Source organism: Myxocyprinus asiaticus, chromosome 21, assembly GCF_019703515.2.
Source record: "Myxocyprinus asiaticus isolate MX2 ecotype Aquarium Trade chromosome 21, UBuf_Myxa_2, whole genome shotgun sequence".
NCBI lineage: Eukaryota > Metazoa > Chordata > Actinopteri > Cypriniformes > Catostomidae > Myxocyprinus > Myxocyprinus asiaticus.
In genome coordinates, this window is record NC_059364.1 from 18650285 (window position 1) to 18701738 (window position 51454).

General features: G+C 40.1%; 1 protein-coding gene and 1 pseudogene across 2 annotated transcripts; both read right to left on the reverse strand.

Moving 5' to 3' along the window:
• Positions 1-2391: 2391 nt before the first annotated feature.
• Positions 2392-7581, reverse strand: LOC127412253 (40S ribosomal protein S24). Of its 2 annotated transcripts, XM_051648477.1 has the most exons (6): positions 7485-7581; positions 6657-6722; positions 6356-6565; positions 4937-5050; positions 4316-4335; positions 2392-2472 (listed from the first exon to the last, which is right to left on the reverse strand). In XM_051648477.1, the coding sequence occupies exons 1-5, from the start codon at positions 7485-7487 to the stop codon at positions 4330-4332; spliced, it is 399 nt and encodes a 132-aa protein (XP_051504437.1). In that variant the 5' UTR covers positions 7488-7581; the 3' UTR covers positions 2392-2472; positions 4316-4329. The 2 variants fall into 2 exon arrangements, with proteins under 2 accessions (XP_051504437.1, XP_051504438.1); XM_051648478.1 differs by lacking the exon at positions 4316-4335.
• A 14971-nt stretch (positions 7582-22552) lies between these two features.
• Positions 22553-49720, reverse strand: LOC127411702 (paladin-like; annotated as a pseudogene).
• Positions 49721-51454: the final 1734 nt, after the last annotated feature.

Below are 51454 nucleotides of genomic sequence, written 5' to 3' on the forward strand. Positions count from 1 at the left end.
CTGGCATGCAAATGAAATATTCTTCAGAGAATGTCGAACAGGTCTTGCACACACATTGCATAATAAACAAAGTTGAATAAATGCCCTGCACTGCAGCCTCTGATCAACAGTTTCATTTAGGGGTGAAATCTATTTAGTCTAAATGCCAATGAAGTCTTTAAAGCAACAGCGGTATTTCAAGCAGATCTTTTTTTTTTTTTTTTTTAATCATGCACATTGTTTATACTTTATATTAGAGCTCCATTTAAAAATTTTATTAGACTAATAAATGGAAAGAGATGTTACATAATTCAAAATTATATTCCCAAGTATGTTTCTGAGTACTGTGTGTGCTTACTGCTTGCTTTGCAGTGCACCTGTGTGTGTTGTCAATAAAATATTCCTCTGAGAAATGCAATGCCCTGAGGAAGGAACACAAAAAAGCATAAAATCCTCAGATTTCCCCTCCTGTACGCAGTGTTTTTATGAATCACAAATCACCAGGCAAACACACAGCTCTCTGTACATTATATGCACAAAAGTGAGAGAACAAATTTATTTTTTCCTCCATCAGGAATAAGACCTTGAACAGGTCAGTGGCATCAATACTACTAATTAATTTCATGAGCACAATAAATGAGCTGTTTATGCATACTAGAACTGCACATCTACACTGATTTAACTTAAAATTACATACATCAAATAAATGCAAGAACTATAAAGAACTGCATAGTAAATAACAGAACATAAGTGTCTCATTAATGATTTAGCATGAAATGACTACTGTGCCTTAAAGTACATTCACCACCTTTGATAGGACTATGTCACTGTAATTATACAGTGTGGCAATTAAAGCCTTATGCAAATGTCAATTTTTTTTTTCCAGAGGTCCCCCAACCCAGAGCATACAGCCATAACTATGTAAAAATTGCTAAAGGAAAATAAGGTTTATTTCATGACCCAATAACAGCCTAGAGAGCAACAGAAAATCTGTAGTTTGACCTGACAATTGCGGTCCACTGAAATCTTTAGTAGTTTCGGTTGAATTTTGATGAATCTAGTTTTCATGTATATAGTACTGACAAATCAACCTTTTTAATTATGCAATGGCACAATCATACTTGAGCAATATATGCTTGATATCTAAAACAGATAATTTGGAAATACTTCATCACCACAAACAATAGCCAATTGAAGCCACTTAGTTTAAATTACTTTGCGTGCAGCTGCAAGTATACAAACTAAAACGAAGCTATAGTATACTTGCTAAAAACATCAATATTTATGGAGAGGCCATTATTGATAAACATGCAAGGATGACAAAACCAGTAGGAGAATGTGCGGTACAGTTAAGGTAGGATAAAGAATGGTTCGACCAATATGGACTTGTCCAAAAGCCAATACACACAATATAAAATGAAACAGGTCAAAACTCAAATTTTGCAAAAATAAATATATTTTATAAATTTGTCTATCACTACTAGAATGACACAAAACTGAACGCTACAAGGACCATCATTTGCGATTTTAGTCTCTTCACTCATCATGCAAAGAACAATGACAACAATCATGAGAAATTGGGGTAAAAGAGCATATGGGGTGATAAATTCACAGATCACAAAACCTGGCCCTCTCCAAGATCTATAAGCAATACATTTAGAACTCAGATGTCCTGCTAATCTTTAGAAAGTTCAATTTGGCTGCTGCATGTATAATAATAATTCCTTACATTTATATAGCACTTTTCTAGGCACTCAAAGCGGTTTACATAGTAGCGGGGGACTCTCCTCAACCACCACCAGTGTGCAGCATCCACCTGGATGACGCAACGGCAGCCATATGCCAGAACGGCCAGCACACATCAGCTATTGGTGGAGAGTACAGTGATATAGCCACTTCATATATAAAGGGGGATTATTTGGAAGCCATGATGGACAGAGGCCTAAGGCCAAATTTGGCCAGGACATTGGGGTTACACCCCTACTCTTTTCAATAAATGTTCTAGAATTTTTAGTGACCAACGAGTCAGGACCTCAGTTTAACATCTAATCAGAAAGACGGTGCCTTTTTACATTATAGCACCCCCAAATACTGGGGCATTAGGACCCAAACAGACCGCAGGGTAAGCAGCCCCTGCTGGCCTCAATAATACCTCTTCCAGCAGCAACCCTAGTTTTCCCCTGGAGGTCCCCCATTCAAATACTAGCTAGGCTCAACACTGCTTAGCTTCAGTGGGTAACCTGGCAAGAGCTGCAAGGCGATATGCTGCTTTAAAGAGTAATGAAATCCTTTCAGAATTAGATATTATATTTACCATCTGCAAAAGTCATTGAAGTCCTATGCTATTGAACACTGAAGCACAACCATGGAAAAGATCTTTCATTTTCAACTGAAAACTCAGAGACCTCAATATCCTTTTTTTTTTTAAGCAAATTTATTTGATGACAATGTACAAGAACATTTTCAGGATGATGGTCTTCCATGTAGGTTTTACTGTAAGAGGAAAAAAAAAAGAAATTACAGTGAGAATTATACTTATATATATATATATATATATATATATATATATATTTATACACCGATCAGCCACAACATTAAAACCACCTGCCTAATATTGCATAGGCCACCCTTGTTCCGCCAAAAGAGCGCCAACCCGCATCTCAGAATAGAATTCTGAGATGCTATTCTTCTCACCACAATTGTACAGAGCAGTTATCTGAGTTACCATAGACTTTGTCAGTTCGAACCATTCTGGCCATTCTCTGTTGACCTTTCTCATCAACAAGGCAATTCCATCCACAGGACTGCCGCTCACTGGATGTTTTTGGCACCATTCAGAGTAAATTCTAGAGACTTTTGTGTGTGAAAATCCCAGGAGATCAACAGTTACAGAAATACTCAAACCAGCCCATCTGGCACCAACATTCATTCATGCAATTATCTAATCAGCCAATCGTGTGGCAGCAGTGCATAAAATCATGCAGATACAGCTTAGGAGCTTTAGTTAATGTTCACATCAACCATCAGAATGGGGAAAAAATTTGATCTCAGTGATTTGGAACGTGGCATGATTGGTGGTGCCAGGTGGGCTGGCTTGAGTATTTCTGTAACTGCTGATCTCCTGGGATTTTCAGGCACAACAGTCTCTAGAATGGTGCCAAAAACAAAAACCATCAAGTGAGCGGCCTTGTTGATGAAAGGTCATCAGAGAATGGCCAGACTGGTTAAAACTGACAAAGTCTACTGTACAATTGTGGTGAGAATAGCACCTCAGAATGCTATTCTGAGATGCGGGTTGGCACTGTTTTGGCAGCACAAAGGGGACCTACACAATATTAGGAAGGTGGTTTTAATGTTGTGGCTGATCAGTGTGTGTATACACACACACACACAAAGTTTTGAAACACATTGTTTTTCTCACATTTTCAAATAATAATAAAGTCATCAAAACTATGGAATAACATAAATGGAACTATGGGAATTATGTTGCGACTAAACAAAATCCAAAATAAATCAAAACTGTGTTATATTTTAGCATCTTCAAAGTAGTCACCCTTTGCCTAGAATTTGCAGACAAGTACTCTTCACATTTTCTCAACCAACTTCTTGAGGTATCACCCTGGGATGCTTTTTAAACAGTATTGAAGGAGTTCCCATCTATGTTGGGCACTTATTGGCTGCTTTTCTTTATTATTTGGTCCAAATCATCAATTTCAAAAAACATTTTTTTTATTTATTTTTTTATTACATTTTAGTTTTATAATGAAATAAATTAATATGGTGGCACAATTATATTTTTGTCTACAAAACTAATTTCAAACATTTAAGCATACACCTTCAGATCAAAAGATTTTTAAGATCATGAGAAACATTTCAGTCAAGTGTTTCAAAAGTTTTGACCGGTAGTGTGTGTGTGTGCGCATATATATATATATATATATAAATAAATAAAACTATTATATGCAAAACCACATTCCATAAAAACTAAATATCCTGTTTAACTAAGACAAATGTTTACATTTATCATTCAACAGGGTAGGGTATATAAACTAAAGAACAGGTTGTTTCTGAATATTCCAGTGGGCAATGTCACACTTGCAGACATGCAGTTAGTGGTTTGTAGTGGTTTTTAATGGTCAAGTAAATTGTAGTCTAGATAGTGTATACGAGAACAACCCAGTTGTACAAAAAAAGCTGATCTTTTATCGGAGTTAGAAAGACATGTCACTTTAAACATCTGCAAGTGTGGTGAGGCATTGGTATTTAACATGCAAAGCACTTCAAGTAACTGGTAAAAGTGGATCACATCAGCACACCATGCCGATTTCCACTCTACCTTCTCTTGAAACCTCATTTCTGTAAAGATCCGAGGGAGGCAAAAAGGGGGTAAAAAATGTGAAATAAAAATAAGACTTCTGAACTAATACCATCAATCTCTAGAATTGCTTTCTGAAATACAGCAATTTCATGCTGGAAATGTGAAGTGTGTCCCATAAACACAGCCTATGTGACAATTAAATGGATATTTTAATATATTTTCAGACAGCAATGTAGCTTGTTCTACTGATTACTATGTAGTCCACCACTTCACTATTAGTGCACAATTCAAGCACACTACTTTTGCTACAAATGTGGGATTAAACAGAGGTACCTATAAAAATTACTTCCAACCAAGTCATTTATGTATTTTACAACCACAAAATGCTCAGTTGCATTAGCCATCAACATAGCAGCTAAATGTTTGGAGTTAACATTACAGATCACTCCTGACTCCTTCCACAGCAGCTAGTCTACTTGTGAAAGCATTTACCTTCTACAATCCAGATGTACATTTGATAAGAGGAAAGATGGCAAATTACATATTAAAACAAAAATGGTGTCAACAATGTGCAACAAAAAAACATGGGCAGCTCCAAACCATAAGATAAGACAGAAGTTGAGTATTAATAAACATTACCTTTTTGCCAGCAGCACCAACACTGGCTTTCTTGATTCCTCTAACTTTCTTCATTCTATTCTTGCGTTCCTTGCGCTGTTTTCTGGATGTCTTTTTCTTCTCATACAGACCATGCTGAGGAGGACAGATGAAACAACTATATTAAACATGCCATAAATAGCCATTACACACATCAACATTCACTTCAGTCTGCAAGAGCTACTACAGTTAGGGTTGAACGAATTGGACAAAATCTAATTGCAATTATTTAAAAAAAATATATATTGCACTAGTGATTTGAACTGCGATATGATTATTAACATAAAAAAAGGTGTTTCCTATTGACCATAATTAAGTCATGTGTGAACATGCCCTACTGCCAACTGAAATACTTCTCTAGAAAGGGTGTTCACACTTGAGTCCTCTGAAGACAAAAAATAAAAGAAAAAAACAGATTCACATCTCCTTTACATTGTATCTGTTCACTGTGTACCTGTTTGTCGACTTTGTAATAGGGTCTAAGCCCACTTTTCTAAATTTTTGGTACCCAATAATATGCTATTAAGTTAAGAAATTATGGATTTTTTTAAAATATTAGCAACAACAACTATTATTATTATTATAAACAGTACCATATTTATGTAATCTTTTCTTAAGCTGCATGTAGCATAGCGATGCAGGCCTTTAATTTAGCGATACAGTGAAGGTAGTAGAGTTGACATTGGCCTTTTAATGCAGAGAAATGCCTCATCCACTCTTCTGTCACAAAAACCTAGTGTTATGAGGTTACTTCAGATTTGGATAGTAACTTTTAGCAGCCAAGCATATTTGGAATTTCTCAAATGTGCAATTAGTGAATCTAGAGTGCTGAAAAAAACAAAAAAATGCTCAGCTCATTAGCCTCACACATGCTTTGAGTGTGTAATGCTACTGATCAGAGCTGCACATAAGCGCAGCGAGCAGTGTGCAGACTATTTATTTAATTAAATCACAGCCTATGTGGTTTGATCAATTAATTGCACTACATCATATCGCAATTTAAACTTTATTTAAATTAATCGTACAGCCCTAACTACACCACTAATACAGGGATTCACTCCAAAAATTTAAATTCTGTCATTAACTCATGTTATTCATGTATGACTTTCATCCATGGAACAAAAACAGGAGATATTAGCCAGAATGATAACCTCAGTCACCATTCACTTTCATTGCATTTTATCCATACAATGAATGTAAACGGTTACTTAGGCTGTCAGTCCCGAACATCTACTCCTGTATTCCACAGAAGCAAAAAATAAAGGTTTGGTACAACATGAGGGTCAAGTAAATGATGACAGAACTTTTCTTATTGGATGAATTATCCTTACTGCGTTAATGTGCTGAAAATGATCAACTTATGTTTCATTCCTTTCAGCAAAGAAAGCATCAGTGGCCTACCCTTTGCAGCCTATATTTGGGCTCATTCTTCTTAGCATAGTCCAAAGAATCGTAGACCATGGCAAAACCTGTTGTCTTGCCACCACCAAACTGAGTTTTAAAGCCGAAGACGAACACAACATCTGGGGTGGTTTTGTACATTTTGGCAAGCTTTTCCCTGATCTCTGTCTTTGGGACAGTTGCTTTGCCTGGATGCAGGACATCGACAACCTGAAACAAAAAAAAACATGACTGAGCAAATGCATACAAAACTTGATTATCAAACTATTCAGCCAGCATTTTACGTTTGCCTCCCACTTACCATTTGCTTTCTCTGAAGCAGTCGGTTTGTCATAAATTTTCGGGTCCTGACCGTGACGGAGTCGTTCTGCAAAAGAGGGATATTTGTTAGAAATCTGCCCAAAATTCTCAAGAGCTGGGATGATCAGTCCTGCTCCACAAAATTAACCTTCCAGCAGAGTTTAGCTCCAACTCAAATCAAACAAACCTTGAACCAGGTAATCAAAATCATTGGGTTTGTTTAAAAATTAATGATATGCCTGTTCTGGGTTGGAACTGAACTTTGCAGAAAAGTATATTAAAGGTAACAGGATTTAGCACCCCAAGCCAAGAGTCTCACATTGCTTTCCCTCAACAAACGCATGACAGCTAATAGCAATTTTCTAGAATAAAAAAAAAGCCAATTGTATTCCAAGTGTGCATCCTGTACATCTTCATGTGCATGAACATGACCACAAGACACAAAATTACGCTTGGTGTGCATGAAACCAGTTAGTAGTTTAGCTGCATTAGCTCCAGGAACTCAAAACCAAACACTGGAGCCACTAAAACCAACGTCCAGTTTAATATCGCCTCTATATCTGGTATACGGATACATATGTAGACTACACTGTTAAATTTGAACTTTTTGACCACTGAGTAACAACAGCACGATGTTTTGAAAGGAGACAACTTCGTCTTATGGACTACGTAACATATACATCAATATATGCTTATGTCTTCTCAATGACACTATATATTGATTATAATATGATCACAGTGTGCTTTAATGTGACAATGATGATTTAACATCGTTAGATGGTGAAGATTAAGTCAGATTTTCGTTATCATTTGTCTACACTCGACTCACCATATTGGCGTTGGCTCGCTCAGGGACGAGGAAAAGGAAGAAGGACCTGTAGGTGCCCGAGAATGTGCCTGAGCCGTGTTATAGTACACTGAGGTACTGCCTGGCTGAAAAGCGAAAAATATTGGTCTCTATAGCCCAGGGATCTTAACTTTAAAGTGTTAAAAACATTAAATAGTTTGTAGATTTAATATCTACCACCAAATGTAACTGTTATACAAAACATAATAATCTATAGCACTGTTTTTCAAAATCTTTTGTCTTATGTACTACCAGATTCTCATCTAAAGGAACTAAATAAATAAATAAATAAATAAAACGAGATTTGTTTTCAATTAATTAATTAATTACTATTTTTATGAATTGATGATATAGTTTCCTGAATTAATTATTTTTAATATTTAAGTAATTTTATAACTAACTTTAAATCAACGGACAGCCCTAAATTCACAGTTTGTAAGACACAACGCCTTTGAAAATGTTCAATTTATGTTAACATACATTGATGTCAAATAAATAAAACGTGAACAATTCTAAATGTACCATCTCCTCCAGTCTTTGGTCCTTACCTCGATCAGAAACATTAGTTTTTATGCAGATTAAAGCAGAGACCTATTCTTTTTAAAGTGAATCCTTTTAAGAGAAAATATTAATTTATTCAACCTTAAGCTGAAACTGATTGTCTTATTATTATTATTATTTTTTGCAGGATTACAAGGTGGGGCCATTTCACCACATGGGCACAAAAACAGCATAAATGCAATGTATTTGATTGTAAAATTTATTTTAAAATGATACACAAAATATTGAGTCCTTATCAGATGCAGTAATCTGAAGAGTGGATTTGCAGTCACCACATTTTATTACACATCAAAGACATAAAACGTTTTCTTTTATTTATGTAATGGTTTGTTAAGGCCTTGGTGGCTTTTGGAACAAGTTTTATGTTATATTATGAGATCATTCTTTAATCCATCTTGCATGCATCTTACTGTTCTCAACAGAAATTTTCTCCTCCAGAAAGGATAGAGATGTCCGCATGTTTGACCTTGCAAATTGCACCTGATCAACAATATGTATTCTGGGCATGTCAGAGATGTCTTCTTCCTGTCTGGCAGACTTTGAGAAATGTACTTTCGATTCATCTTTCACATCCACACGGTGTTTGGGCCTCCTAATGCAGAGGGAAAGGGTGGACATGCAGTTCTTCTGGAAGTTCTCATTTATGAAAGCATAGATAAAAGGATTGTTGAAAGAATTAGAAAAACCTATGGCCTGTGCAACGGCTATAATCATATTGACTGTGATGTCATCATACTTCTTGTCCAGGTAACCTGGAAACAAGAAAATTTCAGTTGATAGGATTCACACTTGAGAGTGTAACATGCATGGATATATAACTGAAGACTTCAGTTTTCTTACTGTACTCAAACAGCATGTGAACTGTGTGGAACGTTGCCCAGCACACAGTAAACAGCACAACAGTGGTGACCATTATTTTTATGGCCCGTCACTTCTTTCTGTTCCATAAAGAGGCAAAATTGGCAGCATTTAAATATTCAGACATCCAATTAATGTCTTAAAGAAATTGTTCACTCAAAAATGAAAATTCGATCATTATTTACTCACCTTGATGTCGTTCCATACCTGTATGCTGTCATTACTTCATTGACTACAGGCTCTCAAGATCCAAAAAGGACAAAAAAGCACTATAAAAAAGCACAATTAAAGTAGTCTATACGACTCATGTACTATATTCCAAGTCTTTTGAAGTCAATAGTTTTGTGTAAGCAATGTAAAGCAACATGGCTTCAGAAGACTTGGAATATAGAACTAGACGAAAGTATGGAAAATATCTATGTGAAGATTCTTCAAAATTCTGAGGTTCGGAACTATATGAGGGTATGTAAATAAAGACAGAATTTAATGTTTTATGTGAACTATTCTTTTAAATTGTCTGTTATAAGACAAAAAAGTATTTGCATTAAAGTCATCCATATACAGTATGTCTTTTAGAAATGTAATTATTAAAATTACCAACTGATTAATGAAAAGTTACCTGAATATTTTGCTGACCTCGCTGTGGTTCATGGCATTAAGCACTGAGGACAGGGAATACAGACATTGGACTACGTAGATGCCTGTAGTCTAGTGTTGCAACCATATAGCCAGTCTAGCAACACCAACAAAGTTCTGTGTAGTTTGATTCCTATTATGACCCAAAACTGTCAATGAAATCTGTATGTTTATCAACTGTATTATGATATAATTAGCCAAAATCACACTATATCTCCTAAGTCATTGAAGGTACCTGTTGTTTTGGGACAGTGTTGACCTTATTTTACCACTTAAATAGTATATTTATAGGAATTAATTTCACATCAGCTTTTACTGGCTGACAACCAAAATGCATGACATTGGATTTAAGAGCTGACACTGCAGGAAAGTGTTTGTGTCCTCTGTTTTATGGAATATCAGCAAAAAAAGTAATGTGACTTGAAAAGTTGAATATAACTTTTTGTATGAGGAGGTCACATGATGCCATGCGAGGAGCAGACGTGTGAGCAACAAGCTCTGCGCACTTTGCTAGTTTTTTAATTATTTTCATGTTATAATGCGGTGAGATTCGATACACCTAGTTTCATATTTGTTCTTTGAGGTAAACATGGCAAAGAATTCAAAATCCTCGGGCTCTGGAGACATTAAAAGACACTTATGTGCTCAAGATGAAACCTCAGATAGGCCTGCAGACCGGGGATGGTGCGGCAGGAAAGATTCAACGGCAACTGTCCAACATGTATGTGATGCTGACGAAGGTTGTTGCTGACTTGGAGGATCTCGCTGTAATACGTCGATCGATTATGGCGATGGAAACAAAATTCTCTGAGTTGGTTACAAGAGTGGCAGATGTTGAGAAATGGATCAATTATCTGGAGTCATCGGAAGGGGAATTATCCGTTAATCTGCTCGCGACCAAAATAGACGTGGAAAACATTTTGGAAAAACTGGAAGATCTCGAAAATAGGAGCCGAAGAAATAACGTATGGATTGTTGGAGTTCCTGAGCATGAAGAAGGCAGAAATATGGTAACATTTCTAGACGAGCTCCTCCCGAGACTGCTCGACATAACAGGCCATAAGCTGGAAATCTAGCGAACTCACAGAGTCCCAGCTCATAGATCTGCTGAGGGGGACAGGCCCCGATCAATTCTGGCCAAATTTTTGAGATCATCCGATAAAGATCTCGTGTTGCGCGAGACGAGGAGCAAAAGGAAAGATTTCTTGGAAGAATCGCAGTATATTCTTGTACCCAAATTTTGCAAATTCGACAAGAGAGAAACGCGATCGGTTCAAGGAGTGTAAGAAACTCTTGCATCAACGGAAGATCGCTTTTGCACTGATGTTTCCGGCAAAACTGAGAATAGATACGAAGGATGGCCACAAAGTATTTACATGTCCCAAACAAGCACTATCCTTCATAAATACATTGGAGTGAGTAAGCCATTTGGTGTTTCTCATGTGAGTGGATTAACTCACTGAACATACACTCGACTGTCTGAGGAAGCTGGGTGCCATTTTTGTTTCTGTTTGTGTTGGTTCCACCTAGCGGCTGGAGTTTGTTTTGTGGAATAACACTTCTCCTTCAAGAAACTTTTGCATTGGCAGAGGATCGTTTTTGCACTGGGGTTCCCGGCCAGATTGAGAGTGGATCCTGGGGATGGTCGCAAACTTTCTACCTGCCCACACAAAGGATGTCTTTTTTTTTCTCACTTTTTCTCCCAATTTGGAATGCCCAATTCCCAATGTGCTTTTTAAGACCTCGTGGTCACGTAGTGATTCGCCTCAGTCCGGGTGGCGGAGGACGAATCCAAGTTGCCTCCGCGTCTGAGACCATCAACCTGCGCATCTTATCACGTGGCTTGTTGAGCGCGTTGACACGGAGACATAGCGCGTGTGGAGGCTTCACGCCATACACCGCGGCACCACGCTCAACTCACCATACGCCCCACCAAGAACGAACCACATTATAGCGACCACGAGCAGGTTACCCATGTGACTCTACCCTCCCTAGCAACCAGGCCAATTTGGTTGCTTAGGAGACCTGGCTGGAGTCAAACTCCAGGGGTGATATCCAGCAAAGGATGTTTTTTATAAAGTTGACAGACTGAGTAAGTCATGGTGTATTTGTTTTTTTTGTTTTTTTGCGGCCTCCGAGTGAATTTGACTCTTGACCCTCCGAGGAACCGGGATGCCTTTTTTGTTTCTTTTTGTGTTGGTTCGCCTAGCAGCTGGAGTTTGTTTTGTGGTATAACACTGCTTCGGGACAGTTGTGGATGAATCTGCTCATTCCTTGTGCTTATGCCTCCTGTTGGCTAGAGTTTGTTTTGTGGAGTATTTTTGCAGGACATTGGAATGATTACGTCATCTGCTGCACTCATAAACAGCTGGCTCACTGAACATTTGTTTGTATGTCCGAGGAAACTGAACAGCTTTATATCGGTTGGAATTTGTTTTGTGGAGGAACACACCTTCGAGACAGTTCTGTGAATTAATCTACACGTTCTTTGTGTTTATTCTGCCTATTGGCTGGGGTTTGTTTTACAAAGTATTTTCTGTTATGTAATTTTGCCTTAAAAAAGTTGTGCAGAAGCACCGGACTTGAGCAATCCAATGGCAAAGTTGTCACGGGGGCTCTCATAGGCGTACATGGACCTTTTGAGTTTAGAGGGATTGACGCAGGTTGGTGCTGTCGTGCGCAGGGTTAATGTGCACGTTTTTCTTTTTTCTGTTTTTTTTGCTGGGGGATATTCGGGGTTTCATTGTTGCACTAATGTTGGAATGTGGTCTGTATAATCTTGTTTTTGACACACAATATATTTTTTTCTATTATATCAAAATGTGGGTTATCTTTCTCCACATGGAATGTGAATGGGTTGGGGCACCCCATAAAAAGAAGGAAGGTTATTTATTTTCTTAAGCGTGAGAAATGTGATACAGTGTTTCTTCAAGAAACGCATCCTTCCCTGCATGAAGCTGAAAAAATTGGGAAGATATGGGGTGGGCATGTTTTCTTTAGTGCTGGCTCAAGTAAGAGTAGGGGAGTCATTGCATTGATAAGTAAACATCTACAATTCAAATCTCTCAAACAGATTAATGATAAATTAGGGAGAATCATTATTGTTTTAGCAGAAATTCAGGGGAAAAGGTTGGTTTTGGCTAATATTTACGCACCTAACGTTGATGATCAGGGCTTTTTTATTGATCTTGAAGGGATGTTGCAAGCCGCTGGCACCCCTCATGATATAATATTGGGAGGAGACTTTAATCTTTTGATGGACTCAGTCCTTGATCATAGTGAAGCAAAAGTGTGTAAGCCCCCTAGAGCAACATTGACGCTTCACAGGATGTGTAACAATCTTGGTCTTGCAGATATTTGGCGACATTTGAACCAATCTATTAGGGACTATATATTTTTTTCATCAGTCCATAAGATTTATTCTAGAATAGATAGAAGTCCCTCATTTCATCTGTTGTTGATTGCTCAGTTGGAAACATCTTAGTCTCAGATCACGCCCTGGTGTGTAAAGAGATGTTGCCACATATGGAGAAAAATAAATCATATAGTTGGTGCTTTAATGTATCCCTGTTGCAAAATCTTGATTTCCAAGAAATGTTTAAGACTGAAATCAATGTTTATATGGAGACCAACTGGTCCTCAGTATCTTCTGTGGGCGTGGCTTGGGAGGCACTTAAGGTGGTTCTTAGGGGTCGGATCATACAGTATGCCTCATTTACCAAAAAAATCCTTTTGGCTAGATATATAATGCAGATAGAGTCTTTATCTACCATTCCCTCAGTGAAATCTGCTGGTGGTGAAATTTTTACCTCGGCCATTGATATTAATAATGCCTTTAAAGAGTTCTATCTTGATCTTTATAGTTACACATCTTCGTCTGCTGATGAAGATATTAGAAAATTTGTGGAACCATTAGAACTCCCTAAATTGATGACTGAGCAAAAAAAATTAACTTGATTCTGAGATAACCTTGGAGGAGCTTAATGAGGTAATTAAGGCCTTACCTACAGCCAAGGCTCCGGGGCCAGATGGTTTTGCTGCTGATTTTTTTTTTAGATCTTATGCTACAGATATGGCTCCACTTTTGTTAGAAGTTTATATGGAATCATTAAAGAATGGAAAGCTTCCCCCAACCATGACACAAGCCCGGATCAGTCTGATTCTTAAAAAGGACAAAGATTCAAGCAAGTGTAAAAGTTACCGTCCAATTTCCCTGATCCAGCTAGATGTAAACATTTTGTCAAAAATTTTGGCTAACTGTTTAAGTAAAGTTATGACATCTCTGATACATATAGATGAGGTGGGGTTTATTTGGGGACATAACTCTTCTGATAACATTAGGCGTTTCATCAATATCATGTGGTCAGTAGCGAATGATCAGTCTCCGGTTGATCCCATCTCACTTGATGCCAAAAAGGTGTTTGATATGGTAGAATGGGATTCTTTTTTTAAGATTTTGGAAATATATGTGTTCAGGAGTACATTTATTGGTTGGAATAAGTTACTTTATAGACACCCTGTAGCAGCGGTACAAACAAATGGATTAATTTCAGATTATTTTACCCTGAATAGGGGCACTCGGCAGGGTTGTCCTCTTTCCCCATTATTGTTCTGTCTTGCCCTGCAACCATTAGCAGCTGTGATAAGAAAGGAGGATGATTTTCCAGGGGTGTGGCGCATAAGCTTCTGCTTTACGCAGATTATATTTTATTATTTGTCTCTGAACCTACTAGATCTATGCCTTGCCTCCACAGAATTATTCATTCCTTTTCCAAGTTCTCAGGATACAATGTCAATTGGTCTAAATCCGAAGTTTTGGCTCTGACAGCGTATTGTCCAGTAACGGCCTTCCAGCCGGGTGCCTTCCAGGGGCCCAAACAGGGCATTAAGTATTTGGGTATTTTATTCCTAGCAAATTTGTCTGATTTAGTTAGAGTTAATTTTGACCCTTTAATAAAAAAGGTTTTCGAGTGATGTGGATAGGTGGGCTTCATTACGTTTATCGATGATTGGGAAGGTTAATGTTATTAAAATGAACTGTATTCCAAAATTCAACTACCTGCTACAGTCACTCCCTATAGATGTCCCCCTCTTTTATTTCAAGCAATTTGATAGCATAGCGAAGTCCTTCATTTGGAATGGTAAACGTCCCAGACTACATTTCAACAAATTACATAGGCCGATTGACAAAGGTGGGCTAGGCCTACCCAAGATTTTGTTTTATTATTATGCGTTCGGTCTCAGGCATTTGGCTCATTGGTCACTTCCACCTGAAAGAGCCCCTCCCTGGTTTTCTATTGAACAGGAGTCCTTGCCCCTATTTCACCATTGCAAAGCCTTTCTATCAAACTAACCGGAGAAGTTAAGTCACACTCCGTTGTCTCACATTTGCATGTGATTTGGACAAGAGTGGCCAGAGTATTTAATTCGGACATTTATTTAAATGTTGCCTCAACCATATGGCTGAACCCCAAATTATGTATCAACAAGTCCCCTTTCTGTTGGTCAGAGTGGATTGTGAGGGGAGTTACTACACTTGGCGACCTGTATGAGAGTGGCGTGTTGAGATCTTTTGAGAATTTGGGTCATCATTTTGGGATTCCCAGATCTCAGTTTTATAGGTATTTACAGCTGCGCCACATGCTCTGCACTGTTTTTGGGAGATTCTAAAAAATGTCAAGTCTGCATCTAGAGATGCAAGGGTTCACCTTATGCAATTTAAGATTTTACATAGATTTTATTGGACCCCCTTTAGATTATATAGGCTTGGTCTTAAAGACACACCCACCTGCTGGCGATGCCAATCAGAAGTTGGAGACACAACCTATGTCTTTTGGGGATGTGTTAAGATCCAAGATTTTTGGTTAAAGATTCAGAATTATTTGTGTGACGTTTTTGGCACTCAAATTTTACTTTGCCCCAGACTTTGTATTTTGGGCGATGGGGCAGTTATAAATTCGGGGGACAAATATATAAAAAACTGGGTTCTGAATAGCATGATGATTGGCAGACAAATTATTTTAAGGGGTTGGAAATCAGACGGAGCGCCACCATTTCTGGAGTGGTGTACGGAGATGGCGAGGGTGGCGGCTTTTGAGGAGATGACAGATGGAAGGCTGGTGTTGGTTGACTTGTTTTTCAGGAAGTGGGGTTGGTATTTGGCGATTTTGGGGGACTGTTGGGGAAGGGATGAGGAGAGAGAAGTTTAGTGTAATTATGCATGTTTATTATATATTTTTATTTTTTTATTTTTTTGTGTGTGTATTATTTTATGTGACCGCAGGGGTGTTCTTTGGGGTTGGGTGGGGTTGGTGTTTGGGGAGGGATATTAGTGAGCGTTAAAAGTTAAATGTTGATTCGGTGTGTATGTGTTGTGTTTTTCTCTGTAGTGTTATTTTCTTTGAATCAATAAAAAATGTTAATTACAAAAAAGAATATAACTTTTTATGACAAAATAGACATTTACATTATTAAAATGGAGGATGAAGAAGCTCAGTGCTGAGAAAATAAGAAATTCCAAAAATGAATCAGAGTTTTTGCTCAACTACACAGAAAACTTGCTTAGCCGACGGCTTTCCATCAGTCTCTTGAATCTGTGTTAAAAAGTTGTCTAAAAATGTGACATGAGAGTTCTGAATATCAATAGAACAATGGGAAGACATTGCAAATGATAGGTGAAAAAGCGTTTTGGAGAAGCTATAACTCATATACAGTACATGCCTCTTCACTGTTACTGAATGTCAAGCAGGGCTATTTTCAACCTTACCCAAATTCCTTCATGCAGACATCAAAGATGTAAGCCTGGAAATAGAGTCTTAAAATTCATAATACTATGGGATATATTGGATATATGTCTCAGTGTTCATACAGAGGAGTCGTCGGGAAACAACGAAGCAGCTCAAGTAAGGCTTTATTTTCTGTCCCCCTTGCACATGGCACACTCTTGGTCTCTTCACTCAAAATGTAAACAATAACATAAACTTTCAGACATACTCTTAAACTCTTAACAATGACAACTCTCAGGCACACATGTTCGCACTGCACTCTCGTGTCGCTCTCTCTTCTCTCTGGCGTGTTTTGTCTGCTTTTGAGGAGGTGCCCTCCTGTGAGAGCACTGCCCCCAGCCCTCTGTCCGATGCATCTGTCTGCAAAATAAAGGGGAGAGAGAAATTCGGAGCATGTAAAGCGGTCCCCAACAAAGTGCAGATTTTACTTTTAGAAAAGCCTGTTGGCACGACTCCGTCCACTGGACCGGGTCGGGAGCCCCCTTTCTAGTGAGATCAGTCAGAAGGCTGGTGCTGTCAGAGTAACTACAAACCTTCGGTAGTAGCCAGCCAGCCCCAGAAATTGTCTCACCTCCTTTTTGGTCTTGGGCTTTGGGCAGGCCACAATCGCTGCGGTTTTGTTAATTTGGGCACACACCTGCCCATGACCCAAGTGGAACCCCAGATACCGAACTTCCACCTGCCCAATTGCGCACTTCTTCAGGTTGGCTGTGAGCCCCGCCTGTCGAAACGACCTCAGGACGGCTCTCAGATGTTGCATGTGCCGCCGATAATCATTACTATAAATGATGATATCATCTAGATAAGCGGCGGCATATGCCGTTTATGGCCTGAGAATGTTGTCCAGAACGTGGCGGGGGCCCCGAACAAACCGAACGGAAGGGTCACGAACTGGTGTAAACCGAACGGTGTGGAAAAAGCAGTTTTTTCTCAGGAGATAGGAGTTAAGGGGATCTGCCAATAACTCTGTTAAATCCAGTGTCGAATAAAATTGAGCCGCGCCAAACCGATTGAGCAATTCGTCAATTTGGGGCATTGGGTACGCATCAGATTTGGACACCGCATTCACTTTTCGATAGTCCACACAGAATCGGACCGTCCCGTCGCTCTTAGGTACCAGAACCACTGAGCTGGCCCAATCGCTGTGTGACTCTTCTATTATGCCTATCCGAACATTGCCTCTAATTCTTCCTGAACAACCTTTTTTTGTGTTCAGGAAGGTGATGGAGCGGCTACGAGCCACCACTCCCAGTGTGGTGTCGATGTGGTGCTCTGTGAGGTTTGTGCGACCGGGGAGATGCAAGAACACATCTGTGAATTCAGCTTGCAACTTGGCCACCTCTGTGAGCTGCGATGGTGAGAGGTGGTCTCCACATGGGACCGGGGTGTACTGATTAGGTTTGAGAGTCACCGCCGGCCTCAGCTCCACCCTCTCTGGGACTACCGTCGCCAAGGCCACAGGGACCGCTTCCCTCCAAGCTTTTAGGAGATTGACATGGTAAACTTGATGTGCCCCGCCCCTATCCGTTCGCTTAACCTCACAATCGAGCTCTCCGACTCGCCGTGTGACCTCAAAGGGCCCTTGCCACTTGGTGAGTAATTGAGGTGGGCAGTAATACAAGCACTTTATCTCCCGGTGCAAATTCCTGTAGTCGAGTGCCCCTGTCATACAGCCGGCTTTGATGTTCCTGAGCTTGGAGCAAATTCCCCTGTGTTAACTGACCCAAAGTGTGGAGTTTTGCCTTCTTTTGGAATCCCCACTCAGGAGATTATTCTGAAGAGTACCTCCGCAACACTACGTGCTGAGATGTTGAGCAGGGGCACTGCTTCCGGATATTGCGTTGCATAGTCCACCAGAACTAATGCAAAGCGATGTCTGCGTGAGGTCCGTTCTAATGGCCCGACGAGGTCCATACCAATTCTTTCAAAGAATACCTCGATTAGCGGTAGAGGCCGCAATGGCGCTTCTGGGGTGGCCGGTGGATTCACCAACTGACATTCACGGCACGCTGCACACCATCTGCGAACGTCCCATGAATGCCCGGCCAAAAAAAACGTGCCATAATTCGGTTGAGTGTTTTTTCCTGTCCTAAATGGCTGGCCATTGGATTATGATGGGCCACCTGGAAGAAAGCTACCAGACAGCTCTTCGGGACTAATAACTGGGTTGTATTCTCTTTTGTTTGAGTGTCCTGCGTCACTCAATACAACCGATCTTTAATAATTTAAAAATATGGGTATGCGAGCACGACATTAGGCTGGAGCTGTTGACCATCGATTACTCTCACTTGGTCAAATGCGTGTTTGAGGGACTCATCACGTGACTGCTCTAGGGGAGAAATCCCCTGAGGGTGTGGATTTGACAAAGATCAGACATAGATGGCCCTGGCACCGCCTCTTCAGCCATAGCATCGCACGACACACACCGAGACATTATTTCACAGGACCCATCCGCACATATTCCCCTTAATAAATTCTTAAAATCAGGCCAATTTGTCCCCAGAATCAGCAGATGGGTGAGGCGGGAATTAACCGTGGCCTCCACTCTAATGTTTTCTTCCCCTGAATAGTATCTCAATGGTAAACACCGGATACGTGTGAATATCCCCATGCACACACCTCATCTTCACCCATTTATTTGTGCCCAATGCCCCATCTTGTTCCAAGCGTTAGTGGATGGAGGTTTGGGAACAGCCAGAATCCACCAAAGCTTGATATGTATCCACCTGGGTACTCACCGTTATCCGATACACCCCAATTCATTCGGGGGCGGCCTGTGGAGCATCGGGGACCCGGACCAGAGTGCCCACCTCCATTACTGTACACCTGTCCTGGAAATGCCCTGGCTCCCTGCAGCTCCAACAGACCAGCCCAGGCTCCCCTACCACACCTGTGGCACTGGGCTCACCAACCTGGGAGGGATAGCGGGGAGAGACAGGGTTTGCAGGGGGAAGAGATTTGGGCATTGTACCGCCCTGTCTCCTGGCGGGGGTCTGGATCACTTCGCCCAGTGGCGAAGACTCCATGACATCATAACTCCTTCCAAGAATCCCGGGTTTCAGCACCAGTGTGATATGTCTCAGTATTCGTTCACAGGAGGAGTCAGGAAACAACGAAGCAGTGCAAGTAAGGCTTTATTTTCTGTCCCTCTTGCACACTGCACACTCTTGGTCTATTCACTCAAAACTTAAACAATAATATAAACTTTCAGATGTACTCTTAAACTCTTAACAATGACAACTCTCAGGCCTACATGTTCGCACTGCACTCTTGTGTCGCTCTCTCTCTTCTCTGCCGTGTTTTTGCTGCTTTTGAGGTCTCTCTCCGCTATCACTGTAACAAGAAACAGCTGTTAGAAATTACACCAACCAGCTTGACGAGCCACACCACTCCCTCTCTCCCACAAACAGACACACGACCACGCCCCCATCCCCACAACTGTATATTGATATTCTCAAAAAATGACCATAATTACTGCTAATAGAGCTGTTCAGCCGTGACGTCAATTTGTTAGCGAGCATAGAAGTCTAATTCGCCATGGGTCCCCTCTGGATTTTCCTATGGGTTTTTGAAACGGGGGTTTTCAACTTATGAGTAAAATAAGGTCTGTGGTAAACATTACTTGACGATACATGGATGTTTTGTTCTACTACATAATTTACACACTTTCAGACCTTAAATGTGAATTTTGGAAGCACCTTTTGTTTTTTGTTTGTTTGTTTGTTTTTGTATGTAGTTCAATACGGCTTTAAAATTCCTGTTTGAGGTATGAAAATGTGCGTATCGTCAACGTATCATCAAGTAATGTTTACCACAGACCTTATTTTACTTAGAAGTTGAAAACCCCCATTATAAAATCCCCCAGGAAAATCCAGAGGGAAGCCATGGTGAATTCTCTTCTGGGTTTTTGGACTACAACCTGAAAAGATCTATTGATTAAAGACTTTGCCACTTTGCATTGGAATGAGCTTCAAGCCATTTGAAACCAGCGCCAGGTCTAGAACAGTCTACATTGGTCCTCAATAAGTACACTATATTGCCAAAAGTATTCGCTCACCCACCCAAATAATTGAATGCAGGTGTTCCAATCACTTCCATGGTCACAGGTGTATAAAATGAAGCACCTAGGCATGCAGACTGCTTCTACAAACATTTGTGAAAGAATGGGCCGCTCTCAGGAGCTCAGTGAATTCCAGCGTGGTACTGTGATAGGATGCCACCTGTGCAACAAGTCCAGTCGTGAAATTTCCTCACTACTAAATATTCCACAGTCAACTGTCAGTGGTATTATAACAAAGTGGAAGTGATTGGGAATGACAGCAACTCAGCCACGAAGTGGTAGGCCACGTAAAATGACAGAGCAGGGTCAGCGGATGCTGAGGCGCATAGTGCGCAGAGGTCGCCAACTTTCTGCAGAGTCAGTCGCTACAGACCTCCAAAGTTCATGTGGCCTTCAGATTAGCTCAAGAACAGTGCGTAGAGAGCTTCATGGAATGGGTTTCCATGGCCGAGCAGCTGCATCCAAGCCATACATCACCAAGTGCAATGCAAAGCGTCGGATGCAGTGGTGTAAAGCATGCCGCCACTGGACTCTAGAGCAGTGGAGACGCGTTCTCTGGAGTGACAAATCACGCTTCTCCATCTGGCAATCTGATGGACGAGTCTGGGTTTGGCGGTTGCCAGGAGAACGGTACTTGTCTGACTGCATTGTGCCAACTGTGAAGTTTGGTGGAGGGGGTATTATGGTGTGGGGTTGTTTTTCAGGAGCTGGGCTTGGCCCCTTAGTTCCAGTGAAAGGAACTCTGAATGCTTCAGCATACCAAGAGATTTTGGACAATTCCATGCTCCCAACATTGTGGGAACAGTGTGGGGATGGCCCCTTCCTGTTCCAACATGACTGCGCACCAGTGCACAAAGCAAGGTCCATAAAGACATGGATGAGCGAGTTTGGTGTGGAAGAACTTGACTGGCCTGCACAGAGTCCTGACCTCAACCCGATAGAGCACCTTTGGGATGAATTAGAGCGAAGACTGCGAGCCAGGCCTTCTCGTCCAACATCAGTGTCTGACCTCACAAATGCGCTTCTGGAAGAATGGTCAAAAATTCCCATAAACACACTCCTAAACCTTGTGGAAAGCCTTCCCAGAAGAGTTGAAGCTGTTATAGCTGCAAAGGGTGGGCCGACGTCATATTAAACCCTATGGATTAAGAATGGGATGTCACTTAAGTTCATATGCGTCTAAAGGCAGATGAGCAAATACTTTTGGCAATATAGTGTATGTGTAAGCATCAACCAAGTCAATAAATGATGATAAAGACAATTGTGAATCAGACTGAATGTCACTTTAGTTTTCATTTCGCTTTAGACAACTTGTACATTGTGGCTCGTCTAGTGTATTTATCTATATGACCTGGCAACATTCAAATCCTGTTTAGATCCTGGTAAAGTCTATTGACAAACTCTCTCCAGGACAAACAGAAAGAGAATTCGTATTTCTCACAGTTAACCGTTTTCTTGGGTAACAAATTTTCCTTATTCTCAACACAGATGTATGGTTAACAGGAGTTTCCAGGTTTTATTTACAAAACAAGCCTGAAGAACAAGGAGGAACACAATGACGTCAATGATGTTTGCTCAGTCAACAGTCCAAAACCTCAGGCTATGAAAACGTCTGATATTTAAGGTACATTAATCATCAGGCTGTTTTTCTGTCATAGTAGCTTTTCTGGCTGAATGGCAGTGTTAATTGATCCTTAAATGGGCTCTAATGGACAAACAACACAACCAAACATTTCAGTAATATTGAAGCAAACTGTTCTCTAAATATATTTAAAATGGAGCAACTTCATTACAACTACTTGCAGTGCATGTACATGCATGCAAATGATCTGCTTAATCTCAATTAAATATTTTATTTCCAATGAGCCGAGACACTTTTATAATTGCAGTGTGAAAACAAACCTTTTAATGGTCGGCATTAAAACTAATCTTTAATTAGAATGAATGTGTGGTCATTAGGTAAATGTCTTTAAAGGATAAAACACAACACTGCAAAAGAGCACAGCAAAGAGAGAGTCAAAAATGGAAAGACAACAGGATGCATCAAGATGTCAGATCATTGCTCTTCTTTTTAAAGTTGAATGAGTTCTAAGAGAAAATGGAAACAATATAAAAATGATTTATGAAGTGCAAGTCAGCATTTGGTCCGATTGGGATTCTGTGTCTTTCTAAATAAGTTCCCCTCTCAGGGGTAGAGTCTGGACACTGTGTGGGAGCCAGCGGAAACGCAGCCTAGCCATCGGATAGATGTCAGGGTTCTCAAACTCCGAAAAGCCCAGATGATTGAGGATGGCATAGATGCCAGCTTTAGCTGCCACCTGCAACAGCAAAAGAAAGTAATACTTGATACAGCACTTAACAGTACTTTAGTTATATATTTTCTGAATATATCTAGACAATTCACTGTAATTTCATGTAAGTAATGGTCATAAAATTGGCTTAGCTGTGCTCACTTGTCATATAGGATGAAATTAAAGGAAAATTATTCAATGGTCTCAATGGCCATTTTCGTTCTGCTTCACAATTTAGGAAAGGTACAATGTTCAGCTTAAGTGCTTTACCAGAATATACAGTTGTTTGCAATTTGTGTATGTGTCTTTGTATATGGGTATCTTGGCTCTGCAAGTAAATAAATATTTCTATATGCAAGCCAAAGAATGCTCTGTTCATTACAACAATTTGTTAAGTATAAGCTGCTTTGAAAAAAAAAGAGCACCAGAAATTCTACAGTCTTTTAATTTCATTTACATTTTTTCAGCCTCTCAAACCTAGACTAAAAGCCATGGCAATAAACCAAGGTTATACTCGCTAAAACTCTACAGCACCATAGGTGTCCTCCAATAAACTTTTCAAAGCAACAACTCAACCAGCACTGTAAAAAAATAAAAATAAATCCAACTTCCATTTAATCAGACAAATCTATTTTAAAAGTTGATTGGACTATCAAATGCATAAAAATATATAGCTGCAAGCAGCAATTATGGGGGCAAGCACCAAAATGGCAAGCATTGCACAGCATTAACCACAACCAAAGATCACCTAAAGTGCAAACACACAACATTACATATCACCTCAGGATGGATTTGAACATACAACTTTCTGTTCAACAGGCCACTGCACAGTCTGCTGCACCACAGAGCCACAACATTGACGGTCAACAAAGGGACATACCAAGCATAGAGCAATCACAGCCAATCATCGTATTCACCATTATCAACTTCATTTTCATGTAACTATATGTACATGTACAACAAAATGAAAATCAAAATTTGATTGGAAAAAAGCCCAGCAACCAATTAGTAAGCCCAATGCAAAGATCTCCGTAACAACTGGAATTTTAACTGCATGATTTGCTGTGGTGGGGAGTCGAACCCACTATTAATTAAGTCCTTTTTACTATCAGTCTCCACTTTCACATTTTTCTTCTTTTGCTTTTTGCCATTTGCATTCTTCGTGCATTTTATCACCCACACTTATCATATCACTTCTGAGCAGTTCCATAACTGAACAGAGCCAAGTGGTTGGAGGGAAGAGGTTGAAAAATAAGTGCTTGGTGAGGTCAGTTGAAAAGGAAATTAGTTTTAGAGACAGAGCAGGTTTTGATGTAATATTATGAAGACCAACATTTTATTTATTTGCTATACTGTGCAATGATGCACAATAGGACCAGAAACATGAATTAAGTAAATAGGGTCTATTTTGATTTCATGTTGACTTTAATACTTGAGAGGCTAGAATTTATCACCAATAAAGTACAATATAAATACCTGAAGAAAAAATAATATTGCAATTGTAATCGTAACTCTACTTACACTCATCTAGTTGCTCATCTGATTTGTACATCTATTATCTGACTTTAGATGCAAGAATGCTGTTCTTTCATAAAATGGTAAGAAATGTTTCTCCTAACAAACTTTCGAGGTAGAAAATATTAGTTCTATCAGCTGAAATCAGTTTATTAATACACACTATTGTATAAGCACGAAAAACAGCTTGCATGTGGTCTACTGTATGTCTTCTATGAAGTGAGCAAGCAAATGAGGCTTCCACCTGGTATATCCACTGGCTGAAGGATCACCTCCAGGAGTCTTTCTTCTCCAGATGGAGGTAGCAGTTGAACAGGATGAGATAAATGTAGCGCTCGAGGTACTGGAGATTTCTTAACCGCATCCACTGTGCATCAGTCTCTAATTTAGCTGCCTTAATCTGAGGGGAAAGAAATTGCAGTTCTCTCATTTCTATTCCAATAGTTTCCCTCTTATTTGCTGATAAAAAAACTGATGGCAACACATAGTCAGATGTTTATTAATTCATTTTTTCAGACTGCTATTATTTTCATTATCTGTTCACTTTGGTAAGCATGTCTTGTGGATGGTATAAACATACAATAGTTTTCATAAGTAGGCAGGTTCAGAGAGAAGCTGAATAGTCTCTGGAATTTACACAAATGAGTGATTACATCAGTGTATAAAAAGGTGCACATTGGTTAGTTAACTAATATACATATTCAAATTCTCTTGAAAGCTAGTTCCTTAGTAATCTGTTGAAAATATCTCAGGTAGACATTCTTTTAGGACTTAAAATAACAGGTGTTCGCCAGTCCACGTCTGGAACCAGGGTGAATATGTTAAAAGGTCAAATCTACCTTTAATTGTTGGTAACTTTAAACCAGCAGTTATATTAATCTGCAATTCACCCTTTTCTTTTAAATCTAATGTTTGGTATATGCTCACTGAGAACTTTATTAGGAACACGATGGTCCTAATAAAATGCCCGACATGGTCTTCTGCTGTTGTAGCCCATTCACCTCAAGGTTTGAAGTATTGTGCATTCTGAGATGCTATTCTGCTCACTACAGTTGTACAAAGTGGTTATCTGAGTTACCATAGACTCTGTCAACTCGAACCAGTCTGGCCATTCTCTGTTGACTTCTCTCATAAACAAGGCATTTCTGTCCGCAGAACTGCCGCTCACTGGATGTTTTTTGTTTTTGGCACAATTCTGAGTAAACTCTAGAGACTGTTGTGTGTGAAATCCCAGGAGATCCATAGTTACAGAAATACTCAAACCAGCCTGTCTGGCACCAACAATCATGTCACGGTCAAAATCACTGAGATCACATTTTTTCCCCATTCTGATGGTTGATGTTAACTTGACATTAACGGAACATTAACTGAATCTCATGACCTGTATCAGCATGATTTTATGTACTGCACTGCTGCCACATGATTGGCTGATTAGATAATCACATGAATAATGAGTAATAAGTATGTGTAATAATGTGTTCCTAATAAAGTGGTCAGTGAGAGTAATGTTAATTAATAACTGAATCAGGAGGTAATGAGATAGGAGCAAATTAGCAAGTAACTCACACAATGTCAGAGAATCAGTCAAGAACTTCAGATGATGCAGTTGATTTAGAATGAAGCAGCAGTGCCAGTACAAACAAATTCTATGTAACAAGCTCAAACCAGACTTTCACTGATAAATTGCCACAGGTTTTGCATGTTAGTACAGTGCATTCATCAAAAAAAAAAAAAGAAAAAAAAAGAGACTTGTTCTTTTCTTGTTGAAGAGATTGCTTGTGCAAGGCCATATGAAGGTCAAGTATCAGTATCAGGTTATTGAATTGGGTAACTTCACTCCACTTCTATTCTTCTATTGTTCTATTTGTGTACACTGAGCTTTCATTGTCATGATGGTTTGCTCCAAATGAGTTGCACCAATATATCAGAACACAAAAGATAATGATTTCAAAAGATAACACCATTCTCTTTGCTTCATAATAAATATTTGCAAGGTTTGTCAAAGCAGTTTCTTTGAAAGCTCTCTGCCCATTTACATCCCTCTATTTCATGGCATTCACTTCAGAATAAAAGCATGTTTTTCTGCCTCAAAATTAAACACATTCAGAGTGCTCTTGCCTGATGCACACATTAGGAGGCAGTGTAATAGGCATTGATCATTTTTTGGCTTCTTTTAAGCCCATCAAAGTGCAAATGAGAAAATCCTCTTGTATCTCTAAGATATCTCAAGGCTATAATACAGGAGATACACTTGGCAAGGATGTAATCAATTATTCAACTTGTTTCTTAAAATAAAAAGCACTGATTGACTGTTATATTAACCACCTGTTGTGTGGTTCCGGTTTATGGTTGGCTTTTCATGTTGAAGTTTATGCAAACAAACATGTGAAAGATATTTAAGTGAATCACATTAAAGACAGTCACACGTAGATATAGTATTTGAACTATGCACACACTTCACCAGTCTGTAAGTGGATATGATGATTTTCCGTGAATGGTAATGCATGGGGGTCACTGTCTCACTAACAACATCAAGAGCCATGTCCACTTCTATTTTCACGCGATGACCATTAGGCAACAGATGCATCACCAGCTGAACACAAACAAGCATGCACGCAGGGAATGCATGGGTCAAACTTCATCCTGAAAAACAATGTTTTTAATCATTTAAATCCATCTTTCAAATGGAAATATATAAATCATTACACAATTTTTTAAATATTAAAACATGTTTGTTTTTTCAGGACAGCAGTGGCAGCCTTTTAAAGGAGTTATATTTGACTTTTGTATTTTTACTTTTTTCCACTGAGTCCACTTACGCTCACTGAGCACTTTATTAGGAACACCTGTACACCTACTTATTCATGCAGTTATCTAATCAGTCAATCGTGTGACAGCAGTGCAATGCATAAAATCATGCAGATACTGGTCAGGAGCTTCAGTGCATGTTCACCTCAACCATCAGAATGGGAACAAATGTGATCTCAGAACAAATGTGATGTGGCATGATTGTTGGTGCAAGACAGGCTGGTTTGAGTATTTCTGTAACTGCTAATCACTGGGATTTTCACACACAACAGTCTTTAGTGTTTACTCATAATGGTGCCAAAAATAAAAAAACATAGAGTGAGCGGAAGTGCCTTGTTGATGAGAGAAGTCAGTGGAGAATGGCCAGACTGGTTCAAGCTGACAGAAAGGCTATGGTAACTCAGATATCCACTCTGTACAATTGTAGTTAGTAGAATAGCATCTCAGAATGCACGACACGTCGAACCTTGAGGAGGATGGGCTATAACAGCAGAAGACCACATCGGGAACTTAATTAGGACCATAGTGTTCTTAATAAAGTGCTTAGTGAGTGTGTAGTGGTAGAATTTTTTGTTCCCAAAACAATTTAGGTTTTTTTTTTTTTTTCTGACCATTCCCCACCTTCTCTTTCACCCTTAGAATTAAATCTTCTATTTTTTAAAGAATGAAATGGTCTTTGCATGTAAAATAAGCAACAGTGCTTTTACTAAAATGATTAAAGTGTTAGTTCACCCACAACGGCATGCCATCTTTACTCACCCTCATCTTGTTTCAAACCCCAAGTCTTTCTTAAAGGAACACAAAAGATGATCATTCACTTTCAGTTAATCTTTTTTTCCATACAACGAAACTGAATGATGACTAAGGCTGTCAGTTAGTGTCAGGTCAGCCCAGTCTACTGACTCTATTTCCCAGCAAGCAACATGGCCTCCAAACATGGCCGCCCTGGACTCCATTTCCCACAACACAATGCAATGCTCTCAATCACCAGACTTCTGATTACACACACCTGCATGCAATTACAAACACCCTTCATAAGAGACTTTCAGCCACAGTCACTTTGTGAAGTATATGCTCTACTCCTTGTGTCTTAGATGGTATGAAGCCTGTATAGTCTCTGCCAGATATTTACTGGTTTTTGAGTCTAAGTATCTTTGCCTCTGATATTTTGTTTGCTGATTGCCTGACCCTTGCCTGTTCCTGTTTAGATTCTTGAACTACATTTCTGTGGATTGTTTGCCAGTCTTCATTAGAGTCACCTAACCTGCACTTGCATCTGTCTCAGTAGTTGTCTCTGACAGTTAGGCTGTTTTACATCTTTTGTGTTGCAAAAAAGATAGAAAGTCAGATGTGTTTGGAATATTGAGGGTGAGTAAATGATGACTGAATTTTCAATTTTGAATGAACAATTCCTTAAGGAAATTTGATTACTCTTAATGTAGCCCCTTTAAATGTTTTTTTTTTTTTTTTTTTTGAGTTACCACAATATGCAATAGACTGGCATATCTTAAGGTCAATATTAGTTAAATGGCAACAACAAAAGTCTTGTCAATGTTTTAAGGAATAAAACTTATACAATGCTTCAAATTGCCAAAAAAATGAAGGTTTCGTACAAAGGTGTACACTACAGTCTTCAAAGACAAAGGAGAACTGGCTCTAGCAAGGACAGGACAGAAAGAGATGTGGAAGGCCAGATGTACAACTAAACAGGGATAAGTACATCAGAGTCTCTAGTTTGAGAAATGGACACCTCACATGTCCTCAGCTGACAGCTTCATTGAATTCTACCCACTCAACACCAGTTTCATGTAAAACAGTAAAGGGAAGACTCAGGGGTGCAGGCCTTATCAGAAGAATTGCAAAGAAAAAGCCACTTTTGAAACTGAAAAACAAAAAAGGTTAGAGTGGGCAAAGAAACAGACATTGGACAACAAATAATTAGAAAAGAGTGTTATGGCTCTTAACTTCATTGAGCTTTTGTGGGATCAGCTAGACTGGTGTGTGTGTGTGGTGCCCGAAACGATGGCCACATCTATGGCTAGTGCTACATGAAGCATGGGGTGAAGTGTCACCTGAGTATCTGGACAAACTGACAGCTAGATTTGCAGATCTTTGACAAGCTGTCATTGCTACACATGGAGGATTTTTTTTAATGAGAACATTTAAGTAGTTTAAAAATGTTCTGAACATTTTTCAAATTGTAATAGTAATTGTTCGTGTTATTGTCTTGACTATACATTGATCAGTTGAATGCCACTTTGGTGAATAAAAGTACCAATTTCTTTCCATAAGAGCAAAATCTGTACAACATTCCAAACTTTTGGCCACCAGTGTGTATATTTATATATTATATAAAAAATGGTATTCAGTTCATTAAAATGCATTCCATTACTGTGGCATAGGAGTTAAGCATTGGATTCTAAAGCCAGTTTTTGATTTGTCTCATCAAAGTATTGTTTATTTGCATATTATTGAAGCGCTTTGCATGTAAGCACAACAAAGTGCTCAACAAATAAATTACTTGACTTATAACTATTCACATGTACAGTTCACATCAATCCATTTTGCAACTGAATTTGTCTGTCAGTCCGAGACTTATTGTAAGGGTTTTTCTAAGGACCTGTTATTGTACACCTGCATCAGTTGGATGCTTTTGGAGCATCTCACTTTGGTTGCGTCGCATCATAAACCTACCAATTTATAGGTTGCTATGTCTGTCACAGTTTGGGTTTTTGTCTGACAGGACCATGGCATCATCATCATCCCATGTCTGTCTTTGTGTGAGTGCAACGTTTCGGTTGAATTCCCCGCCGTGCACTCTTCGGTCTGTCTTGTTTCATGTCTGGAGCATGGTGTCTAGATCCTGACTTCCTGTCTTGTTCTGTTTCGGTCTGTGTCGGGATCCGGACACTCATGCTCCATGTTCTGTCTGTTAATGACAGTCATCTGTAGCATGCATCACGTGGCGTTTGCCTCACGATGTACGCTCAGGTTTTGTTTAGTGTGAGAATGCGTGGCGTCGCTTTGTTTGGCATTGCTACGCGTGGGTGTATATTGCCTTATTGTCTTGGCGATGGGCGCTCATGACACTCGGGTGTTTTGTTTTATGAGAGCACATGGCTTTGTTTTGTTTCTGCATTGCCATGTGTCTCCCTGTCTTAAGTCATACCCTGCCTTCTTGTTTGCTTATTAATAGTTAATTTGCCTCACCTGTCCCCTGTTAACCCGTTTGATTTCTCTCCCTCTTTTAGCCTTGTGTGTGCTGTCCAGTGCCAGTTTGTCTTGTGTACCTAGTCAGTCTTTGGTGTTCAGTCGGTTGAGCTTATATATTCCCTGTCGGTCCTGTTTCCCTTACCTGGTTTCGGTCCGGTCGGTCCCGTTTCCCTCTGCCCCAGCCTGGATTACCCTTTCTCCCCTTTGGGGTAGTTTATGTTTGATTTTTTTTTCCCCCCTTGTGTGTTCTTGGTTTTATTTTGTATTAATAAATTCCCTGTTTTATTTTCACTCTGCATTTGGGTCCTGAGCCTCTCATTCCCTACACTCTGACAATGTCAAGTTAAAAGTAGTTTAGTACTTAGAAAAACACGTCTTGAGATCCCCAAGTTCAGATTTGCACTCCAAGCTGTGTTATAACTGCAAGAACGTGTCCTTGTGTTGTACTGTCTACTGAAGGGTTGGTTTGTTCTCTGTATAAGCTGTGCCTTGCCTATACACCTGAAGTTTCGCTCCATGACTTAAATTAGATGTCAAATAAGGGAGACATCCAAAATGTATAGTTTAGCGGGATCAGGATGGGAAAACACTGAGGTAATAAAATGAGCTAAGACATGTTTCATATGTTTAATATACAGTTGTGCTCAAAAGTTTGCATACCCTGGCAAAAATTGTGAAATTTTGGCATTGATTTTGAAAATATGACTGATCATGCAAAAAAAGCTGTCTTTTATTTGAGAATAGTGAGCATATGAAGCCATTTATCATCACATAGTTGTTTGGCTCCTTTTTAAATCATAATGATAACAGAAATCACCCAAATGGCCCTGATCAAAAGTTTACACACCCTTGAATGTTTGGCCTTGTTACAGACACACAAGGTGACACACACAGGTTTAAATGGCAATTAAAGGTTAATTTCCCACACCTGTGGCTTTTTAAATTGCAATTAGTGCCTGTGTATAAATTGTCAATGAGTTTATCCCTCACGTGGATGCACTGAGCAGGCTAGATACTGAGCCATGGGGAGCAGAAAAGAACTGTCAAAAGACCTGCGTAACAAGGTAATGGAACTTTTTAAAGATGGAAAAGGATATAAAAAGATATCCAAATCCTTGAAAATACCAGTTAATACTGTTCAATCACTTAAGTGGAAAATTCGAGGATCTCTTGATACCAAGCCGAGGTCAGGTAGACCAAGAAAGATTTCAGCCACAACTGCCAGAAGCATTGTTCGGGATACAAAGGAAAAACCCACAGGTAACCTCAGGAGAAATACAGGCTGCTCTGGAAAAAGACGGTGTGGTTGTTTCCAGTAGCACAATATGACAATACTTGAACAAAAATGAGCTGCATGGTCGAGTTGCCAGAAAGAAGCCTTTACTGCACCAATGCCACAAAAAAGCCCGGTTACAATATGCCAGACAACACCTTGACACGTCTCACAGCTTTTGGCACACTGTAATTTGGAGTGAGGAGACCAGAATAGAGCTTTGTTTGGAGAGGGGTCAACAAGGCCTACAGTGAAAAGAATACCATCCCCACTGTGAAGCATGGTGGTGGCTCACTGATTTTTTTGGGGGTGTGTGAACTCTAAAGGCACGGGGAATCTTATGAAAATTGATGGCAAGATGAATGCAGCATGTTCTCAGAAAATACTGGCAGACAATTTGCATTCTTCTGCACAAAAGCTGCGCATGGGACGTTCTTGGACTTTCCAGCACGACAATGACCCTAAGCACAAAGCCAAGTTGACCCTCCAGTGGTTACAGCAGAAAAAGGTGAAGGTTCTAGAGTGGCCATCACAGTCTCTAGGGAGATCTCAAATGTGCAGTTCATGCAAGACGACCAAAGACTTTGCATGACCTGGAGGCATTTTGCCAAGACGAATGGGCAGCTATACCACCTGCAAGAATTTGGGGCCTCATAGACAACTATTACAAAAGAATGCACGCTGTCATTGATGCTAAAGGGGGCAATACACAGTATTAAGAACTAAGGGTATGCAGACTTTTGAACAGGGGTCATTTCATTTTTTTTTTGTTGCCATGTTTTGTTTTATGATTGTGCCATTCTGTTATAACCACAGTTGAATATGAATCCCATAAGAAATAAAAGAAATGTGTTTTGCCTGCTCACTCATGTTTTCTTTAAATAAATGGTACATATATTACCAATTCTCCAAGGGTATGCAAACTTTTTAGCACAACTGTATGTTACCAGTGTTGGGTAGTAATGAACTATGTAATCTGGATTATGTAATAAGATTACAAAATCAAGTAATTAGATTACATCTTTGATTTGTATGATCATATTACCTTTTATGGATTACCATATTGCACATGGATTATGCTATCTATCAATCTTGACTTTCAGGAAGTGTCTAGGGGCTCAGGGACTGACAAATAGCAAATTGCTGTTTGATTTCATGTTTACTATTCATGCTTTACAGCCAGAGGGGAAACTGGCTCCCCTAGCTGAACCTGGTTTCTCCCAAGATTTTTTCTCTCCATTAACATCATATGGAGTTTTGGGTTCCCTGCCATAGTTGCATAGTTGCCCCAGTGAGTTGCTTAAAGTCAGTTGGCCTAAAGACAAATAATTTTTAAAGCATGATTTTCAATCACATTTTCATTTATACTGTTCACTGAGGACTTACTGCATAAGTAACACTGAGACATTACTGCATAATTTTCTGTAAAGCTGCCTTGAAATGATTGTTGTGAAAAGTGCTCAACAAGAAAAATGATTTGACTCGATGTTGACAACAAAATTAGATTTTCATCAAAACATTCAGCAAGTAATCCAAAAGTAACTGGGATAGATTACCTAAAAAGTATAATCTAAAAGATTATGTAACCGATTACAATTTTAGTTGTATAATTTGCAATCAGTACCAGATAATATTTCAGAAGTAATCTACCCAACGCTGGATGTTACATAGCTATGAGATATGCTACAGATTCTAATAATAAATGACACGGATCAAACCTTCCAAAAAATGCAATAGTCAAGATACAAACATAATCGTTCCGCACACCTGGAGCTTTTGTGGATGTTGAACAAACACTGGAATTGACTGTTCCAGACTGTCTGGTTCACACTGGGTGAACATTTGTCCATTTCCTCCAGCACAAGCTCCTTGCAGATTTATCCAGAGAATTCTGGAGTGTCTTCGCCTCCGGTCTGCCAGGTGAGATAGCACAACAAACAGGACCTGAAATGGACACAAACAAGCTTTGATCACTTATTATTAGGCTGTGCAGACAGCCATAATTTAAAGACTGGTCTGAAATGTATCTCAGAATGTATTTACCTCAGAGCTTGGCAGGGCCATACCATAGAGAGCCATTTTGGAAACACATCTGAAATTGGCCACTTTCATCTCCTTGGCTGTACTGAGCAGGTCAGTTACTAAAACCTTGCTGGACACCTTGCAAAGAAACAGAAGAAATTATGTGGGTAACACTTTACAGTAAGGTTCTATTTGTTAACATTACTTAATACATTAGGTGTCATGCACTTTTTACAGCATTTATTAATATTGGTCAATGTTAATTTATCAAAATACTATTGTTCATCATTTGTTCATGTTAGTTTATATTGCATTAATATGGGGGCCTGGGTAGCTCAGTGGTAAAGACACTGGCTACCACCCTGGAATTCACTAGCTCAAATCCCAGGGTGTGCTGAGTGACTCCAGCTGGGTCTCCTAAGCAACCAAATTTATGTGCTTTTTTGATCCTTCAAAGTTTTGGCAACCATTCACTTGCATTGTATGGACACACAGAGCTGAGATATTCTTCTAACAATTTTTGTTTGTGTTTAGCAAAAGAAAGTCATAAAAATCTGGGATGGCATGAGGGTGAGTAAATGATGAGAGTGTTTATTTTTGGCTGAACTACTCCTTTAAACAAGACAAGGAACGGGGCCTGGGTAGCTCAGCGAGTATTGATGCTGACTACCACCCCTGGAATCGTGAGTTCGAATCCAGCATGTGCTAAGTGATTCCAACCAGGTCTCCTAAGCAACCAAATTGGCCTGGTTGCTAGGGAGGGTAGAGTCACATGGGGTAACCACCTTGTGGTCTCAATTAGTGGTTCTCGCTCTCAGTGGGGTGCATGGTAAATTGTGCATGGATTGCGGAGAGTAGCATAAGCCTCTGCATGCTATGAGTCTCTGTGGTGTCATGCACAAAGAGCCACATGATAAGATGTGCAGATTGACTGTCTCAGAAGCAGAGGCAACTGAGACTTGTCCTCCACCACCTGGATTGAGGTGAGTAACAGCACCACCACAAGGACCTACTAAGTAGTGAGAATTGGGCATTCCAAATTGGGGAGTAAAGGGGATAAAAATAAAAAACAAGACAAGGAACATTCCTTAGGTAAAAATCAATAATCTGTTGCACTTTCTACAATGTAATATAACTCTGAATGTATTGTCTGTCTTGATATTTAACCTCTGTGTCTTTGCACTTGAACCTTCACCAGAACTCTTATACCATCAGTTATAAGGCTGGTTAGTGCCGAGAGTTCAGAGCAATTGATGCTGGCCAGCAGTCTGTAGATCCAAGCATTCATACACAACCACTGACTGAAGCTCTGAGGAAATGCCAATGGATACTAAACAAAGAGATTGATAGAGACAGTGGACAATGATGGCATACACTGACACATATCACTGCTGTATATGGTAGAATGTAGTTAGTAATACCTGATCATGAAGATAGGCATCGAATAATATTAGGTATAGATGGCGCTCAAGACTCTGCAGTGTTCTTTGCAGAAAATACCCTTTTGTGCTGCTTTCCTGCAAACATAAATGTATGAATTGCCATATGAACTTAATTTAACAAAGTAATAATGCTTACAAAAAAGTCATGGCAATAGTTAAATAATCAACTTTGATACTCACTTAAATCTGGTCATCTTCAACGATACCTTCCAGCTTTAGTTTGTTTTCATATACAGCATCTTTTATGTTATGCATTTCTGAACACATGGCAATAGCGTCATCAACCTACAGTATGGTGACAGAACCACTCATTCACTCTGTTTAAAGATGGTAAATCCTAATATGCTATACATATTTTTGAGTTGTTCCTGTTGAAAAAACAACAACTTAAACCAGCCTAAGCTGGTTTGCTGGTCTTAGCTGGTTTTAGAGGGGTTTTGAGTACTTTTCAGCTGGTCAGGATGGGAGACCAGCTGAGCAAAGTTTGGTCAGACTGTGAGACCAGCTTAACCGGCTGAAGACCTGCTTGGCAGTCTAGGACACCAGCTAAACCTTCTTAAACCAGCTAAGACCAGCAATATGTTGTTGTTATTTCAGCAGGAGTAAAAGCCTTAGTTTCTAAACTCAGCAAAAAAAGAAATGTCACTTTTTCAGGACACTGTATTTTAAAGATTATTTTGTAAAAATCCAAATAACTTTACAGATCTTATAAAGGGTTTAAACAATGTTTTCCATGCTTGTTCAATGAACCATAAACAATTAATGAACAAGCACCTGTGGAACGGTCGTTAAGACACTAACAGCTTACAGATGGTAGGCAATTAAGCTCACAGTTATAAAAACTTAGGACACTAAAGAGACCTTTCTACTGACTCTGAAAATCACCAAAAGAAAAATGCCCAGGTTCCCTGCTCATCTGCGTGAACGTGCTTAGGCATGCTGCATGGAGGTGTGAGGACTGTAGATTTGGCCAGGATAATAAATTGCAATGTCCGTACTGAGACGCCTAAGACAGCACTACAGGGAGACAGGAAGGACAGCTGATCGTCCTCGCAGTGGCAGACCACCTGTAACAACACCTGCACAGGATCGGTACATCCGAGTATCACACCTGTGGGACAGGTACAGGATGGCAACAACAACTGCCCAAGTTACACCAGGAATGAACAAGCCCTCCATCAGTGCTCAGACTGTCTGCAATAGGCTGAGAAAGGCTGGTCTGCGGGCTTGTAGACCTGTTGTAAGGCAGGTCCTTACCAGACATCACCTGCAACAATGTCGCCTATGGGCACAAACCCACCATCGCTGGACCTGACAGGACTGGCAAAAAGTGCTCTTCACTGACGAGTCATGGTTTTGTCTCAGCAGGGGTGATGGTCGAACTCGTGTTTATCGTCGAAGGAATGAGCGTTACACTGAGGTCTGTACTCGGGAGTGGGATCAATTTGGAGGTGAAAGGTCCATCATGGTCTGGGGCGGTGTCACAGCATCATCTGACTGAGCTTGTTGTCATTGCAGGCAATCTCAACACTGTGCGTTACAGGGAAGACGTCCTCCTCCCTCATGTGGTACCCTTCCTGCAGACTCATCCTGACATGACCCTCCAGCATGACAATGCCACCAGCCATACTGCTCATTCTGTGCGTGATTTCCTGCAAGATAGGAATGTCAGTGTTCTGCCAAGGCCAGCGAAGAGCCCGGATCTCAATCCCATTGAGCATGTCTGGGACCTGTTGGATCGGAGGGTGAGGGCTAGGGCCATTCCCCCCAGAAATGTCTGGGAACTTGCAAGTGCCTTGGTGGAAGAGTGGGGTAACATCTCACAGCAAGAACTGGCAAATCTGGTACAGTCCACGAGGAGGAGATGCACTGCAGTACTTAATGCAGCTGGTGGCCACACCAGGTACTGACTGTTACTTTTGATTTTGACACCCCCTTCGTTCAGGGACACATTCCATTTCTGTTAGTCACATGTCTGTGAAACTTGTTCAGTTTGGTTTAGTTATTGATTTATGTTCATACAAATATTTACACATGTTAAGTTTACTGAAAATAAAGGCAGTTGAAAGTGAGAGGATGGGGTTTTTTTTTTTTTTTTTTTGCTGATTTTATATACTTCAGATAACTGAACACACATTGAAAGCACTAGAGAAAAAAAGCTATCATGCTATTTTGTGCTCCCTTCATTTGAATTATGAGTTTACACTGTTTACAAACACCATTAACACCTAACCTCATCAAGAACTCGTTGACCTTTAGATCGGTGACTGATTAGCAACTGAATTACTTGTAAATCCAATTTGTGTTCCCTCCTGTATTTCCTTTTGGCTGTGAAAGATGGAGTGCTTCAGCTTTAAGGGCAGGTAAATCAGAGAAATTAACTCAAACAACTATAATGTTATGTAGTACAGTGTTTTAATTAATATAGTGCTCTTCTTTTGGAGAGTTCATATTAATTGAAATTAAACTAACAGTGCTATGTAGGTACCTGGGGCACTTTGATGCCCCCTGCAGGTGATGAAAGACTAATTCACTCAGGATTTAGCCAAGATTGTTGGGGCCCACCCCCACCTGGCAGCTGCACAGCAGTGCAGGCAGAGGTCTTGAGCTATCCCGCTTCAATGAGAGGTTTGGAGTCTCCTGCATAGGGCAGAGAGGTGGGTGAATTTGTGTCTGCATGTGTCCCGATAAAGATGGTAACCTTTAAACAGGGCCATAGCTAATGGGGTGAAAGGTAATGATTCTAGGGGCCCAGAGGTAACAAATTTTAAACTGTATTTTCTTTTTTATATATATGTAAGGGGCCCAGAATTCCTTTCTATAGCCCTGGTTAAAACACCTACATTTGGGTACCATGATAGAAAAACAAAATGTGTTTTGTGTGTAATAGCTAAAAGAGAAATTTAAACACAGAGCTGGTAAATGAGATGTGACTAAAACTGAACTGGGAAGTGCAAGGTGCAGGCCAATTGCATCCTGAACAATAAAAAGACATACAAAAAAGACATGCTTTGGTGCACTGTTTGACTTGGCCTAATACACACTTATAAGCTCACTCTTAATAATAGATAAATAGTTAAGGCAAAATTAAAATACCGTACAGAAGTATCTGTCCATAGCCAGCATTCTCTCACAGAATCCAGGACATTGTCGTCAATCAAACCAAAGAACAGAGTATTTAGCTAAAATGTAAACGAATTTAGATAAAATCAAGATGGAAGAAATGAAGAAATTAAAAAGACGTCTAAAAATAACTTGCCATTTCCTGATCCTTTTCTGCATATCGCTGCCCCCTTCGGCATATCACAGTGCTGTAAAATATATTTGTGGCCCGTTCTGCATAACGCGGCGGCCCACTTCAGCTTATCGTGGCTCATTCTGCCCCGTTTCGCGGCCGGCCCTTCGGGAAAAGTCCCGATTCTCCCGATGGCCAGTCCGCCCCTGCTGATGACAATGTAACATAAATAGGTTTCACTGGTGTGCTTTACGCTGGCAGTTCTTGTGATTCAAGTAATATTCCAAGTTCAATACAAGTTAAGCTCAATCGAAAGCATTTGTGGCATAATATCGATTACCACAAAAATGTATTTTGACGTGTCGAGTAAAAGCGAGCTATTCCCAACCGATCGAGCAACTCATCAAGACGAAGTTTGTATGACCCAGCAGAGGAGAAAAAATGTCTGCAATTTCTTTTTGCAACTTGGCAACCTCTGTGACTTGATACACAGTGAGAGGTGGTCTCCACAAGTGACCGAGGCAACATGATTGGCTTTTACATTCACCTCTGTTCTCTGGAACTAACATGGCCAATGTCACAGGGACCGCCTCCCTCCATAATTTCGGGAGGTGGAGATGGTATATTTGACGTGCATCACCTCTATCTGTTCGTTTAACCTCATAATCGAGATCTCCCACTCATCGTGTGACCTAAAAGGGCCCTTGCCACTTGGTGAATAATTTGGAGCTCGATGTGGGGAGTAATACGAACACTTTATCTCCCGGTGCAAATTTCCGTAGCCGAGTACCCCTGTTATACAGTTGGCTTTGATGTTCCTGAGCTTGGAGCTAATTCTCCTGTGTTAGTTGACCCAAAGTGTGGAGTTTTGCTCTAAGATCAAGAACACATTGAATTGAATTTTTAATGTTTGAAGGTTCCTCCTCCCAAGCTTCCCTTATGACATCAAGCACGCCACACGTCTGCCGTCCATACAGCAGCTTGAATGGGGAAAACGCTGTGGAGGCTTGTGGGACCTCTCGAACTGCAAATAACAGGGGTTCGAGCCATTTATCCCAATTTCTAGCATCCTCGTGCATGAACTTATGAACCATATTTTTCAGGGTTTTATTAAATCGTTCCACCAACCAGTCTGTTTGTGGATGGTAAACACTGGCGCGAATCGATTTGATACCCAATAATTCGTAACATTCGTGTAGTGTTCGTGACAAATGTAGTGCCTTGATCAGTGAGGATTTATTTTGGAATCCCCACTCAGGAGATTATTCTGAAGAGTGCTGATATCAGAGGCACTGCTTCCTGATATCTCATTGCATAGTCCACCAGAACTAATACAAAGCGATGTCCATGTGCTGTTTGCTCTAATGGCCTGATAAGGTCCATGCCAATTCTTTTGAAGGCGACCTTGAATAACGGAAGGGGGCGCAATGGCACTTTTGGGGTGGCTGGCAGATTCACCAGCTGACATTCACGGCACGCCGCACACCACCTGCAAACATCCCCGTGAATACCCAGCCAATAGAAATGGGCCATTAGTTGGTTCAGTGTCTTTTCCTTCCCTAAGTGACCTGCCAAGGATAATAATGAGCCGTCTGGAATAACATTTCCCGACAGCTCCACGGTATTAACAATAGGGTTGTATCCTCTTTTGTCTAAGCGTCCAGCGTCACTCGATACAACCGCTCTTTTATAATAGTGAAATATGGATATGAAAGTGCGATGTTCGGCTGGAGCTTTTGACCATCAATAACTTTCACTTGGTCAAGGGCATGCCTAAGGGTTTCATCTCTCGATTGCTCTAGAGGGAAATCCCCTTCAGAAAATACTCTAAGGATGGGAGGGGCCAAAGCCTCCCCCTGACGTGGAGCTGACAAAGACCTCCCCGGCTCTGCCTCCCCTGCCAAGGCATCACACATTTCACATCAAACAACTTTATCGCAGGACACATCCACACATATTCCCTTTAATACATTTTTTAATTCTGGCCAATTAGTTCCCAAATTTAGTGGATAGGTGAGGTGGGAACTAATCGCAGCCTCCATGCTTTTGTTCCCGAAATATAATTATGAGTGTCACTACAGGATAATTGTGAATATCCCCATGCACACACCTCACCCCTCACCCTTTTGCTTGTGCCCAAAGCCTTGTCTTGAACCAAACCTTAGTGTATTGTGGTCTGGTTGCAGCTCGTATCCACCAAGGCTTGACACTCACAGGTATTCTGTACACTCCAGCTCGATCGGGGGCAGCCCGTGGAGTGTCAGGGACCCGGACCACAGTTCCCAGCTCCATCACTGGGCATTGGACCTGGAAGTGCCCTGGATCCCCGCAACTCCAGCAGGCTGGCCCAGGTGTTACACCCGCATCTGTGTCGGCGGGTACATCCACCTGAGGGGGAGATCGATGAGACAGTGGAGCCACCGGTGGCGGGAAAAATCCCCATGAATGGAGAGCTGGCTTCGGCGGCTCATTTCCACGTCTTGGGGAACTGGGATGGGCTGCAGTAGAGAGACCGAGTGAGGGGGGGGGGGGCACGGGGAGGGGAGAGAGAGAGTGGGAGGGCTCTTCCACCCTCTGATACGCCAACATATGGTTCTCCGCCAGCTGGACAGCCTCCTCCAGCAGCACCGGGCAGTGGCACTGGACCCACTCTGCCTTTCCTTTCGGTAGACGATGGATAAGCTGTTCCAGTACCACAAGATTGATGACTCCCTCGGTGTCGCGGTCCTCAGCCAGCAGCCACTTCCGGCATGTGTCCTGGAGCTGTTGAGTGAAGGCAAACGGGCGGCCGTGCACATCCATCTTCATCGACCGAATGAGTTGGATGACCACAAAACGTCTTTTATAAAGTTGATGGGCTGAGTAAGTTATGGTGTATTTTTATTTTATTTTTTTTGCACGGCCTCTGAGATAGTTTGGATCTTGGTCATCCGAGGAACCGGGATGCCAGTTTTGTTTTTCGCGCTGGCTCTGCCTAATGGCTGGAGCTTGTTTTGTGGAATTACACTACTTGACAGTTGTGGTTAAATAGGTTTGTTCTTTGTGCTTATGCCTCCTAGTAGAATGATTATCTCATCTGCAGCACTTATAACAGCCGGCTCACTGATCATTTGTTTGTCTGTCCGAGGAAACTGAATAGCTTTATATCAGCTGGAGTTTATTTTGTGGAGGAACACACCTTCGAGACAGTTTTGTGAATGAATCTACACGTTTTTTCTGTTATTCTGCCTGTTGGCTGGGGTCTGTTTTACAAAGTATTTTCTGTTATGTAATTGTGCCTCACAAAATTTGAGCAGAAACACCGGACTTGAATAATCCGATGGCAAATTTGTCGCGTGGGTTCTCGCATACGTACATGGACTCTTTGAGTTTTAAGGGATTGACGCCGGTTGGCGCTGTCGTGTGTGGGATTAATGCGCACGTTTTTCTTTTTTCTGTTTGTTTTGTTCAGGGGGAAGTTTGGGGTTTGATTGTTTCACTAATGGGGAATGTGGTCTGTGTAATCTTGTTTTGACACACTCATTTTATTTATTTTTTATTATTTCAATATGTCAAATGTTAATGTGAACGGGTTATCTCTCTCCACATGGAATGTGAATGGGTTGGGGCACCCCATAAAAAGAAGGAAGGTTATTTCTGATCTTAAGCGCAAGAAATATGAAATAGTGTTTCTTCAAGAAATGCATCTTTCCCCGCAGGAAGCTGAAATATTTGGGAAGATATAGGGTGGACATGTTTTCTTTAGTGCTGGCTCAAGTAAGAGCAAGGGAGTTATTATATTGATTAATAAACATCTAGAATTCAAATGTCTCAAACAGATTAAAGATAAATTAGGAAGAGTCATTGTTATTTTAGGAGAAATTCAGGGGCAAAGGTTGATTTTGGCTAATATTTACGCACCTAACGTTGATGATCAGGCTTTTTTATAGATCTTGAAGGGATGTTGCAAGCTGCTGGCACCCCTCATGATATAATATTGGGAGGAGACTTTAATCTTTTGATGGACTCAGTCCTTGATCATAGTGAAGCAAAAGTGTGTAAACCCCCTGGAGCAACATTGACACTTCACAAGATCTATAAAAATCTTGGTCTTGTAGATATCTGGTGACTTTTGAACCCATCTGGTAGGGATTATAAATTTTTTTCATCAGTTCATAAGATTTACTCTAGAATAGATTTTTTTTATTTTTTATATCTAAGTCCCTCATTTCATCTGTTGTTGATTGCTCAATTGGAAACATCTTAGTCTCAGATCATGCCCTGGTAAACTTAGAGATATTGCCACATACAGAGAAAAGGAAATCATATAGTTGACGCTTTAAAGTATCCCTTTCGCAAAGGCCTGATTTCCAACAAATGTTAAAGACTGAAATCAATGTTTATATGGAGACCAACTGGTCCTCAGTATCCTCTGTGGGCGTGGCTTGGGAGGCACTTAAGGCGGTTCTTAGGGGTCGGATCATACAGTATGCCTCATTTATCAAAAAATCCAAAGCACGAGAACTTGTGGAGTTGGAAGGAAATATTAAAAGTTCAGAAAATTGAGTTTTGGTTGGTCAGGGCAAGACAGTCATACTTTGAGTCAGGGGACAAAGCAGGGAAGCTTTTGGCTAGATATGTAAAGCAGAGAGAGACTTTTTCTACCATTCCCTCAATGAAATCTGCTGGTGAAATATTTACCTCAGCCATTGATATTAATAATGCTTTTAAAGAATTCTATCTTGATCTTTATAGTTCCACATCTTCGTCTACTGATGAAGATATTAGAAACTTTGTGGAACCATTAGAACTCCCTAAACTGACGAATGAGCAAAAAAACACTCTTGATTCTGAGATAACCTTGAAGGAACTTGATGAGGTAATTAATTCCTTACCTACAGGCAAGGCTCTGGGGCCAGATGGTTTTGCCGCTGAATTTTTTAGATCTTATGCTACAGAACTGGCTCCACTTTTGTTAGAAGTTTATACGGAATCATTAAAGAATGGAAAGCTTCTGCCAACCATGACACAAGCCCGGATCAGTCTGATTCTTAAAAAGGACAAAGATCCAAGCTAGTGTAAAAGTCACCGTCCAATTTCCCTGATCCAGCTAGATGTTAAAATTCTAGCTAAAATTTTGGCTAACCGATTAAGTAAGGTTATGACATCTCTTAAACATATAGATGAGGTGGGGTTTATTTGGGGTCGCAGCTCTTCTGATAACATCAGGCGTTTCATCAATATCATGTGGTCAGTAGTGAATTATCAGTCTCCGGTCGCTGCCATCTCACTTGATGCCGAAAAGGCGTTTGATATGGTAGAATGGGATTTTCTTTTTAAGATTTTGGAAATGTATGGGTTTGGGAGTACGTTTATTGGTTGGATCAAGTTACTTTATAGACACCCTGTAGCAGCGGTACAAACAAATGGATTAATTTCAGATTATTTTACTCTGGATAGGGGCACCCATCAGGGTTGCCCTCTTTCCCCATTATTGTTCTGTCTTGCCCTGGAACCATTAGCAGCTGTGATAAGAAAAGATGATGATTTTCCAGGGGTGATTGTGGGAGGTGTGGCGCATAAGCTTCTGCTTTATGCAGATGATATTTTATTATTCATCTCTGACCCCACTAGATCTATGCCTTGCCTCCACAGAATTATTAATTCCTTTTCCAAGTTCTCAGGATACAAAGTCAACTGGTCTAAATCCGAAGCTTTGGCTTTGACTGCGTACTCTCCAGTAACGGCCTTCCAGCCAGGCGCCTTCCAGTGGCCCAAACAGGGCATTAAGTATTTGGGCATTTTATTCCCAACAAATTTGTCTGATTTAGTCAGAGTTAATTTTGACCCTTTAATAAAACGGTTTCGAGTGATGTAGTCAGGTGGGCTTCATTACATTTATCGATGATTGGGAAGGTTAATGTTATTAAAATGAACTGTATTCCAAAATGTAACTACTTGCTACAGTCTCTCCTGGTAGATGTCCCCCTTTCTTATTTCAAGCAGTTTGATAGCATAGCGAAGTCCTTCATTTGGAGTGGAAAGCGCCCCAGACTACATTTCAATAAATTACATAGGCCGATTGACAAAGGTGGGCTAGGCCTACCCAAGAATCTGTTTTATTATTATGCATTCGGTCTCAGACATTTGGCTCATTGGTCACTTCCACCTGAAAGAGCCCCTCCCTGGTTCTGCATTGAACAAGAACTTCTTGCCCCTATTTTGCCATTGCACAGCCTCTCCATCAAACTGAATAGAGAAGTTAAATCACACCCCATTATTTCACATTTACACTCAGTATGGACAAAAGTGTCCAGAGTGTTTAATTCAGATATTTATCTAAATGTTGCCTCGAGCCTTTGGCTAAACCCCAAACTATGCATTAATAAGTCCCCTCTTTGTTGGTCTGAGTGGATTGTGAGGGGGGGTTAATACACTCGGTGATCTTTACCAGAGCGGTGTGATGAGATCCTTTGAAAATCTGGTTCAATGTTTTGGGATCCTCAGATCTCAGTTTTTTAGGTATCTTCAGTTACGCCATTTGCTCTGTACTATTTTTGGGAGTAGCATACACCCCCCTAAAGCAGCAGATACTCTAGGAGAGGTGATTTCTGCTTTTAAAAAGGACCATGAGGCATCAGTGTATTACTCCTTATTAATTCAGAGTCTGGGGGACGGAGTCTCAAACACTCTCAAGAGATTATGGGAGAAAGATTTAAACCTGGAATTGGAGGAGAGAGAATGGGCTAGGATTTTAAAAAACATAAAAACTGCATCGAGAGATGCAAGGGTGCGCCTTATACAATTCAAGATTTTACATCGGTTCTATTGGACCCCCACTAAATTGTATAGGCTTGGTCTTAAAGACACACCCACCTGCTGGCGATGCCAATCAGAGGAAGGAGACATGGCCCATGTTTTTTGGTGGTGCGCTGAGATTCAGGAATTTTGGTTGAAGGTACAGAGTGTTCTGTGTGACGTGTTGGGCATTCGGATTTCGTTTTGCCCCAGACTCTGTGTTTTGGGTGATGGGGCGGTCATCGACGTAGGTGATAAATACATAAAAAAATTGGGTCCTCACCAGTGCGATGATAGGCAGGCAGATTGTTTTAAGGGGTTGGAAGTCGGTGGGAGCACCCTCAATTCGGGAGTAGTGCAAGGAGATGGGAAGGGTGGCAACCTTTGAGGAGGTAACATGTAGAAGGCTGGGTATATGGGATTCTTATATTGGGAAATGGGGTAGATATCTGACGTTTTTGGGGGGCTCTTGCAGTGAGGCTGTGGAGAGAGAGGTATAGTTTAGAGTTGTATGTTTATTATAGGTGTATGTGTGTATTTATTTGTGTATGTATGTATGTGTATATATATATATATATATATATATATATATGTGTGTGTGTGTGTGTGTGTGTGTATATACGTATGTATATATGTGTGTATGTGTGTGTATATTTATTTATAAAATAAATATATTTATTTATATTTATTTATTTATTATTTTATTCTCTGTAAATGTGTGTACTTATGTAAGACCACTGGGATGTTCGTTTGGGGTCAGGTGGGGTTCTTGATTGGGGAGGGGAAGTAGTGGGAGTTAATGTTGAATCATTATATATGTTTTGTTTTTCTTTGTTTTGAAAATTAATAAAAATGTTAATCACTAAAGCTACACTATGAGGGGGCCTGGGTAGCTCAGCGAGTAAAGACGCAGACTACCACACCTGGAGTCACAAGTTCGAATCCAGGGTGTGCTGAGTGACTCCAGCCAGGTCTCCTAAGCAACCAAATTCGCCCAGTTGCTAGGGAGGGTAGAGTCACATGGGGTAAGCCCCTCGTGGTCGCTAAAATGTGGATCTCACTCTCGGTCGGGCACATGGTGAGTTGTGCGTGGATGCCGCGGAGAATAGCGTGAAGCCTCCACACGCGCTATGTCTCCGCAGTAATGTGCTCAGCAAGCCACGTGATAAGCTGCGTGGATTGACAGTCTCAGACACAGAGGCAGCTGAGATTCGTCCTCTGCCACCCGGATTGAGACGAGTCACTACGCCACCATGAGGACTTAGAGCGCATTGGGAATTGGGCATTCCAAATTGGGGAGAAAAAAAGCCTGTAATATGTAACTTTTGGCCCTCATGAGTCTTGCGTTAATTTGGTTGTGGTACGGCTCTGCTCCTCTGCGCGGATGAATGTGGTTCGAGGCACCGGTGTACACATGAATACAGGACATCTTTTCAGAGTGAATGGACAAATAAATAATGAAAGAAAGGAAAAGACAGATATCCGAAAACATGTCATCTGAGCAGGTAAGTGCCATATCTCATGCTGTTGTTTTGACTTATGACATAAGTCTTTAGTTTTCAGGAAAATCTAACAAAATTTTGTGAGGTTTATGCTTCAAACAAGAAAAACTATTTGTCAGTGGGGTTTGAAAAATAAACTTTATTTAAAAGGAAAATAAGTTTGTGATTAGTCTGTAATATCTGTAATCCATCAGAATTCACGATTAAACAATATTCAGTATACTGTACCTTAAACAGACCTAAATGAAGCTAGCTTAATAAAGTAGCAACAGAATACATATACAGTGCATCAAAATATTTCAGTAACGGTTCGTATGGCCCTAGCAATGCCAAAATCATGGCTTCAATTCCCAGGGAACACACATCCTGATAAAAAGTATACCTTGAATGCACTATGGATAAAAGCATTTGCCAAATACATCAATGTAAAATATGAGCATTTACCTGTGCGATGGCTGAGTGAAAATTGTTTTTATGTAGACCTCCTCAGTGACATGAATATCCTCTTCTGACAGTATCTGGACATGCTGAGGTTCGTCTTTAAAGTGCTCAATGTCATTATAGACATAGGACATATTTTGATTGAGTTTGGCAAAGTCACACAACTGGATAAAAGAAGTTAAACATATCAGAGAACTAAAATCTGACATGGAACAGATGCTATGACCTCTGGCTACACTAAGCCTTAAAATGATGGCAAGCGAGGCTAGTTCTGCTTACATGGAAGAAAATGCAGCGCTTCACCACTGACCTCCTTCCGGATGGAGAGATCTATTTGTTCTGCACTGTGCCCTCTGTCCAGGTCATGCAGGATCTCATGAAGTTTCTCTCTTCTTCTGGGAGTGTATGGAATAAAGTCTTCATCTGAATGGAAGAATACCAATGGCTCCTCTCTCTCACAGAAGAAAATCACCTCCTGTTCACATATTTTGTGGGATAAAAAGCAATATGAGGTCATTAATTGTGGTCTGAATTGCAGAACACATGGCATTTTTCTTGCCATGTGCCTGTTTTACACTTGAATACCATTTATATTTAAAAAATTTGAGAACAATGAAACAAAATCACTCAATTTTCTTAATCAGTATTTTTGTCCATGCTGAGTGACTCCAGCCAGGTCTCCTAAGCAACCAAATTGGCCCGGTTGCTAGGGAGGGTAGAGTCACATGGGGTAACCTCCTCGTGGTTGCTATAATGTGGTTCGTTCTTGGTGGGGCACGTTGCCGCGGTGGATGGTGTGAAGCCTCCACACGCGCTATGTCTCCGTGGCAACGTGCTCAACAAGCCACGTGATCAGATGCATGGGTTGATGGTCTCAGACGCGGAGGCAACTGGGATTCATCCTCTGCCACCTGGATTGAGGCAAGTCACTACGCAACCACGAGGACTTAAAGCACACTGGGAATTGGGCATTCCAAATTAGTTGAAAAAAACCAAAAAAAAAAACTGTATTTTTGTCTTGTTTTTCTTTTAAGCATTTAAACTCAAAGTTTGTTAGGTTTAAGCTTATCCCTTTTGTTGTTAATAAATCTCATTTTGCATATATTATCCCAAGATATTGCATTAGATCTTTTTGTCAACTTCTTTTTTAGTTATTATGAGTTTTGTACTTCTTTTTTTAACATATTTTTAACAAATATATGTTTTATTGATAGAAGCATTAATTGAACTGAGCTTATACCGGGCTATTATTATATATATTACTTCCTGAAACATATAACATAGACCAGGGATTTTCAAAGTCAAAGACAGTGGGCCTCCCTTGTGACACAAAGTACACGATGGCACAAAGTCACACATGCCCGAGGACTTTGTGTGCAAACACACATCCACATATGTGCTCATCTAAAGAATTGTGATGCTCCTGAACATTTAATATTGTACTATTTGCCAAAGGGATATGAACATTTGTAATAAATTCAAGATATATTCTCTGAAAACATGAATATTCTGTATTTCACACAATTATTATTTTGTAAATTTAGCTTGTTTTAAGAATGTTCACATATTTAAAGGTAGCAGGAATCTCATTTATTTTCATCATACTCAAAGGACAGGAGGCCTCACTAACCTCATAGCCCTCAATCTGCAATCTCTGGAGGACCTGTTTGAAATTACTCAGGCTGTATTAGCCCATACCAAAAAGTGGGTAGTTTCTTTTGACTTTGCGGAAGTTAGGGGCCCCATAGTTCAAGACATCAGCTCTATTGTATACATCCCGTACCATATAATACCCCCCACCCAGAGGAGTGTAGTGCTCGGGCAACATGTCAGATATCCTCCCCAGTGAGTAGTTGGCAGATCGGATCTTGTCGTGAATCTGAAACTCTTCCCTGCAGTTACTTCTGTATAGAGACGAAACACATGTCTATTAAAATGCTTTTCATTGAAAACCCACAACTGATAATACATGTTTTTCTCATAAAAACTCTTGAAGTCAAAGTAAAGTATCTGGGAAGAAAAGGCACATGTACATGTGTTTTTGCTTAATGCATTGCAGTAAACGTGTAACATGCAGGCGTGACATTTTGTGCATACAAGGGCCCTTATGCCCAGTTTTAAAAAGCATCAGGTTGCACTTGTCACTTACGTGATGACAACAGGGGCAGCCTTGTTTGTGATGATGGACTTGGCTTTGCTGTTGTGAATGTTCACCGCCTGTAGTGAGCGCCTGTCCGCAGCCATGCTGTAGCCTTGGTGATCAGACTGGTGTGTAGGTGCAAACGGAGCAGACTGGGACGTTGCACTGGCACTCGTACCCATAATCTGCACAGAGCTGAAATGAGAAAGCACAATGCAGGATTTATGCTGTGACTAATATAAAGTAAATTGGCAAACATGTTAGTCATTTTACACTGGGTTATTGCTAACATTGGTACTGTTTTAAAGAGACACATGCACTTTGTTTTGAGCTGTAAGAACACAAAGATTCAATTTCCTTCTTCTGAAACACCAGCACATGTAACACACAACAAAATCCGCTATAATACACAAAACATCTCCTTTTGTGTTCCACAGAAGAGAGAAAGTCATATAAAGTAGGTTTGGAGCAATTGAGGGTGAATAAATGATGACAGAATTTCCTTTATCTTTTTTTTTTTTTTTTTGGTGAACTAATTCATGTTTAAATAACACATGGCATAGCATCCTTATCATTCCAAAATGTTATTTGATTGTTAAATGAATGGCTTACGGTCTCACAGCTGTGCCCCTTGTGTTCACATCCTTTGGTTTTTGCATCTTAGTTTCAACAAAGTTTCAGGTCTCTCTTTGTGTTAATCCTGCCAAAACAAACTTGGTTTCCTGTTGCTCCTAGAATCTTTTAAACAGAAAAAGCACTTCAGATACTGTGCCACCAAAGTTAAGCTTTTGTCTAATTCTCTTTCTCACTCAGTTCCTCTCTGGTTCTCTTCTCACAGTGACAGGATAGCAGTTTCAACCCTTGAGGGGGCCAAGGAGAAATACAGTACATCTGGCAGCCAGACAGCAGTGTGGGCGGCTCCAGACATTCACAGGGACAGCCCATGCAAAGGTCTCTCAGGCCATGACAGAGATGTTACATAGGGCAAAATGTGAGAGGAAAGAGACTACAAAAGATTTTTGTTCTTCCTCATATGGTTTTTCAAGTTTGGGCCAGAGAGATATTTGGAAAATATATCTGATAGCTCTGTGAATGCCATTAAGACATTCTTGTCTTATGTTTCTATAACTGGCTGGTCTATTGAAAGTTTGGGATACTGAGTTCCTGGCACAAAAAGTTTCCCTTTTTGGGGGCCTTGATTTAAATTTCAGTTGTGTCCGAGCATCGCAGTCACAGAACCAAAAACAACAACAAAATTCTCAAAATATGGATGGGAAAGGCCACGGGATGCTTTTGTACAATGCTGCACAAATTAGTGCACAGAGACTGAACTGCAGTAATGCTGGAGTGAGAGGGAGTGAGAGGGAGTGACCAGTTATTAGCATATCCTTATACATGCTGAGTTTGAAATGATTCCAGTGTTTTGTTCATGTTTGAAACTTTTAATCAACAGCATATTCAGCATGCTACACTTTATGGAAACAATGGAGGTACAATTATAAGAGTCTGTTTAACAATTACACTCATCATAACAAAATACATCAATAACAGATTTTATAATGGATGAAGACGATGAGTCCATACCCGTTTTTTTCTTTTCATAATATAGGCACTAAATGGCCTACTATATGCAACACATCCTCCACATATTTGAATGTCCCATCACAAAATGAGCTAATGTACATACAGAGCAGGGATTGTAAACCTTTTGCACCCAGACCCCTAATATAAAAAAGCTATATACGTTATATATATGTATATATATATATATATATATATATATATATATATATTAATGCAATGTATAGAATGTAAAACACAATTTTTTTAATTCATTAATATAAAAATGTAATAAATGAATACATTATATATATAATGTATTTGTTTATAAAAAAATTATTAAATACATTTATTATAAATTATTTATTTTAATAAATTAATTAAAAATTTACATTTGTTTACATTTTAAATATTTATATATATGTAAATATATAATTTCATCAACCAAATATGAATTATTTTTTGGATTTTTTTTTCTTTTTTTTTTCAAATAGAATTTTAAAAAAGCTAAAAAAAAATACAATAAAAATGTTTTATACATCAGTCCACAGACCAAGGCTCTGTGGACCCTATTGAAACCCCTAAAGAGACCATTGTAATGATTTGAAAGTTTTCTATGTACATTTTACACTTTGACCTTCATCAAAAACAACTAACTTAGCTGCTTGTTTTTAACATAAATGTTCTGTCACAGGTAAATCAATTATCATGTCGTAAAAATGTGTATGTTTGTAACCCAACCTTTTACAGGACATCAACTGATACAGACATCTAAGCGAAATGATTAGTAATTACTTATACTTAGTAGAGCAAATATTTCTAGCCTGAAGTCA

What these genes read in the sequence shown, in the direction of transcription:
- LOC127412253 (XM_051648477.1), bottom strand. An exon ending in TGCTTCAGAGAAAGCAAATG is followed by an intron (nt 6,566 to 6,656) that starts GTAAGTGGGAGG and finishes TTTTTGTTTCAG; the next exon opens with GTTGTCGATGTCCTGCATCC. An exon ending in CCAAATATAGGCTGCAAAGG is followed by an intron (nt 5,051 to 6,355) that starts GTAGGCCACTGA and finishes TGTCCTCCTCAG; the next exon opens with CATGGTCTGTATGAGAAGAA.